Here is a 72089-nt window from a genome sequence, read left to right as displayed (position 1 = left end):
ATTAGAGGCACCATTATTTACGGTGCCGCTAATAGCGGGTTGGCAGGTCGTAATAGCCCGGAGCGGTAAGCGATGCCAGTAATCCTTTACCGGCATCGTTTTTCCCTTACCTCAAACCTCGTAATGACCCCCACTATGTTTATCATCAACTGTCATTTGTCATTTCCTTTGGTTTTTTAATCATAAATTAGCCAGTTCTTAAAACATGCCGATCAGATGTTGGGAAAAATGTTGCACTTGTCACATGCAAGAAAGACACAGGCGTAACCATGTAGGTATCTCAATACATCAAACAAGCAAGTACATTAACCACTAGCTACCCACCTCTAACACACCCAAGGGGAAGACTACTTATCAGAAATTATCCTCACAGTGGAATTTTCATACAATTCTGTCTACCACCACGGTCAAAAAGTTATCCTAAACATATTTTAATCAATATTTACTCCAAACATAACAGTAAAAACAACATAAAAGCCATATACAGTGTTCATCATTTACGAAAGCCGTAATGGACAAGATGGAGAGAAAACAACACTTCACACTTATGGCTGTAGTTCACATCACAATGTTATTTAGCGTGATGTTAGTAATAGTGTGACTGAATCACATAACTATTATACACAAATATGGTATAATGGCGTCTACAATCTGATGTGTTTCTGGGGCAAAGGGCAGCACTGTTGCAGTCAAATGCTCGTCAGTAGTGTCCCAGGACCCGTCTTCAGGACGCAGTGAGTTAAGAGGGCGGTTACACTGTCACCATGACGCATATGTAGCAGTGTAGTCACCTATACAGTGAATAAAAAATTGAAGCAAATATAAGATTTACTCAAAACCAGTAAAAACCTTTGTATCCGTGGTGTGAGTGTAATACAGAGAAGTAGCCAATTCGCTAACCTTATGGTGATTTCTTTTGGTGTGATGAGTGAGGCGATTGCACTCATCAATCTCATAATGGCGGCCGACAAGTCCGTCCAAATAGTAAAAGCTGTAGATCAATACATGTTTTTAGTCAATCAATAATACGATTTTCAAGGGATACTAATCACGATACGGTATATCAAAGTTAAATATTTACCGTTTGGCGTGGACCTCAATTCAATTATAAATTCCCGCACGGCGTGTTAATCGTGAGCATAGGTTATGTAATCATTTGGGCACTACATGTCCCATAATGCATCATGGAATCTATAAAGGATAAGGAATATATCAGTTCTGTGCTGGTTTAATTTAAAAAGTGTGGAGGTTACATACACTCAGCACTTACTTGACAAAGAATGTCCCAGACGCTATCTTGCTTTTTTTTCTCCTATTTTCGTTATTTGTAAGTGTCAGCTCGCATTGTCAACCAGACCAGGGAATCAAGTCCTGCATGGGGGTAGAAAGAGCCAAAGGAGACGGTCAGCCCTCTAGTTATTTGTCGGGTAGCCGTGTGTGTCATAAAATCAAAAGAAGCTTACCTTATGTGTCAGTTCATGCGGTGAAAAACTACCGCTGCAGGGCACAGCTTCAATAACATGTACCTCAAGGAGGGACTGCCTGCACACTTCTATCAGAGCCCAGTGGTGTCGAAATAGAAAGTGGACTAACCTGATAGTCTGAGGTTATTAACCTCAAAGAAGGACTGCCAGTATAGTTCTATAGGCCCCTGTGGTCAAGAGGGGGGGGCCATCTTGGAGTGAATACATGTGTTGATTGCAAACACAAGGCGGCAATGTGATCCCTGTGAGGGCAAGAAAGCCCTCAAATGATTATTTATACGGCTACCACTGTGTGTTGAGTCTGTATTGTAATTATCAAATGTCATTAATTGTTCTTAGTAACCTCGATTATAAAGAAACAACGCCTCGCTTAGTCGAGGGCCATCTATAAAAAAAAAAAAAAACAACAACACATCGATAGATGATACACAATATTCATCTATTGTTGGATAATGATATCTCACATAGTGTTACCCTACACTATTAGTGTCTACCATCTCTGGTCGTGCATAAAATATTCATCGAGATGTCATGTGTGGGACAAGTCTAAGTCAGCTATGACTTTGGTGTGTGTATCAGCCATTAGTGGATAAACAAATTCCATTCCACAGAAATGTTTAAGCCGGATTGGGCTGTTTTTAGATTGTAAATCCATTTTTGTTCCACTTTTTTGAGGGACAAATCCTTATTGCCACCTCGTGGGTGGGCTTTAGTAGTTTGAATGACAAACCAGAACATATCTTCACATGTGTGTTTAGCCTCTGCATAGTGGGCCACAAGCGGTTTGTCAGGGGTACAAATTCGCACTTTTACGGGCCTAATGGTTTTACCCACATATATTAGTCCACAAGGGCATCTGATCCCGTAAATCACCCATTTGGTCAAGCAGTTTGAAAAGGATCGATATTTCCACATCCGGCCATTAAGGTCGATTTGTTTAAGGTTTTTGGTTAAGTGGCAGACTGAGCATTGTCCGCATGCATAATGTCCACTTACTGGCGGTAGTAAGTAGCCTTCCCCTTAGGTGTGTTAGAGGTGGGTAGCTAGTGGTTAATGTACTCGCTTGTTTGATGTATCCTTCCTCATATACCACATCCCCCTTTACAAAAAATTGAGGAACCTTGTGTGCTCACAACATTTGTTTACCGGTATCTCAATACAGCCATATCTCCTACAGTGTGTGAAACAGTGGGCCTCATTATACGGTAGGCGGTAAGGGTTTACCGGTACCGGTAAGGGCACCGGTACCGGTAAACCCTTACCGCCTTACTACGAGTTCCCTTTGCGGGACATGACCTTAACGGCTGGTTTTACCAGCCGTTAAAGTAGGGTGCCGCAAAGGGACCTTGTAGCTAATTACGGTACCGCAATTTGCGGTACCGTAATTAGCGCCTTCCCCATTCCCATTATGCCCTATGGGGGCAAAAATGGGAATGGGGAAGTGCCTTCGTGAATGGGGAATTACCGCCCCCACTCACCTTGGAGTAGGGCGATAATTCCGCCATCCACCAAGGCGGACACGGTAAAATACTGGCGGCAACCATGGCGCTAATAGCGCCATGGTTACCACCTACCGTGTAATGAGGCCCATTGTCTTTACTGAGAACTGTTGCTACAATTTTATTATTTATTTATTTATTTATAGCATTTATTACACGCCCAACCCTGGAGGTATCACGGCATAGGTTACATAGGAGTGCATATCTGGTTACAGTGGAAGTTACAATACAGGCCGGATAAAGTGCAGGTCTAGTTAGCAGACAATATATAACAGTTCGTAGAAAAGACAAAGTTGCAATAGTGGCCCAAACCTACATGGATTAATGAGACTGATTAGAATTTGTTGAATAGCCATGTTTTGATGAGGCTCTTAAAGCGCTGGTGGGAGGGCTCATTTCTGATGTGCACAGGCAGAGCGTTCCACAACTTGGTTGCAGCAACTGGGAAGCTGGCACCCCCGGAATCTTGGGATGAATAGTTGTCTGCTGGAACCCAATCTGAGGGATCTGGTGGGTATTTTTTGGGTGACACTACTGTTGAGGTATGCAGTGGCATCCTTGGAAATACATTTGTGTGTGATGATGATGGCCTTGAAAAGGATTCTGGCTTTAATTGGGAGCCAGTGGCCTTCTCTCCTGACGTGAGATATATGTTCTCTTTTTTTTAGACTATAGCCAGCCTTTAAGGCTTTGTTTTGGAGTAGTTGCAATTTGGCCAGGTTGGTATTAGTGGTGCCTAGCAAAGGGATATTGCAATAATCCAGTTTCAAGAGCATTAGAGCTCTCGCTAGAGTGAGGCAGTTTGTGGGGTAAGAAATTGGCAGCTGAGTGCAATGAATGTGGCTGTGTAGAAAGTGGATGATAAAAGTGCATTAATGCGTTTGGTCATAGTTAGGTTGGAATCTAAGTAGATGCCAAGTGTTTTGACCTGATTGAGAACTGGGATGGGTGTTCCATCAATGGTTATGGTAGCATTGTCAGGGTGAAGGGTTTTTAATCAGATGGGGGAAGCAACAATGGGGATCTCCGTTTTTTCATCATTGAGGCATAGACTGTTTGATTCCATCCAGTTTTGTTTGATGGCGTAAATCTTATTGATGGCTGCTGTGTCTTGTTCATAGTCAACTGTGATGGGGTCGAGGATCTGGGTGTCGTCTGGGTGTCGTCAGCGAAGTTGGTGTAGCTGACTCCCATGGCATCAGGAGGTGCAAAAAGGAGTTAGGTGTAGGCATTATATAGAGAGGGAGATAGGCATGAACCTTGAGGGACCCCTACGGGTACTGGGATAGTGTTGGCGGCCTCTTTGCTAATGGAGACTCTAGATGTACGTTCTGATAGGAATGTTTTAACCCATGTAGTGGCATCTATGGAGAAATTGAAGTTTTCTGATAGAGCATTGCATAGTTTGGCACGGTCCACCGAGTCAAATGCGGCAGACAGATTAAGTAGTAGAAGGATGCACAGTTTACCAGAGTCTCTTATGAGGTCCATCTGGATTTTAAGGTCCAGTAGAGCGGTTTCGGTGCTGTGCTTGGCCCAGAAGCCTGACTGTCTGGCACCTAACAGTTGGTAGCTTTCTAGGTATTGTTGGACTTGAGACAATGGCTGTAGCGTAGAAACATGGATTTAAGTGAAATATTAGTTTAGGTAATTATTGCAATGCTGCTTTAGTTGAATGGCTACTTACATATCCGAAAAGGTTAGGTAGGTTGAGACTGCAAGTTTCCCGTTGTGTACACAATAACGATGTGGTGGTCATAGATCGGTAGTCTCTACTAAAGAAAGGGATAAAAACGATGTTTAGCATTTTTAACAAGACAATATGTCATCTATACAGTTACCGACAATAGCGTTATGCTTTGCCTGAAGCACAATATTCAGTTTAAAACACGGTAAAGCCATTGTCTTCAATGGACAAAACACTCAGCAGTCCTCAGTAGTTTGCCAAATTACAACTGCAACCACACTTTCATTGTCCACCACGAAATTCACATTCTTGTTCTGTAGCTCTTTGCCCCCAAATTTCCCCTCCCCCCACACACACACACAGAGGGCCAGCAATAATAGAAATACATTCTAGGAAAGCTATGCCATCCTTTAATGTGCTCCGTTCATCAGGCCAACTTTCAGTGCGCAATTTCCCATGCTAGTAAATGCTCAGGCCAGTCAAATCAATGGCCAGGGTCCCCGGGCAGCCACGGTGATACACTATTATAGTCATACACACGTTTGCACTACACATTCAGGCCCTATCTTGTCTTGTCTCTTATCCTAATCATAGAGTGCAGCTTGTTTGCCACTGCCAGTGCTAACTACCCACAAAATGCCCTCTGCCGTGCCACCAACTTATATACAACAGCTGTTTTACCTTAGGCATCTCACATTTTCTTTAGCCCACCACTTCATCCAACCTCTTCCTCAGCTTCTCCAGCACATCCCCTGACAGCCGGGACTCAGTTTTCACAACTGAAGGTTGATGGCCGGAAGCTGCTTTTTGAGGTCAACGATTTCAGAAGCCAACGAAAGACCTGTACATTTCTACAGTTCACCTTTAGTTTGTCTGGACAAGAGGGGTTTTGGCTGTTTCATGAACTGAGCTATATTGTGCGGGTGAAGGCAATTTCGCAATCATGCATTGTCAATACAGATACCTCTTGAGGTCGGGGGTACACAGCTACTGCTAGAACAGTTCACAGATAATCTCGTGGGGAACAGAGCCCAGTCGCTGTTTTGGACGCTGTGAGCTGTGACACTCTTTTAGTTGGACAACCCGGCTGTCGGGCAAAAGCCATGGCAACAGTTACATTGAAAGGGACCCCAGGCTGTTCTACAATTAGCCAGTGCAGACCAATTTTCATGCATCCCATGTAGAGCATGAGGAGATCACAAGAAGATGAATTTTCTGGTATTGTGCCGATTTCTGAGACTCAGGGATAATGAACGGCGTAGATATTGTGTGCCTTAACATACATTGCACGAAGGCACGTGCAATGCAACACACTGTTACAAGTTGGACTTGTTGGTACTCAATCTTTGTCTACCTCAGACTTTTTCAACACTATGTGCAAAAATAAAATGGATTCGGTGAGCCGATGAAAGATTTTTCTCTTCCATAATCAGAGCCCTCATTTGTTTGTTATGGGGTAAATCCTGCGGTGGGACCAGTGTTAGCTTTTCAAGTGTTCCGGCGTGAGGAATGCCGTTTTTTCATGGTCCATAGCACCTTTCGGCAGTCAGTTCAAAACAAAGACACAACAACCATTCAACACGCTTTCATCACTGTCAGGAAGCTCCCCTCAGGCTGTATGTGGGCTGTGGATCACTAGCAGCCCACTCCTCTTACACGCCCACTAGCACAAAATGGTGCATGAATCATTTAAATTAAATACCGCTCCTCTCTCAAACACACACCCATGTGCTGTTCTTATATTCGCTCCTCTCATATCTTCCCATGATCTCACTCTCAACTGCTTTACACTTGCATTGATTAGACAGGCGCCAACATTATCCGTACATCACGTTGCGTTCAATGCGTGCTTCACGTTTTGTTGACGCAGAGCCCATTAGCTGTCATAGTGTTTCGGACTGCAGTGCATCATGTGTACGGTAGGCTTGAGAGCAGTATGTCAGTCAACGAGGTACGTCATTAACAAACAAAAACACAGGATTAGAAGCACGGCAATTATTAAGTGCAAGAGGTAGCTAAATTTGCCAGGATCGCGTGGTCAGCAGTCTGTCCAGGGTCAGACATTTCAAAATGTTACCCGTTATGAACGCTGCATTACACTCTGGCTGGGTTTCTAGAGTATGTGTGCAGGTAGCATTTGTAAATGATTAATATCTCTACAATAATCAATTCAGAGAAAACCTGCATGTGGTGGCCCAATGCACACAGGATTCCCAAGATGACGTTAAGGCGTTTAATTTGGCACCTTACAAACAGAGAAATGGCTGTACTCACAATTAAGTCCTTGAAAGGGCAGTGCAGTTGGCTTCACTGCACTGATGTGACAGTCTCTGGACAGGCCAGGGTCCTAATTTATTTACATGAGCTCCCATGAGGCTCTATCTGGCAGCCATGGAATTACGCTCTTATTTGTAATCAAAAGCATCAAAGTGTGAATGTACTTGATGGAGGTGTGGGGACATCCCGTGATCGCGGGAGCGCAGTTTCGCAAGATCTCGGCCCAACGTGACTTTTGGTGCCAGTGTGAGGCTGGTGGAGCGCCAGACAAGTCAGTCTGGACAGCGCTGCTCCATATGAGGAGCCAACGTGACTGAAGGCCCAAGTCAATACCAGCTCACTTCCAGGGAGTAAGCACAATGCCATAGGAGGCCTCCTGGGGGCCCTGGAAGTACACAGCGTGCAGTACAATTGCACACCCCGCTTCCAGTGCGGTTAACTGGAAAGCCCAGCGAAGACTGTGAGTACCTGCCCCGTCCCACTCTTGGACTATTGCAATCCCGCGTTCTGTTGTTGAATAAAAGCAGTTGCAACTACTTTGGCGTCCTGTCGTCCTTAGAGGCCACAACATAACTGGTGACGAGGATATCGGAATACCCACGGCCCACCATGCAAGGCACCACACCGCCCCCAGCGTTTCTCCCCTTACCCGGGATCCCGGCAATTCCATGGATGCAGTGGGAGCCACTCTTCTCCACGTACCTTGAGGCTGTAGGCGGCATAGGAAATGCCCCCGCCAGGAAGAAGGCGATGCTGCTGAACGCAATGGGAGTCGAAGGGCAGCACATTTTTGCCAGTTTGACAGCTATACCAGTGGATGACGACGACGACGTCTACAAAGAGGTGATCCGTCACATTGTAAAGCGGTTCACCAACAAGGAGAACATAGTCTTACACCGGCTGAGGTTCTACACCCGCAAACAAGAAGGGAGCGAACCTGTGGACGACTACATCACCCAGATGAGGGAGCTGGCGTCCTTATGCGCTTTTGGTGAAAACACGGAACAGGTCATCTGCGACATGCTGGTCGTCCACACCAACTCTAGGAAAGTACAAGACAAGCTCATACAAGAAAAGGAAGTAACCCTCGACAAGGCTATCCAAATCGCCAGGGCGGAAGAAGAAACCTCCAGCAGGCGCAAGGAGGCGGAAGTCATTCACCTGCACCCGAGTTGACGGCGCTACAATGGAGAGGGCGCAGAGACAAGCAGTCCCGCGACAGCCCCAGAGAAAAGGGCCCCAAGCAAAGGGATTTTCCCAAATGCTACAGGTGTGTCAGCACCAAACACATGGCGAATGATCGCGACTGCCCCGCCAGAAACAAGGAATGCTCGAGGTGTGGGCGCGTTGGTCACGTGGCTCCTGCATGCACGTGGCGGGAAAAGACCGTTTCCTGCGTCGATGGCGACCGTGCTTCAAGCGACGAGGACGAGCCACAGGACAGACCGATGGTCGTCATGATCAACGCTCTTCACGCCAGGAGGGAAAAGCCCCACTGCACCATTAAAGTCGACGGCATGGAAACACGCGTCATGGTGGGCTTTGGTTCGGACCTCACCATCCTTCCGATAGACACATACAAGCGGATAATGGAGAAGGACAAAGTGGAGATCAGATCGACCCGACAAAAACGACGGTGTTCGGTGGTGCAACCGTCGACCTACTGGGCTACATCAGGGCCCAAATTGAATTCAAAGGGAGGTCTACCAACTCCAAAGTTTATTTCTCAACCAGAGGCCCGGCCGTGCTCGGGTGGGACGATCAACACAGACTCAGCATCAAACTAGACCCCAGCACTCCGGAACAGGTACTCATGGTCTCCTCAGGAGCAGCGCTAAACTTCAAGGAGATGTTCCCAAGCCTGTTTTCCGAGAAACTGGGGAAAGTGAGAGACTTTGTTCATAAGATTTGGTTGAAACCAAATGCTGTGCCTGTGAAACACAAAGTTAGACTGGTGCCGGCCACAGCAAGACCGACGTTAGAGGCCCATCTCTGGAAGATGGTCGAAGAAGGGACCATTGAGACCGTGGAATCCTCAGAGTGGCTGAGTCCGGTGGTTCTAGTCAAGAAGAAATCCAGCAGCGACCTCAGAATATGCATCGACTTGCGGAGTCTAAACCTAGAGGTTGTTACCGATAGCTTCCCGCTCCCCAGTATCAGCGAAATTGTCTTGATGATGAAGGAAGCAACCATTTTTTCAAAGCTTGACATGCGTGACGCCTATCACCAGATTCCGTTGCACAAGTCTTCATGCCCCCTAACAGCATTCATCACTCCATTCAGCACCTTTCAATACACCCGCATGCTGTTTGGGCTGTCCTCGGCAGCGTCAGCATTCCAAAGGATGATGAATGCCCTCCTCAAGGGCCTCACAAATGTCTTATTGTCTCAGGACGACATCCTCGTATATGCCAGAGACAACGAGACTCATGACCAGGCCCTCAAGGCAGTCCTAAGCAGGCTTCAGGAAGCAGGAGTTCATCTTCGCCACGAGAAATGTGTCTTCTGAGTCAGGAAAGTAGAATACCTAGGGTACTGCATCTCGAGCGAAGTAGTGCGCCCCAAGAAAAACCTGATGGAGGCCATAGCGGATGCCCCAGCTCCGAAATCCAGAGAGGAACCCGCTCATTCCTGGGCCTAGCGGAGTACTACGCGAAGTTCGTCCCTAGGTTCTCCGAAACCACGTCCCCCATGAGGGATCTCTTGAAGAAAGGGGCAACCTACTCTTGGGGCCCAGAGCAAGACGGGGCCTTCTCTGAAATCAAACGCAGAATTCTGCACACACCGTGCCTAAAGCCCTTCAACCCCGAATGGGACACCTGCATCACTACGGATGCCAGCGCACACGGACTGGGGGCCACCCTGACCCAGAGAAAGGGCGACACTGAAAACATTGTGGCTTTCGCATCCAAGGCTCTGTTGCCAGTGGAGAAGAATTACTCCACCGTGGAGAAAGAAATGTTGGCGTGTGCCTGGGCCGTCGACTACTTTAGGTGTTACGTTTGGGGCACGAAGTTTAGGCTGTCACCGACCACAAGCCCCTCATCCACATGTTGAGCCCAGGTGGCACCAAGACTGCCACCCCGAGACTGGCCAAGATCGCCACAAAACTCCAAGAATACACGTACAAAATAGCCCACATTGCGGGCTGGAAAAACGCACAAGCGGACTGCATGTCCAGGCTCCTGAACCAAGACGCCCCAGGGACCACATTCCTAGAAGACGAATATGTTGTAGCCTCAATAAGTGACTTAAGGAACGGCGAGTATATGGACATGAGTGAGCGCCACTGGCAGGAGAAGGTGTGTAACGGCCTGGGTCCGCGGAGGGTGGCCTGACGAGAGAGCGATTCCTGAAGGCCTACGACTCTACTGGAAGGTGAACGAAGAAATCACTGCCATGAACGGTCTCATCTTGAGAGGTGACCGAGTGATCCCGCCCAGCGGGATTCGCAAAGTGATACTGTGCAGAGCGCACTCAGGCCATTTGGGGTGCAACATGACCAGGCGCAGAATACGCAATGCCTACTAGTGGTCACGCATGGATCAGGACATACGACAAATGGTTGAGAGGTGCCACGAGTGCACCAACAGCGACAAGTGCCTGTCCGTAAGGCAAGCCCCCATGCTGCCCATCGAGGTCCCCAAAGGTGTGTGGCGAAAACTGGGATTGGACTTCATCGGACCGCTGGACAGCATGCCCCCAGAACATAAATACGGGATAGTCACGGTTGACTATTTCTCAAAGTGGGTCGAAGTCGATTTCACTTCGGACATCACCACCAAAACTGTCATTGAAGCACTCACCGCCATATTCCAGCGCGAGGGCCTACACGAAGAAATTGTGATGGACAATGGGGTCCAGCTTACCTCTCGTGAAATGGAAAAATTATCAAACTCAACAAAATCCAACAGCGAAGAGCAAGTCTCTACCATCCTCAGGCCAATGGCCTGGTCGAGCGGGCGAACCGTTTCATCAAAGGGGCACTGCAACTTGCGAATGCCTCAGGCTTGGACCCATACAAGATGGTCAAAGAGGCCGTTGCAGCCCACCGCATCACTCCCAACGATGTCACCGGCGTGTCACCTTTCCAGCTGCTGAGGGGGAGAAGGGCAGCATCCACACTGGTACCACCGTGGCTCCAGCAAGTGCGAGCTGACGAAGAAGTGGACATGGAAGACGTAGTCTTTCGCATGCAGCGGAGCAAGGAAGCCATGAAGACGCAAGGAGACATGCAGCGGGCTGCCCGCCGCACATCAGTCAACAAAGGCGACCTGGTCAGGATACGGCTTCCCCACAAGGACACGGTGACAGGCTCCAGGTACAGCAGTCCCATAGAAGTCGCTGCCAAAGAGCCAAACCACATCTGCACCAGCGACGGAAGAAAATGGAACCTAGAAAGGGTGGCCATGTACCGCCGCAAAGAACCTTGCGTACAGCCACCTTGGGAAACCGGAGGAGACCAAGACCCTCCAGAGCCACCTGAAAGCCCCTGTCAGCCAGAAAGAGATGTCCCGGAGTCACCCTACAGGGTTCCATGTAATAATATCGCCACAAAAATCTCGCCATGCAAAAATATCGCCGAAAAATGGCAGTTTTTTGTGGCGACATTATTGCATGGAATATGCGGGGGACACCCCCGCAACCCCCAAACCTTTTTTTAAAAAGAATCTTTTTTTTTGTTGCCCCTGTCCCCATATATATGGTCACTCAAATAATATCGCCACAACATTTTCCCGGCAATATTATTTACGGCGACCATATATATGGGGATATTATTACCTGATACCCCCTACAGCAGTGAGTTCTCAAGCAGCTACTCCCCCGCTCCAATCAGAGAGCTGCAGCGGGAAGCAAAACAAGGAGGATCCGAATCACCTGCACCTCCCCAGTAGTACCCCCACAACCCTGCTCCACGCCTAGACCAAGGCAGACCGCAAAGGGAGAAAAGAAAACCCAGCAGGTTTGCAGACTTCGTCATTTTTCCCAGTAAAGGAGGTGTGTGGGGACATCACGTGATCGCGGGAGCGCGGTCTCACGAGATCTCGGCCCAACATGATCTCACGGATCTGCGCTCCGCGAGTGAGGACTTTTGGCGCCAGTGTGAGGCTGGTGGAGCGCCAGACAAGTCGATCTGGAGAGCGCTGCTCCATATGAGGAGCCAACGTGACTGAAGGCCCAAGTCAATACCAGCTCACTTCCAGGGCGTAAGTCCAATGCCATAGGAGGCCTCCTGGGGGCCCTGGAAGTACACAGCGTGCAGTACAATTGCACACCCCGCTTCCAGTGCGGTTAACTGGAAAGCCCAGCCAAGACTGTGAGTACCTGCCCCGTCCCACTCTTGGACTATTGCAATCCCACGTTCTGTTGTTGAATAAATATTGCAATCCCGCGTTCTGCTGTTGAATAAAAGCAGTTGCAACGACTTTGGCGTCCTGTCATCCTTAGAGGCCACAACAGGAGGCTTCAGGCCTCATCACAGGAGGAGCGCTGAGGCACGACCGTAGCCCTTGCTGTTTGCACAGCGGCTGGCGCTTCTCAGTTCCTTTGCATGCTTCACACACGTGTTCTCGCGAGATCTCGGAGGCCCGATATCTCGCGGGACGAGTCGTCACAATGCATAACTTCAATATGGACAAGAACACTCTTAAGGAGTGCTGCACGGCAAAGGTATTGCTAGCGTAATGTTAAATGCTACAAAACAACTGCAGAAACGTTGCCAAAAACTTGAGCAGGACTGCAGACAGAAATGTTAATCACCAATTCAGTGTTAAATTGTTCTCTTTAGGGTTTACCTGTCTGCTCGTGGTGCTGGCAAATCAAATCAAATATCACAATCACCAGAAGAAAGGTATACAATACTACCATTCATTACAAAAAACTGCCCGCTCAACATCTATCCCCCATCTGTTATCATCTAGTTCCAAAGTATCGAGGTCAACACTATAGACCCTTCACTCTAAACACAGAGAGGCTCATTTTCGAGTTCCCCGTAATTTGAAGTTGGGGACCTATTACCTTTACATTGTAACAGAAGTGGGTCCACGCCACCAAGTTGGTTCATCTGCACTGCGGGTGCAAAAGTATGCATGGCAGACAGTGTTTACAATGGATCCCTATAGGGTCCACCTGCTTTATGCTGGTGTATACAGCTGGTGGACCCCATAGGGATCTCCAGCATTTGCGCCGGCATGGAAATGCATGCCAGCGCATATACTGGAGCATTTGTATGGTAGAGAGGAAGGAAGGTGGCGGAAACGCAAGTTGCATTCCGCCCCTCCTCTCTGCCAAACAAATTAATGAAAATAAGCCGTGGCGTCAATGGAAGGCGTTCTATTGACGTTACAGTTTTATTGAAAATGAGCTCCTTAGTGAGGAGAGAATTTTGAGGAAAACATTTGACTGTCCCCAAAGTACTGTGTTATACTGTAAACCCTATCAATCTATACGCCTGTACAGTGTGTTTCTGCTAATGTGTTGTCCTGCCTTCCTCAGGAGAAATATTGATTTAGATCCTCTATCTGGCAGCTAAAATGTTTTTTCTTACTTTAATTAATCTTTTCTTATTTCTTAAATTCCATGACATAGCCATGTGCCGTCTTTTCCACAAAACACGTATGAGACAGATCCATTTCATGTCCCATGTCAATCTTCAGACACACGAACGCGTGTTATATTTACTGCATGTGAAATACAGATGTTTTATTTGTTTCCATGCATTTAATTCTGGCTGAATCGACAACTGAGGCCATACCACTGTAGCAGCTCAAAAGTGAACTACAGTAAAAGGATTAGATCCGTTCTGAATGGCCTGTTCACTCATAAAGGGACATTAATGCACATCAAAAGAACTTCTGTATGTCACCCGGACTATTTTGTTTTTTGGAGGCCCATGCTTTTTGTTGTTTTAGACATCTTTGTACAGATACAACTAAATTCTTGTTTAGGTTAGGTGTACTGTCTGTCTGGTCCTGTGTTCCCCATCACAATGTCACTGCCTTTACTTTTTCAAATAACATCTCTGTGATACGAAATTGCTCCTGGTTGTGAAATGTGTAAATTTCCCTCCAATGCTCATTTCTGATTTTCTATATTTCTGATTTTGTTTTAATTCACTTAAAACTTAATCTAATATTATTGTATTCCCACCTTGTTAGTTAACTCTGGAGAATTCAATTCATCGTTGGATCTTTATGAAAAAAGGAGACCATTGTAGAATAACCTTATGTGTGTGTGTGGTGTGTGTGTGTGTGTGTTTGTGTATAACACTGTTGTAATTCTTTCATATTTGCAGATTTTCTGTAAATGTATGCCTTGTCAGGGTCCCAACCTCAAGTGTGATTGGTGTCATATTATGTATTTCAAGTAAAAGCTATGACTTGTGTTATGACTCATTCATAGTTCCGAAATTAATCAGCAATTCAATACCAATATATATGAATCTTAGAGGAACATATTTGTTCACTATAATATATTTTATCTCAAACATTTAAATATATATCTTTTTACAAGGCTCCAGCCATATTAATGTCCCTTGCTATCAGGCTCCATCCCACATGGGTTCCAGTGAGTACAATGCAAATGTTTGTTGGGCTTACCAGGGGGACAAAGTTGATAAGGTCAATTACTTGGGTATTTACATTGAGCAAGACCATGGAGCAGTGGCACCACAGAATGTAAAGAAATTATTAGAAGTAAAAATTATTTTCAATCAATGGGACCACCTTATGATTTAACCCTTTAACTGCCATGGGTCCCCCCCCCCAGTGCCAAGGCCTTTTTTGGTGATTTCGGTATGTCGCGATTCAATGCCTTCTAACGTTTTCTCTTTCATTAACCCCTTAAGTGCCAATGACGAGGGATCTTGTCCTTGGGAACAGGAAGGTAATCCCATGGACGAGATACCTCGTCCTTGGCACTTCAGGGTTAACTGGCGATCGTTTTAAGTCTGTTAAAATTGTGGCGGTTCAAACATTTCAATATCATTTGAGAGCCTTGTCCATTTGTATCATTTAAGAACAACTGGGGGATACTGTGGCAATGATCTCAAGCGTTATTTAAAACCAGGAAACACTGCACTGTAGCCTAAACCGATTACCTAAGGGCATTAAAGATGACTACCTCAAAATAGCAGATATCAGATTCTATAACTGAGCAATCACATTGGGAAGAGTAAAGCAACTATGGGGTATGTTCAGGGAATGCATATCTGAGAATGCATAGCTTATAGGGCATATTATAGGCTACTGAGATGGCAACATATTTCGAAATCGGAAGAGGTGCAAACAGATGCCACATTTGACTCTACAGCAACTTGCTGATGCTTGGGCCAGCATGCTTAACATGTGGAAATAACAGAAGTTCTGGTGTGTACAGGTATGTGGGGGGACTGAGCACTGTTGGCATATTTCACAGATTTAATTACCAAATGACGGTGGGAAATGCTGAGCATGAAGGTATTCAGCGGTTATACATACCTCTTTTTGAGGGTCAGCAGTTTGGCCGGCTAAAGACACATATATACAGATAAATGTATAAATGTATGCATGGGGATAGGGGAGTGAAGGAGTGGAGTGGTGGTAGGAGGGGGAGGTCATGGGATAGTGAGAGGGTATGGGGACCCCCATAAGCGAAAAAAAGGGGTGGACAATAGGTCGATTAAAATGAGTTGGACAAACTGCTGACCATCATAAAGAGGCCTGTGTAATCGCATAGAACCGTATATGAACAGGCCACTGAATTTCAGGAATGGAGGAATGCTTGCTTCAACATACTAGACGCAGCTATGGGATGACTAGTGTATTTATGTTATGTTATGTTATGTTATGTTGACTTATACCATGCACCGTTACAACCAACTGGGGTGGTCTTCATGCACTCACGTGGCTCTGCAAGAAAGAGGGTGGGTGGGCTACTGCGGGTAGGATAATAGGATAGGTCTAGACCAGGAGTAACTGGCGTCTGTGTGTGTTGGCTTGCAGATGGGTTGATTGCATGCACTTGATTTTTGTATCCGTAAGGGTGAGCCCCTAGGCCTGCTTTGTTTGTTGTGTGTGAATGTTTGTTATGTTGGTTGTGTGTTTGTGTGTTTTATGTGTAGATCAGCTGGTAGTTAAGGTTGTGGTTGTGAGCACTGACTTTTTTTTATCGTAGGGTAAAGTCCAGTTCATGGGATTTTATGTTGTATGCGAGTGTTACTTATGTTATGTGTGTGTTTGTGTGTAGTTTGGCTAGTCCATAGGGCGTGTATAGTACATGAGAGGTGTGTTGGAGGGGAGAGGATGAGACACCAATGGATTACCTCTGAAAAATGGATTGTGAAGATGAATTTGGAATAAGATATAAATGGATGAATTTCGATAATTATTAACAAGTCTTAATTGACCAAGGGACTTAACTAGAGGGACAGCCCAAGTAGTGGGAGGACTAAGGACTAAAAGACTAAACATAGGGCGTCCTGCCTGTGGTTTTTATTATCTTTGCCTTACTCTTATGTGTGTAGGCTTTTGATAGTTTCTTAAATATGTTCTGATTTCAGAGCAAGTGTTAGTCTGCCCTATCACGTCCACACCGGAAATGTGGATGCATTTGCCAATTCAATCTTGCAAACACCATTCAACATAAATAGTTCTACAAAAACGTTTTTCAGCAATTATTAATTTGCCATTATGATCAGTTTTTTAATTTTCTCTTTTTTCTCTTAAAGGTTCAGGCAAACAAACATAAGAGACGAGTTAGTTCAAAAACAAATATATACAAGTGCAGCGTGAACAGTACAGGCCTTTCAAAACACCAAGTGTGCATGTCATAGTGTAATGTACATAACCATCATTTGCATTTAGGAGACGGTATTAAGAAACAAAATGTATAAGAATATAAAAAATACATCAATGTTGCACTTCCTAACTTAATTCTAGAGTTCCTATCCCAATGTACTCATTATATGTCCTTTATCTTGACCTCATAGGTCTCAATTGCCGGGCTAACAAGCGATCACTTGCCACAACGTTTTTGTAGAACTATTTATGTTGAATGGTGTGTTTGCAAGGTTAAATTGGCAAATGCATCCACATTTCCGGTGTGGACGTGATAGGGCAGACTAACTCTTGCTCTGAAATCAGAAAATATTTAAGAAACTATCAAAAAGCCTACACACATAAGAGTAAGGCAAAGATAATGAAAACCAGGGGCAGCTGCCAATTGTGCAATCTTGCCTACGTCCGTCTCTCCCGATTTGCAAGCAACAGAATTCCAACGGTCGTCTTCGAGCGCGCAGCAGCTGTTAGTCATAGCCTCAAAAAGTAACAAAACTGCCTATACTATTTTTAATAAAGCTAAAGTAACCGCTTTAGGCTCAATCCAAGACTCCAAACTCCCTAAAAATCAGAAGTCTCAAACAAAAAGTAGTGGAGCTAAAACTAAGCAGTTCATTAAGGCAATGCCAATGCCAAAAGCTACAAAGAACTTTCTCCTTACTTCTAAAGCAATCTCCAAAAAATATCAAAGACTTGATTTAGCAAATAAAGGTGACCTTCTCTTCCAATAGTACAGTGAATGCAGAAGTAACGCCTTATGCTCCTTTAGACAGTTTGGTAAATGCCATCACAAAACAACAATCACATGAGGCCCACTGATGAAATTCGCATATTGAGATCAGTGATCCCTTAGCGATTCGCAAAGCTGTGGATGCGTATTTGTCGGCACACTTACTTTCCAAGAATATATCTGATAATCTATTGGATTTAAAGGTGAAAGTGCTCAAATGTGTGAGTAGCCCCAATGGAGATATCTCAACTATACAATTACAACCTAATCATATCCAAGCCAAAACCAAGTGTGCAAAGGCGATCTTGGTGCCCCCTGTTATAATGGAAGTACCTAAAATGATTGAACAAGATCCTAAGCACTTCAATTGTGAAGTTGTGCCCTCAGTTCCCATTAAACCCCAAACTGGTGAATCACTTGCAATGAATCCAACTCAAGTTATACAATTGCTTCAGTCTGCATTGTTAGGCATTTTGAATCCAACTAAAACAGAGGGATTAAATAAAAGTGAACAAAAAAAGGCTTGTGAACCCAAAGAAGATTTGTTCCCTTTAGTAACCAAGAGACCAGCCACCTATGCACTGACCCTAACGTCCCGTCCAGCACCATTACCACAATATGTTTTGAACCGACGTGCAGCCTCGGCAATCTTCTCAGACTTTCCTCAGTTGGAAGACATTAGGTCATCTGACATCATATGCTTTCCTAAAAACAAAGTGATCTTGACTATAAAGCTCTGGATGAACTCTAGAATTGTGCAAAAAACCATATGGCAAGCCAAAGAATCTCTTTATAATCTAGGCTTTGCTATTGCAGTTGTTGATGTTCAAAACCTTCAATCAAATCCAAAACAAGAGCTTGTTAGTGGTAAGACCCCTAAATTCCTTCCTAAGGGTGACTCTAATGTTCAAAGGTAACCAGTGGTATGCACGTGTTTACAAGCTCAAATGTAGCCAATACAAGGTGATTCGGGGATGTGCATGCATTGGTTAGCTGGAACACGAGAGGCCACAAGCATTTAGCAGTGAGTTTTAGGGACCTCATGAATTATGATTTTATAATGCTTCAAGAAACCTGGCCCATGAATCCCCCTTTAGTAGATGGTTTTGATGTCTTTCTTAAGGCTGCCTCCAAATCATCCAATGATTGCCCCACATCAGGACTTCTTATTGCCATTAAAACTCAAACGGGAACTATCGCTCGTCAATTGCCATCGACCAATGGTTTCATACAAATGGTAAAGGTCACTACTACATCGCATGTACATGCATTCATCAGCTTGTACTGGAATCCAGCGGGCATCTCAGACTCACGGTTTATTGAGAATCTTTATGATCTTATGCTTACAATTTCGCAAGATAATTCAATTTAATATGTCTTCATTGGAGGTGATCTTAATCTTAATTGTTCAGGCAAAGTCACACTGCAATCTACTATGAGACGAAAAATTTGGGATAAATGTATTATCTATCATAACTTGGTGATGCTCAATGAATCTTGTCTGTCTGACATGCCCGCTCATCCAACCTGGCGTCGGGGTAACTCTGTTGCCTGGATTGATTACATTTATGTGAGTGCTATGCTGTTTTTAACAGTGGATGCGTTTCAGATCGTGAATTTGCATTATTGCGATTATGAATTGCTCACTGCTAAATGGTGATTAGGATCGGGGCCTAGAATTGTTGAGAAAGCTTCTTCCCTTGCAAACCTATCTGTCAATTCTAGAGGTAATAGACTATGATGCTCGCAGCAAAATCTGCAAAATTACAACAAGTTTTTAGTACACCATCCTTCTCTTACCAAACATTCTCCTATTGCAGATACATCATACTACACAAATATGCCGCTTTTTCTGACTGGCAAGTCCAGGAAAACCATACATCTAGGAAACCGGTTGCATCAATATGATGGTGAGCTAAAAGCGAGGAAATCGCAATTTAGAGCTGATAAAAGATCCATCCTCCATCTTCAGACGGGTGTAAGAAGTCTGTCTCTTGCCAATATCAAAACTCGATATAAAAACTGGCTAAGAGCCAGGCGGGCTTCTCTATATCAGGAAGATGGCACCTACATGCTGAATCTCATACAAACCAAAAATTAATCGACAGTATGGTCCATCATTAATGGTAGTCACACTGGATCTCAGGTGTTTGCTCAAGTTAATAGTGTAACAGAAAGTAATTGGATCACTCATTTTACTACTCTATATGCTCCATCAATAAATAAGCCGAGTCTCGATGAAGTGCCCTGTTCTTCCAAGTTCCATCTGAAGTATGATCTTTTAGACATTAATTTATGTATCAAATGAATCAGTCGTTCAAGAGTTTATGGCCCTGATGGCCTTTCCAACTATGTATTAAAACAAAACCCAATTTTGTGGGCGCAAATTCTTTACAATATCTTTGCTCAAGTAAATAAACATCAAACTATTCCTCAATTCTGGCGGCATTCGGTAACTGTTCCGATATATACAAAAGGAGACGTCTAGCTCCAAGCAGCTACCATCCAATAGCTCTTCTAGATGCTCCTGGCAAGATCTTTGCCGCCATTCTTCTCAAGGAGCTTAATAGTTGGATCCTAAATTCGAACCTACTTGACCCCTTACAAACTGGTTTTGTAACAGGAGTGGGCACGATTCCGAATATTATGATCTTACATCTTATTAAAGCAAAATATGCAAAATGTGGCCAAAATGTATTTTTGGCATTGGTAGATTCAGAGTTGCCTTTGACTCGATTGACTGGTTATTATTACATCAGAAGCTAAGCAAGTATAATTTTCCTTCCTCACTATTAGCCTTGATTATGCTTCTACATACCCACACCTCAATGCAAGTAAGGTTAACATTGGATGGGCTATTATCTGCATATATTTGAACTCAAAGAGGATTAAAACAAGGGTGCATCTTGGCAGCAACTCTCTTTAATGTATTTATATTGGACATAAGATGTACCTTTCAAGACATTATCTGCGATGCCCCAAAATTAGGTGTACATCCTATTAATTACTTATTATATGCAGACGACTTAATTTTGCTATCACAAACTCCCAGTGAGCTGCAAAATATGCTGAACAAATTGAATGCCTATGCTTCCTTAAATAACATGGTCATAAACACCTTGAAAACACAAGTGCTTGGACAAGCTTGCAAGTTTAAGACGACTATCAAATCCTTAGACTGGTACTTGGGTTCAGACAAACTTGAAAAAGTTGCAATTTATAAATATTTAGGAGTCTTGTTTACAAATTCATTGAGAATTGACAATGGTACCATAGAACTCCAACAAAAGCTGCAACCTTTAATTAATCAAGCAAAGCTATTAATGTATACATTTGCAAAATTCTCTTACAATCACATCGTAACGTTTTACAAACAAAAAGTAGTTCCCATACTAATGTCATTACCTCAAGAACGTGATTTTTGGGAGACTATCAAAGCCAAATTCTGGAAAAAAATCTTGTGTTTGCCCAAGTGTACGTCTCGAGCAATGATACGTTTCGAAGTTGGCTTGTCGTCCATATTTTCCCAAGTCCAGGGGATAAGATGAGCATTCTTAAGAAAATGCTTAAACAATCTTATAGCCGTAAATGTAGTTGGTGTGTTGGCGCGATATTTAACATCTTCTGAGGATTTATTTCAAAGCAAATGGTTGCAATATATTTTGAACATCCTCGCTGACGCTAACATCCCACTGGATATGCTCTTACACAATCCTGATAGAGCTAAAATAAAATTGTTCCCGATGGATTGGATTAATACCATCAGTCATTGCTCACAAGCAAAAGATTTTGATATGATGTTATTTGGCCACAAGAAATCGGGAACAATGGCTGTTTATCTTTATAAATGGCCCTCCCCTCGAATGCGCAGTGAGTATCTACGCTTTAGATTCAATCTCTGGCACACACAAGATGTCCTAGCAAAAAGGAAGTTGATATCCCCAGATCAGAATTTCTGCAGATGGTGTAAATTACCAACTCAGAAAGAAACACTGCAGCACTGTTTAATTGAATGTCCAGATTTAGCAGATCTGAGGAGAAAACACTTTTCAAGAGTGACCCTGTCATTACCCCCCATGAATCAAACACAAGCGTGGCAATGGCTGTTTACTAATATGAAAGTGACGGTGCAAATTGCAATCGTACAATACCTGAATGCATTGTTTAAATCTGCCCAATAGATTATGCACTTGATCCTTTCTATTTTAATTTTATATTGCTCAATTATTATTTTTTTTTATTTTAAAGTAATGAATTTAGTTCTTATGTTTTACTTATTTCCTTTTGGATTATCTTATGTGACTTTGTAAAGAAGAATATGATGTATATTGATCAAATTGTTGTGAAATCAAGTAATTATGTTTTTGTACTCTAATTGTTTTGAAAGGTTTAATATTTTGAACCAACCAAAATAAAAAGAAATTTTAAAAAATTGGCTTTTGCAAACCAGAAAAAGATGCCTGTTTTAAAAGTACCATGTTGAGCAAAAACTTGTCTGTGCCTAGCAATGTAAAGGGGTTTGTTGCTGGGAAACATAGAGGGGTGTTTTATCCAACAGGTTTGTTTTGATCCAGGACAAAAGAAAAGAAAAGGAATTAAACTGCATTGGCTGAATTTTGCAAGCTCCAGAATTGGTTTTTCCCTGCTGGCTAAGCTAAGGCTTCCCCCAAAAGGGACCACCATAAACTTTCAGGACACAAAAGTGATAATTGCTAGCTTGAAAAATGTTCAATGGACCAAGACAAAGAAAGTTCACACGCTCGTCAGACATTTGTCTGTGCTCCAGGCTGGGACAATGGAAATCTGGGACACTAACCTGTGAAGTGGAGGCGGCCATAAAACCTTCAATCAAACTGGGAAACCCCCATGCCCACACTGAGGAGAAGATGACAGTTGGTGGTAGCTGAAGAAAAATAAATGGCCCAGTGAACGACAAAGGCCAGCCCATTTGCTTCCAAAGACTATGGCCCTCATTACGACCCTGGCGGAAAGCGACTGACCGGAGCGCCACAGCGTAAATAGCGTTTCCGCCATTGCACGAAGGAGCAAAGTGCGGCCCATTCCGACCCATCGGGCACGAGCACCACGGCATGGCGGAAGTGCAAAGTCCGCGATGGCGGAAATGACCCCAAAACGGCCCACACCGCCGCCGTACGGCGCCCCAGGTGCAATACCGCCACCCCTCTTAGCGGTCACCGCAGTGTGCGCCTACCGGAAAGTACGGTGGCCGGAAATATACGGAAACGGAAGTTAAAACATGGGCCCGGAACGGGAAACATCCCGGCGTACACCTATAAATACACTAAAACCACACAACCACTAAAATCACTACCCTGAAACACACCCCAACCCGTCAACCACCCTAGCGAAACCAAGAATAATGGGAAAAGCAGCGAAGAAAGCGTGCGACCGCAAGCGGCAGGTCCACTTCTCCCGTGAGGAACTCACCGTGCTAACAGAGACCCTCCAGGAGAATGCTGCCGTCGTCTTCTGCACGCAAATGACCAGGACGGCACTTGCAAACAAGAAGGCCATATGGGCTCTGGTGGCACAGCGGGTAAGTGCGGTGGGGACCGCACCCCGCACCCCACAGCAATGCCGCAAGCGATGGGACGACCTGCGGATACGCGTCCGCAGCATACTCTCTGCCAACCGCAACATTGCCACAGCCACCGGGGGAGGTCCTGAATCACCCATCAAGTTGACCCCCTGGGAAGAAATCTGTGCCTCCACCATCGGAATGGAGAGCATAGAGGGAGTCGGAGGGATGGAGAAAGGAGTGCAGACATCCGAAGATTCAGGTAGGTGGGCCAGATAAAACAATGCCAAATCCACACAGTCCATCCATGTGAAGTACCATGCGTCCACATAGTGCAACAGAAACACATGTCCAGGAGAACGTCCACACACATCGGCCTGATAGCGCACGTTAAAACCCACAATAAATACATAAATAATTAAAAACCCCTAATACACGCACTACACGTGCAGCAGGCACACCCTAACTGCAGGCTGCCAAACAACTGCACCCTCACTCCACACACAAATCAAAGCACCTCCAAGGGCCCGGCCCAAATCACCCTCAGGTACCACCCCAATGCTTGTGACACAATGCAATTCCAAATCCCACAGACCCACCAATAACCCTCGCCCTCCTCTACTCCACCACAGGGTCCGATCCAAACGACGAGCTACAGGACACCCCTACCAGCACACCTGCAAAGAGGGCCAAGACCAACGGCCAGAGACCCTCCACCTCAGCTGCACGCATCAAGACACGGCAGCAGCACAAATCAGGTGGCAGCACAGAGGAGGGAACATCAACAGGCACCCCAGCAGCCAGCATGCCCACAACACCACCACCACAGGTCCCCCCAATGGATGCCACAGAAGGCACTGCCTCCGGTGGCAGCAGCACCATAGGTGACACCCCATTGATGGCAGCATGCTCCGACACAGAAAACGGGGATGCCGAAGTCAGATCCATCCATGACCTGTCCCAATCCCCCTGTCTGTCCCATCCCGTACAACATGAGGATACCACGCAGGGGCACCCACAAGACGACGACTGGACATCCCCCACAAGCCCTGTGGCAATGCAACATGAGGACAACAGCCCCTCTGTGACACCCCCGCAAATGGCCTTGGCCCAGCAGAGGCAACAGTCCCTCGACCAGTTGATCGAACAACAGCAGCGACTGGCCACGCTCCTCAAGGACCATGCTGATGAATGTGGGGGCACTAAGGCAGACATAGAAACATCAACTGAGACACTTAGGGCACAAATCGAGAGTAGCACCGAGAGCCTGAGAGTCCAAATGGAGAGAAGCACCGAGAGCCTCAGGGGGGAACTGCATGCGACGGCCAAGGACGTATGTGCCGAACTTGCCGCAGTGCGCCGTATGCTCACTGAGCTCTCGCAAACCCTTAGGGACATGCATGGACGTGAGCAGGCAGACACATCATCCGTTGCAAGCTCCGTCCAGGGCAGCCCCCAACGTAGATCTGGAAGGAACCTGCGCTCCACAGGCAGGGATGCCCCTGATACCCGCAGAGGGGGCTTGCAATAGCGACAGCCCACTGACAATGAGCATCTTTGGACACTGGTGTTCGGGGGGGAGGTAGGGGGGTGGAGGGGGTGTGTTGGGCTCACTTGGGTGGCGGGTCGATAGGGTGTTCAACATGACATCACATATGCCATAAAAAGTGCACGATCAACCAATGAGATGTGTGGACATTGATCTTTGTGTACTAGGCCATCATAGGCGTACAGTCCATATTACGCTTGTCCCAGACACACGCAGTGCCACGAGTCCCGTGTCCATGTATAAGCCACCAGGCGTGAGTGCTAGAAGCATACATCAATGAGATGCTGACGAATGTCACGGGCCTCCGGTGCCTCGCAGACTCCATGAGGTGCTGCCACATCCCCACCCTCATCATGACCATCATCAGGTGCTTGCAGTTCTGCGTCAGGGGGCATGGGCACATTTCTACGTACGCACATGTTGTGGAGCATGACACATGCCATCACCATCTTTGCAACCTTCTCATGGCGCTACAGGAGTGCCCCGCCAGACCTGCTGAGGCAGCGGAAACGGCCCTTCAGTAGGCCGAATGCCTGTTCTATGACTACACGGGTACGTGAGTGGGCATGGTTGTAGTCCTCCTCATGCTGGTCCCGTGGGTTCCGGACTGGTGTGAGGAGCCATCTCTTCAGTGGATATCCAGCATCACCTGTATGTGGACGAGAAACGTATGATGTGGAATGCCATTGATACGTACGCACACACCCCCCCCTTCCTGCCAGGTCATTGCCAATTCACATACCCCACATCATCATGCATGTAATGAGACTCACCGAGTAGCCAGGATCTGTTCCCTGCGTGTCGCTCCATGTAGCGTGGTATTGTAGAGTTCCTCAAGACCATAGAATCATGGGTTGATCCAGGGAATCGGGCACAACAATGTGTAATGATCCTGTTGGAGTCACACACCATTTGTACATTCAGGGAATGAAATTGTTTTCGGTTGCGGTACTGGGCCTCCATGGCATGTGGGACGACCAATTCCACATGGGTGCAGTCGATGGCACCAATGCAACCCGGTATGCCGCCAAGTGCATGGAATCCCACTTTTGTGTTTGTAATTTCCTGCTCCGAGCGTGGTAGGGAGATGTAGTCGTCTGCGTGCTGCAGGAGGGCATCGAGCACTTGCAATAGTGTCCGTGAGAACAGTGGCTGAGAAATGCCATGCAACTGTCCGACTGTGTGCTGGTAGGTGCCTGTGGCCAGGAAGTGGAGTACAGACACCACCTTCAGTAGGGGTGGGATGGCGGTTGGGCTATCTATCATGCTGACAAGGTCAGCCTGTGTCATGTCCACAATGGCGGCTATGGTGTCACGGTCCAAACGGTAGAGGGTGTGGATCTGCTCATAAGTGAGGTTGAACGGATGTGCTCGGAGGCGTGGGATTGCGGGCTGCCTGCGTGGTGGTAGTGGCTGTGCTGGTGGGCCTTGCTGGCCCTGCCTTGCCCTCCTCCTCCTCCTGCGTCTCCTCCGTGCGGCCGGTTGTAGTTGGTGTTCGTCTTCCTCTTGGAGTTGGAGCACTTGCAGTGCTATCAGGTCCCCCAGGGCCAACATCGCGAGTCCTGCCGGTAGCATTTCGGTGTGGTTGTGGGAGGAGACTGGCTGTGCAATTCATGTGTTTTCAGGCTGTATGGCCTCCACCTGTGGTCATTCATTCCACCTGTGCAAACTGCCCTCCCCTTTGGCCGGCACGTCACGCGCACAACGCTGCAAATCGGGGAATGGTATCTTGCTATTGCTATCATGTATTTGTACCCGATGGGCGTGTTGGATTGGTTGTTATGTTCATTCGGCTATGGTCCCATTGTTTCCCATTCTATCTGTGCAGTCGCGAACAGACTTGTGAAGGGTCAGTGGAACGTAGTACTCGAGTTACGGTGGGCCCTCATGCATCATTGTACCGAGTTGCAACGACGGGCGGGGCGTCCCATTCGTGGGTGAAGGCAGTTGCCATTTTCACACACAGCCGCACTCGATGGAATAATTAGTGATTTCAAACGGCCACAGATGCCATTTCGACGTGATGTTGCAAATGAGGAATTCGAAGGGCGGCGCTTTCGGTTATCAGCTGGCGGCGAGGAGATGCCCACAGGTCTGACTGCAAATATAACGTTCTATTGTTCAATGTCCTTGAGACAGGGCCCATGGCGAGGGAGCAATGATTGATATGAATAGTTTGGGATGCGCATTAGCTACGTGGGCGATGAGGCCGGCCGTTCCCAAATACATGTTACTTCACAACACTGGAATTACGGGCTGGGGCACTGTGGATTTTGCAGGCTGCATAACGCACAGACTCAATGGATGTTTCTAATGTCATGTGAGTAATTATTCAGGCGTTTTGATCCCGGGATGAGGGAATGATGAATGGATGCATGGGCAGGTGATTTGATACAGAGTTTGCCATGTACAGGGCTTCTTGGGATCTATCCGCCTCCCCTACGCTATGTGATGCAGGCCTGCCATAGTGGGACCATCGTCTATCTGGCCTTGTTGAGCCCTCCCTGTCTCGAGGCGCCCTCAGACACTTGTGTCCATGCACGTTGACATTCCCATCTGATGGATTCTGTTTTGACAGACGCATGCACAGGTACACTCGTTTGTGATGGTGTTTGCACCTCGATATAGATGGTTATGAGTCGCAAGTGGTTTTGGGGTGGTGATGATCCTTTTGAGTGGGCTAGCATGCATATGGCTGTGGATTTCGTGTGATCATTGAAGTGAGTTGTTCGAATGTAGTTCTGATGGCCATTCTGTTCTTTTTCTTTTCTTTTGGTTGACAGGTATCTCCTCCCCTTTTGCCACTGCCATCTGTATGCCACGCCTGCAGATGGATTTTACTCCCGACACCTGCTGCTTCGTGTTAATCGGTGGAGCAGCATTACGATCTTATGGGACGATCGCCAATGGCCCACATGCCCTTACGCAGTACTGGTGTCTCGGAGCAACATTTCGGCCTTTCAGCTGGACTAGTGCCTCCCCATTGGGACAGCCCTGCGGTTCTGTGCGCTTCCATGTTGCCTTTTCGTACGTGAATGTGGCTCTGTGTACCATGGGGGTACAGGGCGACACACAAGTAGTGGCTGGTCATTTCTTGCGGATGCAGCCCACAATGGTGATTAGTGTTCTGGAGTTCATGGCCTGATGGCTGTATGGGCTTGGTGTCTTTGATGTGCATAAATTGCTATTCTGATTTGGCCCGTGTAGCGTTTTTCTTTGCAAGTGATGTGGCATATGCCTATTTGGGGGGCGATGTATTGTGAGGAGATCTGCATTGGGTTCCAGCTTCGGGGTTTAGTTGCGTGGTACTGTACTGGGCGCGTTTGCCTACTGAGCCCGTGAGGTCAGGGATGGGGGATGCCTATATGACAGTTTGAATGTTGTCATGCTCAGGGGCGGGGGATTGGGTTTTGTGTAACAGATGCCGGTCAGCCAGGTGGACTGGTGGAATGATGTGATTTTCGGAATGTTGCTGGGCACAGGTGCCTGTGTTTGCGTGCGTTTCTTGGTGGGGGACTGTGGTCATGTCCATTGGGATGGCTTCTGTATTCGTGCCATCTGTGCCCTGCAGCTCCCATTGGCCCCTCTTGTGTTTCTTTTGTTAGTTGGCATGCATGGGTGCTTTGTGCATTTCAATGGTTGCATTGTGACTTCATTGCACCTACCGGGAGTTGTACTTTGTGGGCAGGGAGCGGTGTACAGGCACTCAGTGGGGCCGTTTACGGTTGATTCGCGATGCCGTACTTCTCGCCATGGCGGAATGGTACATTCCGCCATGCCTGATGGCGTTAGGTACATGTCCGCTAGGGTCGGAATTGGCGTACCGTTGCACCATGGTGGTGTTTGCGGTTTGGCATGGCGCGCGCGCGCGTGCTTGGTGCAGTTAGCGTTGGCGTTCACTACGCTGTCGCTAATGGCTTCGTACTTTGCGGTGACGGGTCATAGTCGCACCGAGCGCTATTCGATGGCGGTATTGCATTTCCGCCATCGTTTTTCGATTTCCGCAAGGGTCGTAATGAGGGCCTATGTTATTAATAAAACTTGTAAGACTTTTATCTTTGCAACAGGACTTTGCAAAAATGTAAAAAGTTAACTTTTTAAATGTGATTTTATGGGCTTTATTTTAAGATGTTGTGGACTGCACTGCCATGTTGGGAACAGAATTGGCAGAGAAATGGGTATTCAAAGGAAAGTATACCTGATGCCAATGCGAATTTCAATTCTGACATGCCCATTGATAATCCACACACATGTGTAAAATTATAGAATTTTAGGCCGAATATTTCACACTAAAAATGAACAAAAATTATTAGAATGGTGAATCAATGGGCCTGATTACGAGTATGGAGGCAGCCATGCCCTTAACAAGGGCATGGCTGCCTCCATACCGGGTTCCAGTACCGGGTTCTTCCAATGAGGACTTACCGGGCTATTCCAACCATGGAGGACCCGGTAAGTCCTCATTGGAAAAACCCATCCAATAGGGCTCAATGGGAATGGGGAGAGAGTTAATAACAGGCTTGTTATTAGCTCCCTGGTCCCCTCGCGGGACATGATAAGGAGGCCTGGTTTTACCAGGCGTCCTTACCGGGTCCTGCAAGGGAACCTCGTAATAGGGCATCCCGTAACGAAGGGCGCCGGTCCCGTACCGGCACCCTTCTTTACGGGAGCGCAATGGCCGTAATGAGGCCCAATGTCTTACAGACGGCAGAGTTGGACTGGCATGTACTGCATAAAATATGTAACATGCTTATTTAATTTGTTAAGATGCCACAATTGTACAAATGTGCCATTTATGGCAAAACTGGATTTTAGCTAAAGTAACTGTGTGAGGTTCTGGACATTGTAAAACTCACATCATAAATCTCACACCATGCCCTTGAAACACAACCAGCAGAGAGTAAGGCGTCAACCATTACCCCTGATCAATCCAGTTGTTTAGAGGCGTGCCTAGCTAAGTCTGCCCCACCACATCATCTGATGATGTCACCATGCCTTATAAATGAGAATGGTTGACAGCACTCTACACACTCTTTCCTGAATTTCCTGCGCCTGCGTTTCTGATTTTGCACATTCATCTTGCCAGATTCCAGATCGCCCTGCAAAGCCAAAACATAGCTCATTCCTGATCTCACTGCAAGGCCAAAGCATCGCTGACCATCCCAGCAAGGCCTCAATCCAGAGACCCCAGATCTAAAAATCCCAATAACCAAAGGGAAAGCTGTGGTGTTCTTTTGGGAAGCATCCTGAAACCAGACCGGCTTTTTGCCCACTGACTGCATGGCCGCTGAAACCCGCTCCATCCTGCTGAGGCATCGCTGTGCTGTGACCAGACCTTTGTCCAGCAGTCTTTTGCCAGGAGAGTCTGCCGTCCGGGACCCGGTTGACTGTGCTTAATCCCAAATTTAAGAGCGGACTGTGAGTATCCACATCCCATCACACATAGTCTACCCCATCTTGATTTGTGTCTTTGTCCCACTCTCTAAGCAACCCTATCCATATCCTGATAACTTGTCCAGCTGTCAGAATTTTCTGTGCATCTTGCCATTTATCTCGATTCGTTAGCACCACTTTCTTATTCCTTTTTGTCCGGCCTACATCATAAATCCTTAGTCATATTTTGAGTAAACAAATACATTTCTGAATAAGGTTGAACACTTGGGTGACAGGGTTGACGTCACTAATCAACCTTAGATCTTACTGTGTCCCTCTTTGTCAATATGGTCTTGATAATCTAGTTTAAGTCAAACCTGTACTTTTATCACCTACGTTTCTGCCCTCTTTAACGGCTTCATTTTACCCAAATCAAAACTTTTTCTATCTTGCATATCTCATCCAGTTTCGTAGCTAGAGACATCCTTTCACCTCTATCTTATCCTTGTGATATACATCTGTCTCCCGGCCAAAAAACCGCATTGGAAATCCAAGTATTTCACTCGTTTTTCCATAAAATTAGTTTGTGTAACTTTAAACGGGAATTGAAAACAAATGCAATTTTCTAACGTGTGAATTCGACTGCAGCATGTTCTAGCTTTCCACTTGTTTTAGAATTGAATGCCTTTTGTTGTATTAAAATGTGTGTGATTTTTGTGAATTTTAAAAATAAATAAATATTATATTTTCCACCAACCGGCCTGGTTCATGGTCCATTGTTACCCGGGGTATTTGTTAAAGGGGGTGTGAGACGGGACGGGTATCGGCTCAATTTGAATTCATTGAAATTAAAGAAAAGGCATTCCTATTGAGTGCCACATAACAGAATAAGACCATGGGCCTCATTACGAGTATGGAGGTAGCAGGCATGGCTGCCTCCATACCGGGGTATTGTACCTGGTTCCTCCAATGAGGACTTACCGGGCTATTCCAACCATAGAGGACCCGGTAAATCCTCATTGGAAAAACCCATCCCCATTCCCATTGAGCCCCTATAGGGCTCAATGGGAATGGGGAGGGAGCTAATAACCGGCCTGTTATTAACAGGCCGGTTATTAGGTCCCTGGTCCCCTCGCGGGACCCACTAAGGACGCCTGGATTTACCAGGCGTCCTTACCGGGTCCCGCAAGGGAACCTCATAATAGGGCATCCCGTAATGAAGGGTGCCAGTCCCGTACCGGTACCCTTCATTACAGGAGCGCCATGGCTGTAATGAGGCCCCAAGGGTCCTGGTCCGTTATGTGACGCCCGATTGGTATCCTTAACAAAGAACAGGTTTGTTTGAACTTTTTTCCGATTCATAAATTCATTACTAAGCTGCTACCAAACATTAATTCTACAATTATTTGTTAAGATATTCAGCATTCCCTCATTGGCCCTTTGACATGACATACATTTATAAGGCCTTATCCAGTTTTCAAATGATTGTTTAGCTTTTCTTTCTTCCTTCACCCACATTTTATTCTTAATACATCTGAGCACTGGCCTTAAGCATCTGTTTTTGTCCTATATAATAGGATCAGAGTTACGATAGGGGAACGGGGAAATGGTTGTACTTTGTACAGGTTACCTAGACTGAGGCAACATAGTTCTTTCTAAAAATAAAGTTGAAGAGTTATCTGGTGATAAATACTCCGACCAATCCCATAGGAATAAGAGTTAAGAAGAACAGCATTAAAACACATTTTATGGACAGGCTTCCAAAGTAATCGGTTTCTTCCCATATTGCCTATATGATCAGTGGGACCCATCTATTGATGACTGTTAAGGGATGGTATCTCAGATCTTGACTGTGACATAATATAGTCACTCAATCCTCAACTCACTACATAAATCAAAGAGAAGGCAAAACATAAGAATATAATAGCATTAGTGTCTCGAGCAACATGTGGCTCTACAAGGAATGTGGCTTTGCACATTCCACTTTATTTTCACAGCTCACATGTATCAAAGAATTCAGCCATCTTAAAATACCTTGAGATTACAAGCTTTCTTAAATGGATGTGGAAAGGGCTTAATTCTAAACCTGCCACAGCTGCTTCCATAAGCAAGAATGTCATTGGTGTAGGTTCCCTCTCTCTCTCTATTATCAATCCCTCCTCGCAGCCTGAAAGTGCCTATAGAGAAGTCAATCACACAGTGGCAAGAGGCTTTACCTGTTACTGAGGTTGGTTATTTTTCATGGGAGTAATACAAGTCCTTATCGCTCAATAGGTAGAACTTATCCTCGCCCCTCTAACCGTTGGCATCTAGTCTATAAATGTGAAAGGTACAGTGAGCTAAAACCTGGCTGTAGACCCTCCTGAGTGGGCACCTTCCCATAGAATAGGTTATTTGGCTGTGTTCGTTCTCGGTAGAGGGGCCTCCAGACCTTTTTGTGAATAGTCTAGGAATGAGAAAAGTGTGTGCAGCAGAGAAACAGCCATGCACTTGTTAGAAGTCTGGTAGAGAGATTTGGCACAAAAAGCATCTGTGTAATCATGTGCTCTTGAACAATTACTATAAAGAGTATTCATTTTTCAATGTGTTGACTGAGCTATACTTGCATGAATATAAACAAACTGTCCCAAGCACTTGCAGCTGATACTTTAGGAATATATCACTATGTATTGGGTGGTGTAATCAAAGGCCCCAAACCAACGTAACTGAAGGGCCATGTGAAAAAGGCCTACCTCTCATTACAAAAGGAAAAGCAGCATTTTTACTCACAAAGGCAAAAGAAATTCAAAGGTCCCGTTCAAATGGAAAACAGGACTTTTAAACAGTGACACCAAAACGGCGTTGCATGTGTGTTTGCAAGTTAAAGCAAGACATGAGAAAAATGTTCCCCAGCCAACATAAAGATGTCAGGGAAAAGACATGGAGGCTCATTCCAGGTATGCCGGTCTGGATACAACGGTGCTGGTAAGCTTACCGGCACCATTTTTTCTAGACTGGCATACTACGAGTCGGCCTGCTGGAGCCACTGTGCCCAACAGGGCAGACCCTGCCGGACACAGTGGCCATGGTAGGCAGACCATCACGGAAGCACGGGCACCATTAATAATGGTGCTGGTGCTTCCGTGGTCCCCATTCCCATGGAGTCTGATAGACTTACAATTTACCAGCGCCTGGCTTTCCAAAACACCAGGTGTATCCTGGCACCAGTAATTATATATGGGTCCGGCGGCAACCTGCCGGTAGTACCGGCACGATTGCCACCGGACTCGTAATGAGCCCCATGGCGTGTGTGTTGACAATAAGTATTGTATGTTATGCTTCACATGCAAAATACCGGCAAACATTTGAAAAGAAAAGCCCACTTTGTTTCCATGAAAGATTTCCTGTAGGCCCAAGCAGACTATGTATCTTTCAGCACTGGAAATCCAGAGAAAGCTAAAACAAAAATGTAATACTAGTGCAGATTTGAAAAGCACATCATATTACTGGCTGAGAAATAAATGCCGCATTTTCACTGAAATTGCCAACCATCAAAAGGTGGTGAACTGTGACAATTCAGACCCACTTCCAGCAGAAAAACAAACAGCAAATCATTAAAAGTGTATTTTATTAATGACTGAAAGAAACAGCCCTGCACTTTCAGTGCAAAAGCAAAGTGAACTCTGATCAGTGAAACACTGTGTGTCAAAGGGAAAAGGCTGATGTTCGAAAATGCAGTATGTGAGTTCCTGTCTGACAAGGACATTGGGAGGAATTCACAAATGGCTTCCTCCACTGCCTGCCTGGTTTGTGCATCCTAACTGTTTAAAACTGGAATAAAATGTGGCGTGGAAAGTGTTGAAAACCAAACGTTCCCCAGACATGTTGTCTCTGAAGGCAGTGCTATACAGAGCAAATAGCTCTAGCTGGTGCATCCCAGGTATTTACGATCTGCAAACAACCAACTTCAAACAACAAAAAGACTCATAAAAACTATGGTTACAGGCTGGCCAATAGAGACAAATGGCCTGGATGAAGCAGAGCTTCCATTTGCTGGGCATACAGATTTACAATAAATGTAAAAAGACTATTATAACTTAGGCCTTTTTCCCAACAACCACAAGTCATATTTATGTGTCATTTGTTAGATAATTTCCAGGAAATGTTGTGTAAATAAAAATCATCCATCTGCGACTTAGGGAACTGTAATGACCAGCTAAAATGGTTTCTGTCTAATCTAAAAATGTTCCGAAATTAGGATTTGGCGTACTGGTGGAGAGTAAAATTAGTAATGTGTGGAATAAATTGCATTTTCCTAATGATTATATTTTTGTAAAAATAGCAGAAAAATGGCTAACGATCATGAATCATGGTGCAAACCCAGCTGTTGTTTTATAGAATTCCCCATGATTAGCTGATGCAGAATATATATTATGGCAGTTACTAGTAATATTAAGAAGATTTGCCACATGTCTAGTTTTTGCCAGAAATTCTACATGAGAACAAATGGGGATTGCAAATGGAAGCTGCCATATGTCTGCTCCGAACTCCTAAGACAATCCTTAGAGAGAGGGTGGATTTGGGAGGAGAGAGAAGGGTAACTGTCCAATCCTATATGTAAGAACTCTTGTAGGGTACTCACCAAGATTGTAAACTTGATGGTGTCATCACTGCTATATAAAGTGGATTCACGTTCAGAGAAAAGGAGAGCTCCTAAAATTATCATTAGGTAGAACTGCTGAAAATTACCATCTGACATCTGCCAGGAAACACCAAAAGGATATTTTTCAGAGATTGCCTTTGGGTGGAGCTGTCTATTTCTGGGAAGGCCTAAAAGCTGACTGTGCCCTATAGTGGAGAGCGGGAGGCCATCCTTGAAAGTAGAGTGAGCAGACCCCTGCCCTGTCCTTCCAAAGGGTCATGCCATGCAGCTGTCTTTCCTGACTTTAAACAGAGGTTTTCTATGTAAGTAGAATTGAATCTTTTGTAACCAAAAGGTGGGGGAATCTGCTGGCCTTAAATCCTTTCCCTTTATAGCGGGCGGGGAGAGAGGGGGGGGGCTGTGTAGATCCTTAGCCTATTTAACTAAAAATATTACTGTAATTAATTCCCCATTTGGTGGTACACCACAGGATGATGTATGTTAAATTTCAAAATTAACAAAGCTCATTCCCAGTGTGCGCTGAAAGCTTTAGCCTGTAATTCAATTGGGCAATCTGTCTGTTCAGCTTCCCCAACACAGCCCTTTAAGCACAGGTGGTCTGAAAGCCCAAATTCTTAAATCATCCCAATGTTTCTGTTCGACTTCCCCAATGCAGACCAAAGTAGGGGGGCTCTGAAAAACCAACTGCTAATTCACCCTGTGTTATTTATAAGAAAAAGTTGTGGGTGAAATCGTAATTGCCATATGCATTGTACCAGTCGGTAAACCAAACTGCTAGCCCTTTTAAGCGTGCCTAAACATCTAAATTGCACAGCATTGTTTTTTGATCAGTTCAATTTATTTCTTGAAGTGAAATTTGTAGAAAGTAAAGAATTGTGATTTGTATACTTTGCAACCCACTTCTTATTTATGTTGAAAGAGGTTTCTTGTGTTGTGCGACGGATAAAGTTGTGTTTGACATTTTAGTGTGATTTTCTTAACATCTAATGCAAATAAACATACATATATTTTCTGTACACCGGCCTGGATCTTGGCTCATTGGTAGCTCAGGGGGAGGGATCCAAGGGGTATTAGTTGAATTTGAAATAGCGCTGAATAAAAGAACTGACATTAACCATTTATTGTGTGACACTTAGCTTGGGGAGGGAGCGAACTCCCTGGGTTGAGCTTGGCCTCTCAATAAACCATTACAAATTAGGAGCTCCTGGCTGGGATTTGGCTGGTTATTTCGGACCCATGACAAGTGCATTGTAACAGACCATTCATTTTGATGTAAGTGCATTAAGGTGGAGGGAAATGTATCTTCGTGTTTTGTTAAAGTGCTGTGAGGACTTGAACCCTGAGTTCCAGGGAGGTGTATAGGTGACAAATTAAGATTGAGCAAGAATTGATTTGGATTTGGATTTGTCATTGTGAGTGGAAATTAAGCGGGAACAGGGTGATTTTGTCCCTCTGCAAAGGAAATTCTACAAAAATTGCAAAATGACCATTTTTAAAAATGCATACAATTGAATTAGATGATGCAAGGAGACATTTCCTTACTAAACTGTTCATTCGTGGTGAGTCGACAGAGGCGGATGACGGGAGCTGGCAAGCTAAAATGATGCAAGATGTCACATCAGAAGGAATTGACATTTGGTGTTAAGCTGGGATATGGGGCAAAGCATTAGAGGTATTTTATATGACCTGAAATGCTTAAGAAGAACTGAGTCAAATGGCTCAGCTCACAGCTTATCTATACTTCCACTTGCAGTTAGTGGAAGAGCGCGTGCAGAAGAGTAGCTCAGCGGCAACGTGCTTGCCTTTGAAACAAGATGACACGGAGCAACACAGGTTCGATCCCCGGGTCCGTGCTTTGAAACCTCTGGGTATTAAGTGCATTATAAATATGCAACTAAGACATATTCCTGTAACAGCGCCTCGAAGACCCCGGGCTGTGTGAGCGCTTTAGAAATACCAATAAATAAATAAGTAAAGTGAGGCCTGTGTGCAGAGTCAGATTGAGAATCTAAATGAGGCACAGAACGAACTTAAACGATTAGACGATCAAGCACAGCAGAACCATATTTTCGAGTTAAAACAAGAAAGCTCAGTGGACCAACTAAAAAATGAGTTAAAGACCCAGCAGCAAGAGAGTGCTGCGTGTGAAACACAGTATTCTGCACTGCAAGATGCACATAATGAGTGTGTGGAATATTTGAGCACACAGCAACATAAGGTAAATTATTAGACTATTCATAATAAAGGGCTGTTAGATGGCATTATGGCCTTTCAATTACAAATAAAGGAGTTGCAAAATTTAAAAAGTCTGTTAATTATAAATGGAATTGATTCCCAAAATGATTTTAATCAGATATATCAGCAGGTCCATACTTTAAAACAACAGAACATTCAACTGGTGAAGGAAAAATACACTTTGAACCAGGAGAATGATATCCTTGCACAGGAGGTGTATCCGTTGAAACTGCATGCAGAAAAATGTCAGTCAGGGTCTCAGGAACTGGCTGGAAATAGGCAAGAAAATGAAGAACTCATGGAGCACGTGAGGCAAGCAGAAGCTGACCTGTTACAGGCAGCGCAGTGTAGAAACTTGCAAGAGAAAGAGTGGTATTTTGAAAGCCAGCCGCGTTGAATATGCGCGCACAATGCAGGCCAAACAAAACAAAAATGAGTCAAGTCAGAATGAAAACAGGGAATTGAAAGATCAATTAATGGCCCAAAGTAAAGTGCTCAAGGCCAATCAGGCTCTGGTCTCAGAGTTAAAAAGCAGCTCTCGGAACACCATCAGGAAATAAGGATAGAGAGAAGCAGGTGTGAGAGTTTGGCAAGTGAAATTCAAAATTACAAGCAGGCATTGAGGCACCCTGGCCAATCAGGTTATGGGAAAGGGCCCTCTGATCCAAATGGTGAGGCTCTCCCCATCAGGAACCTCACGACAGTTAACCGAAACTTCTTATGGGATGACTCCAACTGACCTCATGCGTTACACCTACCAAGCCCAAGGAAACTTGAGGTACCTACATTTACCGAGGCCTAGATCAAGAAGGCCAGTCCTTACCTGAGATTGAGAAGTACTCCCCTCTATCACACAGAAGGGAAGGTGGCTGCACCAATGTGTCCTTGAAAGTTAAGAATAATCCAGTGAGTACTCCAGACAATGAAAACACCCTTAATGAGAAAATGAGGGAGTTGGACTTTAAAATAAATGAGATTGCAGAGAGACCACCTAGCTCAGTTCGCTGGAGAAGAACATTCAAAGCTTAACCTTAGGAAGTGCATATTAAAAACCTTCTTCCATTCAGGGGAATGGGTGAATATCCCCAGACTATCTAGAAGGGGAAGACTACACAGTTGAGTTAGTCTGAGGAAGGACTGAGTATCATCTTGTGCCAAAAGGTGACTACAGGGGAAATTACCCTGAGAATGCATGGCTGCACAGGCAAGAGAAGACCAGAACGCATGGTTCTAGGAGGTATTCCCAGTCTCATAGAGATAGGGAGCACCTATAAGGGAGGGAATGGAGTACCAATAGCAGCTCTGAGTCAGAAGGTGAATGGACTCAGCTGCAGAAGAAGAAAAAGACAGGGAAACAAAGCAAGGCTTTTGTGAAAGCCCCAATAAGACAATTCAAGGCCATAAAGCACTTCCTGATACCCCATACCACAAGAATGCTAGGTATTCGGTATGGGAGCACCTGGAACTTTATGAGCACATAATGGCATCATTCCAGATCAGAAATAATGTGCATTGTTTAGCATCTACTGTATGGACTTTCTCATCCAAGTAGTCCAGTTTTTTTGCAGCACTGGAGGACCATGATCATTATAAATGGTACACCTATAAGGCGGCAATTTTAAAACATTTCTCCTCACACAGAAACCCACAGGAGGCCCGTAAGGCTGCATATAATCTGCAAAGTGGGGAGGATCAGGCGGCTAGGGTGTTTGTAGAGGAGCTATAGCGCGCATTTGATCAGACTTCCCGGTGGGTGAGCACAAATAGTAGGGGGTTCATCACTACATATTTCCATGCACACCCCAAATACATCCTAACTCAGTTGGTGCATGATTTTCATGACATAGGACCCTGGATTGGGTGATTGAACAGGCCACCAGGATCTATGAGGTCCAGAAGCCTGCTGAGAGTAAACCCTCCCAAAACAAAAACATCTAACACCCCTGCTGCAAAGGCGACAGAGGTAAAACCGACCCCTCCCTTGGACCTAAAAATAACCCTCCCGCCAACAAGCAAACTGGAAGGCAGAAGGGACCTCCCAACACGGCCCAATCAAATGGTAGCCAGGCAGGGGCCCAGAACAATGATCCCTCAGGCCCTGCCAGCTATGTAAGCCCTAGGTACAAGGGTACCAAACCAATCCTGGGATATGTATACACTCCCCCAGCCCAAAGGGGGGGACGGGCAATCAGGTAAGTACTGTCCTGGGAAACTTCCCTCCAAACTTCCCGCAAGAGAGAAGTATCACTCCACCTCCCAATCTGAACTTTTTCCCCAGATATCCCCTGAATCAGAACTTCCAAAATAATCCCCCTTTCTCTCCCTGGTTCCAGGACAACAAATCCCTGAACTCACGAGAAGGGAGAATCAGGATGAAAAATTATGTGGTGAATTTCCAGTACCCAAGCTACTCCGGGAAAAAGGACAGTTACGCTTTTTGGGAGCAGCAGAGGTATGACTCGAGACCTCCCTACCACCCAGAAAAGCTCTTGCAGCTGCAGCCGCTGATCCAGCAACTGACCAATGATCTGGGATGCATGCTGAGGGATCAGTCCAACCCTCAACCTAATCTAGCTTCCCAGCATTCCCCAACATCGGGGTCTGATACCCCAGGGAGGAAATGACGGGAGGAAACGTCGGACAAACCACAGGTTCCTGAGGTGGGGGCCCGGGTGAAGGGGAGATGCCAAGCCCTAGAGGAAGTTTCCTTTCTCACCTGAACAGACCTCCTAAAAACCTCTCAGCCTGAAAGTGTCTCTGCTACCCCATACATTTTAGAACCCAAAGAGCAAAGGGAAAGTAGGAGAGGCCAAAGAAGAACCCACTTTGTAGAGGAACTCCGGATCATCCCCTTTGAAAGAGAAGAATCCCTGAAGGATTCAGGTAAGCAGACCTTCTCTTTAAAAAATCAGGGGGGATCCCACCCAAAGAAAAATGGGTCCCAAAAGACCCTGGGTTGGACAGGGTAAGTATGGAGACCGATCCAGAACAAGAAACTCTTCAACCCCAAAAAGGTGAGTCATATAGAATTGAAACTGAGGGGGTGTCCTTCCTCAAACAGGTTCTGAGAGCTACCACCAGGGAAACGTGGACAGCCAAGGAGCCGGGGAAAAGGAGGATTCCTCAACAACTCCCACTGCGAGTTACAAAGTTTTCTTTACAGATTCCCAACACAGAAAATTACCCAAGATCACACAGTGCCCGAGTTAAATAATGAGAAAATGACCACCAGGCTATCAAATAACTCACACTTTCTTGGCACCTTGGAGGAGAATGAAGGCCACTTTTATACACCAGTCAAGGTACAGGTTCAGTGTGAATTATCAGCTCTGGTGGTGACTGGATCCAAGGCAACCTTCTGTCTAAAAAGGCCTTTGAGCAACTAAACTCAGGACAGGTGGAGGGCCACCAAATTCCCCTCACACTGCTTCCCTGGCAAGTCCAAAATGTTGACGGGAATGATATTTCCATTGAAGGGACTGCAGATCTGGACATAAAATTTGGACGATATTGGCTTAAGCATCCAGTGATAGTTGCGACTCCAGAGGGCACACCTTGTTTACTGTGGAACAATCTCCTGAGGAGGTTATCACCTCTGATCGACTGTGTAAACAAGGTCCTCTGGACTCAGACTAACTGGCCTATAAAATTAAAAATGAAAACCAATTATGTAAGCATGAATGCTACCTGTCATTTAATTGATCAACGTTCTGAGAAAGTAGAATTCCATTTCAAGAATAATCAAGCCCTAGACATCACTGTCATCTCTGGAGAACAATCTGTGATGGGAACCCTTCTCCATTCTTGAAAATCACTCCCAGTTTTAAGTGGCAATCCACACTGGAAGGGAACACCCTAATATTTGAAACCAGTCCAAAACCAGAAGAAACCTTGAATTCTGTGAAACCTGACAAGGAAGAACCCACTCAAAGTCTGATGGACATTCTGAAAAAGTGCAAACAGTTGTTTTTCCCCATTCAGTTAAAGGATGGGGAGGAGCCAGTGCTCGCCAGAGTATACCTGAATACCGAAAGGAGCTTCATCAGCAAAGGATTATTCAGGAAACTCACAAAAGATCAGACCTTTCTCACATTTAAATTGATTGACAAATAGGAAATAGGTCTGGAAACCCCAAATACCAAGCATAACCTGTCTAGCAAATGTATGCTAAACATTTTTCTTCACAACCGAAAAGCGTAGAACATAATTGTTGGGTTGTGAGGGATGTCCTTTCCACCTTTCTTCTCAGAAGTGACATTCTCAACTGATTCCCAATCAATTTGCACCTAGTTAATAATGAAACCTGGTCACAACTGGGGAATAACTCCATGGGCTTTGGCAACAATTAAACTCAACAGAGCTGCTTGTGTGCAAATCCAGCACCACTACAAGCCAACCGCATCCTAGGAATCCACCAATCTGGCTTCGGCACAGGCCACGGGACAGAATCAGTACTTTTGGACCTAAAAATCCAGATTGATGAGATCAGACACAAGGGGAAACCGGCCCTACTGCTCCTTTTAGACCTCTCCACAACCTTTGACTTTGTCAACCACAATATACTCTGTCACCACCTTAGCTCGGCAGCCTCCTTCTCTCCGGAAGCAACATCCTAGATTGCCTCCTTTGTAGAAGGAAGAGCAATGAAAATGTCCTTAGACAGCACCAGCAAGGCCCTTTCCCCCATCATTTGTGGAGTTCCGCAAGGTTCCTGCATCTCACCAACATTATATAACATTTTCAAAAAGCCACTCTTCGAATTCCTAGACTCCCTTTCCGAAAGGCGCTCAAAACATGGCTGTTTGCCTAAACAAGTTCACCATGCAGACTACCTGTTTAATGTTACAATGTACGATGAAAACTCTGTATGTAACTGCATGCCTAATTTCTGTCCTAAGCAAACGTTCTCTGGGGGTCATTACGAGGTTGGAGGTAATGGCAAAATGATGCCGGTAAGAGATTACCGGCACCGCATACTGCTCCGGGCTATTCCGACTCGACAACCCGGTATTAGTGCCACCACTGATAGCATGCTCCCCCGCACCGGCATGCGCACGGGCACGCAGCCCTTGGGCCCGGCAATAGCGGGATGGCGCTAACAGGAGGACATCACAAGTCAAGCGGACATGCAAATACCGGCATCATGAAGGCAGTAATGAGGGATACCGGGATGCCGGCAATACCGGCATCGCGAACCACGCACAAACAGCAATGTTCAGTGTTCCCAACTGCCACAGGTGTACACAATCAGCACAGGTGGTGGCAATGGAGTCTGGCCCGGCACAAAAGGAGCACACGCACACACCACACCCCTTACCACACCAAAATGATTCCACTTGTAGTAGCAATAGTGGGGCTGGAGGACATGCTTGCATTGCTATACTAGCAACAACAACAGGCACCACAGAGGAGATGCAGGAGGAGAATGAGGGTAAGACAGGCCCAGCAAGCCCCACCAGTGCAGCCAGTGGTACCACGCAGGCAGCCCCCAATCCCTCACATCAGAGCCAGTCCATTCAACCTATCCCCTGAGCAGATCCACACCCTGTACCATCTGGAGCGGGACACCATCACCACCATTGTGGACAAGATACACAACGACATTGTCAGTCTGATTGAAATACGCACCGCCATCCCACCTCTACTCAAGGTAGTGTCGGTGCTCCACTTCCATGCACACAGTGGGGCACATGCATGGCATATCACAACCCTTATTTTCTCGCATGCTGAACCAAGTGCTGGATGCCCTCCTGAAGCACTCAATGAACTACATATCCCTACCACGGACTGCCCAGGAGATCTTTGACACGAAAGTTGGCTTCCATGCACTGGCTTGCATGCCAAATTGTATTGGTGCACTTGACTGCGCCCGTGTGGAATTGGTGGTCCAGCATGCAACGGAGGTGGTGTACCGCAATTGAAAGCTATATCACTCAATCAATGTACAGATGGTATGTGACTCCAGCAAGATCATCACACATTGTTGTGCCCGATTTCCTGGATCAACTCATGACTCAATGGTCCTGCGGGACTCCACGCTACCACGCTACATGGAGCGACATGCAGGACGTCATGCCTGGCTGCTTGGTAAATTGCATGACAGGCACATGGCAGTGAAAGGGGGGGAGAGATGCACACACCACCATGGTGTCATTGTTGTGGTGACAGCACAATGTCCACATCCCAAAACACTGTGCCCCAAAGTATCCCATAGCAATGTAGGAAGCTGCACACCAATCACAACATGCCAAACCTTCAACCACCCCACATCCCACAACACGTGCACCACCCATCATCAGACCTCACCCTCCGTAACACAATCCAGCAACATGCTGTGAGTATACACAATGTAAATGTCTGCAGCAAATCACTACACAGGACAAGCATCCATGAGAGTGCACAAAACAAAACCACCAAGGGAATCCACTGCTTGTCACAGGGCCACCACCACAGTAGTGCAGCATGTCACCATGGGAATAATCAGTGCTGAATGCTAAATAATGCAGAGACTACTTAACAACACTCACATCACATATATAACACAAACACTGCGGTATGCGTCCACAATGCATGAGCAACATCAAGGCAATGTACACCGTGTATCATCTTGAAGACGCAATCCACACCATAAGACCATGGCACAGCACACATTGAGGCAAGGTAAAATGTGTGCATACAACCAGGGACATGTGCACGTGACCAACAAATATCTGCAGGCATGTGTCATAAGTACAGCTGTCCATCATGAATTGACTAACACATACCTTAGTTTGCACCCATGCAGGTGATAGTGGCTATCCCTTGAAGCCATGGCTCCTCACCCCTGTCCGAAACCTGCAGAACAGGCACAAAGAGGACTACAATCGTTCCCATACCCATACCTCTGTGGTCGTCGAGCAGACCCTTGGCCTGTTGAAAGCATGTTTTCGCTGCCTCAGCCAGTCGGGTGGGGCACTCCTCTACAGCCATGAGAAGGTGGCCAAGATCATCATGGCATGTGTCATGATGTGTATCCGACGGAACGTGCACCTGCCCCCTGACATTGAACTGCAACCACCAGGTGATGCTGAAGAGGATGAAGAAGATGTGGACGCACATCATCGCGGTGCAGATGCACAGGAGGGACGTTGAATGTCCACTCAAGTTCTTTTTTCAGGTACACAGCAGGTGTATTAAACAGTACAATAGTAAAAAGTGCTCATACCCTCCACCTCAAACACACCCCCGCCCCCTCCTCCCCAGAACTCCCCACACACCCTCTCCCCCACAACTCTGCCACACACCCTCTCCACCTCCCGCTCCCTCATACACCCTCACCCTCCTCCACCTCCCCCCACAACTGCTCCAAAAACCCTCTCCCCCTCTCCCTCCGTCCACAACTCCCCCACACATGGTGTCCAATCAAATGCTGCAGGTTTCAGCATCAATTGCCATATTCAGGCTGCCCCATCTACTTTTTACCACTTCCCGCATTTGATGGTGGCATGTCTGAGCTCCTGGCGCTGCTCCGTCTGTGCCATTTGCTGCACCCCAACCCGGACACCAGTGGAGGTGGATGCTGAATGTGGCACATGTCCAAAATCATGTGGCTCCTCTGTGGGGCTCAAGCTTCCTTGCCCTGGCTTCCCACCAGACTGCTCCTGTGTGCTGTCATTGGTCGTGCTGAATGGTGTGATCTGGGGTGATGGCGGAGGACTGGGCGTGACAGGTGAGTCTGATGACTCGTCCTTCAAAGGGACACACACCTGGCCTTGGCTCTGGACATTATCGTCGCTATGGGATGCTGTGGCTGCCGCCTCCCCGACAGAGCTGTTGGCCGCTGAAAGGGCCCCATCGGCCACTGGCTCCTGTGCAGTGCACACAGCTATTTTGGGGACTGTGGCAGTGGCAGTGGCCCTTACTGCCCCAGTGAGCGTAGCATCCTGTGCTGCCTTCCCCTTCTGTGGCAGTTGTGGCTTGCCTGGGCCTTATGATGTCGAAGGCCTGTTGCCTTCTTCCCTGCCCCTGGCCTTCTTCCTGGGAGTTGTTGCCTGCGCCGCTGAGTCGCAGGCCTCGCTGTTAGGATCTGAGCCTGTGGGGGACCGAGAGAGGGACAGCATCAGTGATGGTTCAACATGCATCATGCATACATTGGTATTATTGCTGTTGTACATATTAGAGGGGATTAGGTATTGGAGGTATGACATTCAGGTTGCTTGCAACATGGGGGGAGCATGCAGGCATACGTCAGGGTCACACATGTTAGAGGTGGTGTATGCTGTGTGACATGCATTTCTGTTGTGCACTGCGTGCAGTGTGACTAATGTTGTTTCCATGTTTCTGGGGTGTGTCTGAGGTATGGCATTGGCATGCTGCATGCATGTGGATGTGTCATTGCTGAGGACGGCATCTAGGCCGGGATGTGTCCATGCGTCTGTAATGGGCCATGTATTGCCTCATGGCATGGTCACATTGGTGGTCTATCATCATACTTTGCATTACAGTGTTTTCTTAGGACACTCACCTCCATCTGTGGATGATGGGGTGCCATGTTCCATCTCGCCCACTGTCATGATGCCTACCTCCAAGGAGCCAGGCCCGACCCAGCAACCCCAGAGGCAGGCATCATTCCCCCCAGGGAAGTGCCAGCGGGCCCAAGCTGGGGCCCTTTGGACACAGTCCTGGCGCCTTAGGCACCAGGCTCATGTTGGACCCCTGTCCTGGCGCCTAAGGCGCCAGGCTCATGAAGCTAGACAAGTGTTCAAGTGTTTTAATGTGCACTTACCTGATGCAGACCATGCTGCTACATCCAGGCCCTCATGAGGCCTGAATGGAACTACTTTACCTGTGGGACTACTTTCCCCTGGGTGTGGTCGGGGAAGGATACATACCTGATCGGTGGAAGGATACATACCTGGAACTTCTCCCAAAGCTATTTAAACCACGCCCGATCAGCAACTCACGCTTCGCGTTGTTCTGCTCCTCGCAGCTGGACGCTCACCGTGTCAGCTCCTGCATCTGGACTTCAGCCACGCCTGTCAGCGTCCAGGGTCACCTGCTAAGAGAGAATTGGAGAGAAAGAAGACCTTACCTGCTAAAGCTGCATCACGGAGACATCACACCGACAATCCTAAAAGGGAAGACATCATTTTAAAAGCATTTCGCTTCGATCGCTGCAGCGCTGCATTTCACTCACCTTTCCTGGGCACCTCCATCTTCAGCAGCGATCATCCGGATCCGCAGCCACTTCCCAGAGCCTAGAGAGAAAAAGACAAGAACACAAGGTGAGAGAAGGAAGGGAATAGGAAAAGCTCAGTTTCCTTCTGAGACTTACCTGTTGGGTCATTCCCATTTCATTTCGGGTCCTGCCGCTTCCTGGCATTCCGGACCCCGGCCCCTATGGGGAAAAAAGACAAAGACATTGAATGAGTGAATGCAAAGACATTACCCGAACGCTCATCCAGAACTTACCTGTCATTTACTGGAACTGCACGTTTCAGTTCGGGTCGGCGCCATATATCCGGCATTCCGAACCCCGGCCCCTAAGGGGAAAAAGACATAAGCGTTAGCGCTTCCTGCAATAAGACAATGAACATTATTATTAAGCTTGAACTTTTGAACTTGCTACAGAACTCTTACAGCGCCTTACCTGAATAGTCAAGCTTATTTGAACTCCCATCAAACCTCAATCCAGTGAAGTAACTGGGTTTCAACGCGCCCCTGCATCAGAAGCAGGATGGAGAACTCATCCTTCCAGACCCTAAGGTGAGACTTCACGGGGAATCGAGGAAGGGTATCATGGAGGGTTGGAAGGGAGTGGGAGGCTTGAGCATTATTCCGTCAGTGGGTAATACTCCCTTTTCTCTCACAGGGGAATATTCCTGCGAGCCAGAGAGTCCATCTTCAGGGTCCTGCGCTTCACCATTGAAGAAGCATCAGCACTCGAAGCCAGACCTGCGCCTCCGTGGGAATCAGGTGAGCGTGACAGAACACGAAGACTATCCAAAATTTCCCACCCGGGCGCTATGGAGACTTCCGAGACAGATCAGCTGGCCAAGCTTTTGGGGGAATTATGGGCAGAAGTGCACTCAGCCCGCCAGGAGACTAACGCTCTCAAAAGAGAACTGATCCTATCCAAGGAAAGAACAGATGACCTGGCAAAAAGGTTATTGCAGGCCCAGGCAGGGCACACTCCTTTACCTAATTCCGGAGGTACTTCCACATCAATGGGTTTGAACCCGGTACAAATCAATCTACCTGGACACATGCCTTTGGCCCCGCCTGAACGTTTTGCGGGGGATCTGTAACGCTCACCTGATTCCCGCAGAGGCGCCGGTCTTGACTGGGTGAATGCCGTATCTTCAAAGGTGATGTGTAACACACGGTTGGCTCTTTGGGCTGGACCTCTGTGCACTGTATGTCTGACTCGAAGAGTAAGATGTCTGCAGATAGAATATATGGGATTAATGAACTGGGGTTATTGGTTGCCTCTCTCCTCTTCCCTTTCTCTTCTCCTGTAGAACCCCAAAGGTTAACGCCCTCACCTTAGGTAAGTGAACGCCGAGCTCTCCATCTGCCTCGGGGCAGGGTGCCGTAACCAGTTTCTTCACTGGATAAGGGTGCAGGCCTCTTGACCTCAGAGGACTGCTGTCCGTCGTTAACTGCACGAACGGTAAGTTCTGGGCACTTCAAATGTCTTAAAAGTCTTTTGTAATGATATCTCTTGTTTTGCAGGGTTCCAGCGATGGCGGATGGCGGGCTGATGAGAGTTGAGGATCGAACCCGCGTGAGGAATAGAAGCGCCTGGAAGCACGTAAGTAAGCGCTTGTAGCCTGCTTCACGGTGCGCACTAACTGTCCCTTTTATCTTGCAGGTACAAGTTCGGAGCTTTAGAGAAGCTGAAGGGTGCTGGAGTACCCACTGGATTCGGCGTGGGAAGGAGTAATGGCACGTGAGTAATAAAGTTGCCCAATGTCTTTAAACGCACCTTCTTTTGTCTTTTAGATGCGGGATGCAGCGCCGAAGGCCTCCGGAACGTGCGAAGAGCTGGTAAGCTTTTGTCTTTCAGATGCTGGAATGCAGTGCGAAGACCTCCGGAGCATGCGAAGAGTAGGTAAGCCTTTGTCTTTCAGATGCCGGAATGCAGCGCGAGGCGTTGGTGACAGCCGATGGACCAGGTAAGAGATGCGCTGCCACTGAAGACCGTAGTGCTAACCTGTTCTTTCTTTGTCTTTACAGGTGCTGCTGAAGACTGGATTCCAGGATGGTAAGCCTTTGTTCCCTTAGGCCCAGGATCAGAAGCAGAAGACACGATGAGCGTTCTGCTGCAGAGAATGCAGAATAACGCAAAGCAAGATTCATCCATCGGGTGTGGTTTAAATAGCCTCCTGTAGTGCTTAGGTGTCTCCTTCCACAGCCACGCCTAGGTAAGAAAAGAGTTCCTGCTTTCCAGAAGAGTTCCAGTGTTCTGAACCTAGGGAGTGGCTCCTGCCCCACCCAACAGGAAAAGTAGTCCCAAACAGAAGAGGATCAGGGGTTCAACTGGCAGGTAAGTAAGCAGCATGGTCTGCTGCACGTAAGTCCACCCAAGCATTATGAGCCCGGCGCTTCCAGCGCTGGGACTGGGAATCTTTATGAGCCTGGTGCCACTGGCGCCAGGACAGGGTCCAAAAGGTCCCAATTGGGACTGGCTGGCACTCGGAACCGGGGTTATGGGTCTGCTTCCAAGGGAGTCAGGCAAGTCCGGATCTTTTGGAAGCAGAGATCAGTACAGGATCCCAAGAAATATGCCGTCTTTATGAACCAATGTCGTTTACACTTTCTATGCAGACCCGGGGCCTTCCCTAAAGACCAGACCAAGGTAGCCTTTATACTATCTTACCTCAGTGGCAGTGCTGCCGATTGGTCTATTCCATTGGTAAATCAGGATGATCCCATTCTCCAGAATTTTCAGGGTTTCCAGGCCAGCATGGAAAGATTGTTTGCTCGACACTCTCAAGGACAGGCCCTTGATAACAAACTGCTATCCTTACGACAAGGTAATCAGCATCTCCTGTCCTACGTTGCCACCTTTAATAGACTGGTTGTGGAAACTGGATGGCCAGAAAACAAAAGGATCACATTGTTTCATCGAGGCCTGCGCGGAGAGCTTAAGGATGTTCTAGCTCAGATAGTAGATCCACCCCAGGTCTGCGCAGACTACATATACTTGGTGGTTCAACTTGATCACAGACTTCAAAATAGAAAAGCAGATCGGTTCAAGTACGAAACCCGAGTACCGATCAAAACCCACGCTAACTCCAAGAGTACCAACGTATCCGAACCTATGCAAATCGGAGGTGTTAAAGGACCATTAACGCAGAAGGAACGAGAGAGAAGGCGGCAAATGCAACTTTGTCTGTATTGCGGGACTTCCGGTCACTTTCTTCGAAATTGTCCGGGTAAACCACGTAAGAAGGTGGTTGGAGCCACTGATAACGATTTTTTGACACCTGATTCGGGAAACGACCTAGCCCGACAAGCGTAGGGGTCCGCTTGCCGAGCTTGAAAAAAAACTCTTTGACCTCGCATTTTGTCCTGCCAATGGTGCTTGTGGACCCAAAACAGCCTCAGCTGTTGCATGCTATAAAAGCATACATCGACAGTGGAGCTATTGGAAATTACATAGACCGTGAATTGGCTTCCAGGATTAAGCTCCCTCTCTGCCCTAAAGTAACCCAAGATGTCATTACTACAGTAGATGGAACCGAAATAGCCTCAGGGCCTGTAACGCATTCCACTGTTGAAATGACACTGGTGGGTCAGGATGGACATCGGGAAGCAATCGTGTTTGATGTGATCAAGGCCCCACAATTTCAAGTAATTCCTGGAATTCCTTGGTTAGAAACACATAATCCCAGAATTGACTGGCAAGCAAAGAAGATAAGTTTTCCTGATTGTGAACCAACTTGTTACCCAAGAAATCCAGTTATGGGTCTAGCCTCAGCAACTTCCACCCCTGTACAGCTACCGTCAGAATACCAAGAATTCCAAGACGTTTTTCAGAAAGAACAGGCTAACACGTTACCTCCCCATCGGTCTTATGATTGCCAAATCGATCTGGTACCCAATGCTCAACTACCTTGTAGTAGGATTTATGCTCTTACGGAGCCTGAGAACCTACATTTGCGTCAGTATTTAGATCAGTACCTAGCCAATGGTTTCATTCGCCCGTCCAAGTCTCCTGTCTCCTCAGCTCTGTTCTTCGTGCCGAAAAAAGAGGGCGACCTTAGAACATGCATAGACTATCGCGCCCTAAATCAAATAACGATTAAGAATCGTTATCCTCTGCCCTTGATCCCTGAGTTTATCGACCAGGTGAAAGACGCTTGTGTGTACACCAAGTTAGATCTCCGAGGAGCTTATCACCTGGTGCTTATAAAAGAAGGCGACGAATGGAAGACTGCATTCCGCACCAAATTTGGGCTCTTCGAATATCAGGTGATGCCCTTCGGTTTGTGCAATGCACCTGCCGCCTTTCAGTACTTTATGAATGATGTTCTTCGGGAACTTATCGACATCTGTGTCATTGTTTATATTGACGACATCCTGGTGTACTCTTCTTCAGAATCTGATCACAGAAAACATGTTAGGGCAGTTCTTGAGAAATTGGGCCAGCACAGACTATTTGCAAAGCTCGAAAAATGCGTTTTTCATACCACAGAAGTGGAGTTTCTCAGATTCATCCTGACACCTCAAGGAGTCCAAATGGACTCGCGAAAGGTGGACGCCATCCTCAAATGGCCATCTCCTAGCTCGGTGAAGGGAGTTCAGAGCATGCTCGGCTTCGTTAATTTCTATCGAAGATTCATCCCGGAATTTTCCCAAACAGTCCAACCCATCACAGCTCTCCTAAAGAAAAACAAACGCTTTGAATGGACTCTTGAGGCCGAACAAGCCTTTCAGGACCTGAAAACCAAATTCACCTCTGCACCTATATTGAAGCACCCGCACCCAGATCTCCCTTACATTGTGGAAACCGACGCATCCAGTTCGGCCATGGGAGCTGTCCTGTCACAAAGAGACCCAGAAACTAACCAACTACACCCTGTGGCCTTTTGGTCGGGGAAATTTTCTCCTCCTGAAATCAACTACGCAATTACCGACAAAGAGTTACTGGCTATTAAATCTGCTTTCAAGGCTTGGCGTCACTACCTTCTCGGGGCAAGACACACCATCACCGTAATTACGGACCACAGAAATTTACAGTATTTAAAGACGGCCAAAGCTCAATCTTCACGACAACTCCAATGGGCTCTATTCTTTGCGGAATTTGATTTTGTAATTACCTATCGCCCTAGCTGCAAGAATGGTAAAGCGGACGCCTTATCCCGGATTGGCATGGAAGAACCCAATTCGAGTTTAGAACCTGTGCCAATCATACCTGAACAAAGAATCCTAGGCCTAACTTCATTGCAAACTATTGAGGACATCCAAACGCAAGTAAAACAACTTCTGGACTCTTCAGCCTTACTGGAATGGAGTCAAAAGGGTCCTCATTACACCGTTAAGGATGACTTACCCTACTTCCAGGAGTGGTTGTTTCAGCCTAGTAAAGAATTGCAAGAACTTGTTATTGCCCATCATCATGAATCATTAATGGAAGGACACCCTGGCATCGCTAAAACTGAGGAAAAAATCAAACGCCACTTCTGGTGGCCTTCTTGGAGAAAAGACATAAAGTCTTTTGCATTGTCTTGCGGAATTTGCACCCAAAACAAGGGTCAAAAGAAAAGGCCAGCCGGCCTACTTCAACCCTTGGATATTCCACCGGCACCATGGCACACCTTGTCAATGGACTTTATAACAGACCTGCCTCCTAGTGCTGGTTACAACACTATCCTTGTAATTGTGGATCTATTCTCCAAAATGGCCCACTTTATCCCTTTAAAAGGTTTGCCTTCAGCTTCCACCTTGGCCAAGGAATTTCTGGAGAATATAGTTTGCATACATCGTTTCCCTTCCATATTAGTCTCGGATCGTGGAAATCAATTTATATCCCATTTTTGGAAGAAGTGTTGCCAACTAGCACAAATAGATGTGCGGTTATCCACCAGCCACCACCCCCAGACAGACGGACAAACCGAGAGAACCAATCAGACTCTCAAGCAATATCTTCGGTGCATGTTACACCAATCCGAGTTAAATTGGAAAGACATCCTTTGGATCGCAGAATATGCATACAACAATTCAGTGCATTCTGGAACCGGACAAACTCCTTTTTATACTTTGTATGGTCACCATCCTCGGACCTCTGATCTAGATACACCTCTCTCTGACCCTGGAAATGCCTGCAGTAAATCACTGCATTCCACAATAACCCGAGCCTTCAAAGAAGCTGCAACTCATCTACAGCAAGCCAAGAAAAAGTATAAAGAAAACACTGATTTGCACCGAAGTAAAACTCCTCCTTACCAAGTAGGAGACCAGGTATGGCTAGCAACGAAACATTTACCCCTCAAGGGCCCGCGAACCTTCAATCCCAGATTCATAGGACCTTATCCCATCAAGGCTATAATCAATCCCGTGGCCTTTAAACTGGATTTACCGTCTAACATGTGTATTCATCCAGTTTTTCATGCATCACTTTTGAAGCCAGTACAACCAGGGACCCGACTGTCCAAGCCTCCAGACCCAGTTCAAATTGATGGGGAATTAGAATTCGAAGTTAAAGACATTTTAGACTCCAAGGTGTTAAAGTCCAAACTCTTCTATCTTGTTGACTGGAAGGGATATGGACCTCAGGAGAGATCGTGGGAGCCTAGTAACCATGTTCACGCACCTCGATTAATACAAAGGTTCCACCGGATATTTCCGAACAAGCCAAAACCCCCAGAGGGAACAACCTTGGGAGGGGCCTTGAGGGGGGGTACTGTCATAATGCCTACCTCCAAGGAGCCAGGTCCGACCCAGCAACCCCAGAGGCAGGCATCATTCCCCCCAGGGAAGTGCCAGCGGGCCCAAGCTGGGGCCCTTTGGACACAGTCCTGGCGCTTTAGGCGCCAGGCTCATGTTGGACCCAAGTGTTCAAGTGTTTTAATGTGCACTTACCTGATGCAGACCATGCTGCTACATCCAGGCCCTCTTGAGGCCTGAATGGAACTACGTTACCTGTGGGACTACTTTCCCCTGGGTGTGGTCGGGGAAGGATACATACCTGATCGGTGGAAGGATACATACCTGGAACTTCTTCCAAAGCTATTTAAACCACGCCCGATCAGCAACTCACGCTTCGCGTTGTTCTGCTCCTCGCAGCTGGACGCTCACCGTGTCAGCTCCTGCATCTGGACTTCAGCCACGCCTGTCAGCATCCTGGGTCACCAGCTAAGAGAGAATTGGAGAGAAAGAAGACCTTACCTGCTAAAGCTGCATCACAGAGACATCACACCGACAATCCTGAAAGGGAAGACATCATTTTAAAAGCATTTCGCTTCGATCGCTGCAGCGCTGCATTTCACTCACCTTTCCTGGGCACCTCCATCTTCAGCAGCGATCATCCGGATCCGCAGCCACTTCCCAGAGCCTAGAGAGAAAAAGACAAGAACACAAGGTGAGAGAAGGGAGGGAATAGGAAAAGCTCAGTTTCCTTCTAAGACTTACCTGTTGGGTCATTCCCATTTCATTTCGGGTCCTGCCGCTTCCTGGCATTCCGGACCCCGGCCCCTATGGGGAAAAAAGACAAAGACATTGAATGAGCGAATGCAAAGACATTACCCGAACGCTCATCCAGAACTTACCTGTCATTTACTGGAACTGCACGTTTCACTTCGGGTCGGCGCCATATCTCCGGCATTCCGAACCCCGGCCCCTAAGGTGAAAAAGACATAAGCGTTAGCGCTTCCTGCAATAAGACAATGAACATTATTATTAAGCTTGAACTTTTGAACTTGCTACAGAACTCTTACAGCGCCTTACCTGAATAGTCAAGCTTATTTGAACTCCCATCAAACCTCAATCCAGTGAAGTAACTGGGTTTCAACGCGCCCCTGCATCAGAAGCAGGATGGAGAACTCATCCTTCAAGACCCTAAGGTGAGACTTCACGGGGGATCGAGGAAGGGTATCGTGGAGGGTTGGAAGGGAGTGGGAGGCTTGAGCATTATTCCGTCAGTGGGTAATACTCCCTTTTCTCGCACAGGGGAATATTCCTGCGAGCCAGAGAGTCCATCTTCAGAGTCCTGCGCTTCACCATTGAAGAAGCATCAGCACTCGAAGCCAGACCTGCGCCTCCGTGGGAATCAGGTGAGCGTGACACCCACACCTTCGATGGACTCAATGCCGATGGTGCTAGCGCACGTTTCCTCCCATCGGCTGAGTTTAATAGGTGAGCTAGGGCCACCGCCAGTAGCCAGGCCCTGGCTCCGGTTGGCCAACATGATGTTTTGCACTCTGAGGCACAGGTCGTCCCACCGTTTACGTACGTCCTTCACTGTGCGGGGGGTGTTCCCAACTGCACTCACTATACGGGCTACTTCTTCCCAGATATCTTTTTTCTTGAGCTGGGCTGCTCTCTTGAGATCATTCGCAAAGACAACCTCAGCATTTTCAGCCAGCATGTCTGATAGCATTGTGAGCTCGTCCTCCGAAAACCGCTCCTTACGCTGCCGGGATGCCCCTTTATTCACTGCCTTTGGCATGATGCTGCTGGTGTGGATGTTTTTCTAATTTCTGAATGAGTCTCCAGGTGCTGTGTAGTGAGGATGGCAATGGATCGCGGTACCCAATACTAGCAGTGCCCGCTAATGCCATATCCATTGATCCCGGGCCTGTTATTTAGAGGTGGACGGCGGGGTAGTTCTGTCTGCTGTTCCCATGATGCCACAAAGGGGCGTTTTGGGGATTTTAGCGGCATGCCGGTACTGTCGATACCGGCATGCTGCTATGCTTGTGCATGACAACTCGTAATAGGCCACTGTTAGCGGCATCTTTCCTACAAGGACACGGTATTTGCTCCATGCCGGTAAAAACTGTTTTTTACCTCCAACCTCGTAATGACACCCTATGTAATGAACCAGGTACTTCAATTCATGACCATTGCCCTCGGGCTATCAGTAACTGTCTTCTCAACCCTGCCTAGATGCCTCAGGGTTGGTGTACGCTATACAAATGAAATAAATAAATAAATACTGAAAAAGCATTTCGGTCAGCTCAATTGCTGTCTTATGCCTGCCTGTGAAGTTCAAGTGCGAGGAGAATTTACCCTCCCAGGGCAGGTCCGACAATTTACTCTCCCCCTCAAAATTAAGCCAGGACAGAACCTCAAACATCAGGACAGGTATATAAATCTAAATTCCCATCTCCAACAACAAGGTTTGTATTTAAATCCAACACCTCTAGTAGACCTAGAACACAACACCATTCGAATTTTGGTGATAACAGCGACGCTTAAAGTTTCACTTTGGGTGCAGACACCTTTATTTTAACGGCTGTTGATGCCCAACATTAGTCTATTGACTTAGGTAATGACATTATGGGACCAATCCCAAATGACTGTTTCAACATCAGCGACAGTATTCCTCCAGAAAAGATTTTTACTAAGCATGGGGGGAATTTCATGGTGTACTCTTTCTGGGGTGGAAGAGGTGATATGTGATTTTAGGAGGGTAGAGGGAGTTTTTTGAGTCAAGGACCACTACCTCAAATTTCCTGTCCAGGTTAACACCATCAAAAGCTAAAGGATACTGCTCAAATTGCCAGAGGTATTTCCAGGTTTCAAGCAGATGGTCGAGGAAAGCATCAATCTTGCTGATGCTGGTGAGACCAAGGAGCAAAGACAAAAGCTAAAACAGGTCTTCCTGGAATTTCAAGATATACTTGCAGTAGACTCGTATGACTGTGGACGTGTATCCATTAATTCAACCACCATTCCCACGGACCATTCCCACAGACCCCCCAAGATGGCTCCAGTATTTGTGAAACAATACCGGTTACCTCTCGCGTCCATGGAATCACTCACAGAGATTATTAAGAACTTGGGATAATTTGTCCTATGCACAGTACCTTCAGCTTCCCGGTACTGGGAATATTGATACCAAACGGCCAATGGAGACTATGTGCAGACCTGAGGGAGTTGAACAAACGGGTCCATATGTCAAGATGGGCCCTTCCCAACATGGATCAGGGACTAGCCCAGATCCAATGGATACTGTACAGTACCTGTGAGTAGGTAAGACAAGCACAAGCTTGCCTTTACCCTTGAGGGGCAGCAATATATACACGGACCCAAACCATGTCTTGCAATGAGTTTGGCAATGAGTTCTACATCATTCTACATAAGGCCATGGCCTACTTGGGTATACTTGGGCATGAGGGGTAACCTGGCCTATGTAGATGATGTTCTGATCAAGAGCTCCACGTGGAGGAACATATAGCAGAAATCTGCTATGTTCTAAACCAGTTGCAGAAAACTGGAGCAAAACTGTCCTTTTTAGAAAGCACAGTGGTTTAAGACCTGAGTGATCTTCATAGGGCACAAGATTCCCCCTGAGGGTCTTAATCCCCAGGCAAAGAAAATGAAAGCCTTATTGAAATGAAAAGACCCAACCACTGTGTGAGAATTAAGAAGCCTTCTTGGATTCATTAATTATAGTTGGACACTGAAGACTCTGCAGTGGTCACTCAACACTATTAAGGGCCATAGTCAAGTGGGAGTGGGGTCCAGAACAACCAGAGGCAATTAAACAACTGAAAAGAAGCCTTTCCCAGGTTCCCTGGTTGACTTGCCCCATAAAGAGCAATGAGTTCTTCTTGGAGACAGGGTTCTCAGATACTTGCCTAACAGCAGTGTTGTATCAAAGCATGACATGGTCAGCAAAGTAATCTCGTACGCGATTAAGACTTAGTCCCCTGTGGATGAAAAATTCAATGACTGCAAGAAGGGACTACTGGCAATGGTGTGGGCATTGATAAATTACCACCCATTCATCCAGGGGAAACACATCATTGTTAAGGCTCCACACCAACCCCTGCAATATCTAAAAAGTGACAGGTACTGGGCAGGTATTGTTAGTAATTCCAGAATTAGTTCCCGGATTCAGTCCATGCAAGGCTTTCCTATGGAGGTCAGATATGGTCAAAACAAGAAGAGCCCTCTAGCGCAAGTGTTGGCAGACTTACATGATTGTGTTCAAGAAAACTGTCTCAAGGACGAAAGTCTAATGGCCAACAACAACAAGGAGGCATACTTATCCTCCCCACTCAAGGTCTATGAAGAAGACATGTGTCAGAGGATACCCACAGTTTATGTGGATGGGTGTTCCAACCATGTTGACAACAACAGGGAAAACAAACTGGAGGCTGGCATTGAGAAGGCCTGGGTGAATGATACCCCGGAACCCTCTACTGGTTATTATAAAAAATGACTCTGAAGTAGTCAGGTTGCAGAGTTGATGGCCTTTCATCAAGCCATCCTCACTGCAGTGCACCACCAACTCAAAGAACTGGTCATAATCACTGACTCTGATTATGTCACGAATGAGTTTGTGGGGCACCTGATCAACTGGATGAATCGAGGCATGCGTTGTGCCAACAGTAAACCCTTAAAGCATTTCAAACTGATTCAGTCAATTGACGATCTGGTAACCTCCAATGAGATGACCATCTTTCGAAACAAGAAAAGAGGTAATTCCAAAAAAGATGGTCCAAATAAGACTGAGAATGACCTGGCAGACCAACTAGCTAAAAATGGAGCCCTACGGGTGGATTTAATTGAAACAGAATCCCTGCTGGGGGAAATCCAAGTTGCTGTTGTCACCAAGTCACAAATCATGTGAATAATGAACTCTTGAATGCCCAGTGGAGTAAAGATACCCCAGATGCAGATTTGATCACTGCACAGAAAGAGGACCTGATCACTGGAAAATTCTATCAACACATTGTTGGGAAATTGGAAAAGTTTGAACTTTGTGCGCCATACCGCTGACTGGGGGGTGGACACATCATCATGGTCATTGCTGTCACTTTTGCAAAATGCTACAAATATTACAATGTTTATGGTAAATGGGATAAGTGTTACATTTAGTTTACTTTGTGTTATTTTGTGTAGAGGTGATACATTTGTAGATTTGCATGCGTGCAGAAACATAAGGATGAAACATTGTCCCGCAGTGGCCTCATCCCCAGTCAGGTGAAACAGGCGATCAATGTGTGCACATGGAGTTTAGCTGTATGAATGGTGGTCATGAGAGGAGATCATAATAGGTATAAAACGCACACGTAATGGTATACATGCATGGGAAGTATTTTTCAAATGTAGTAAAACATATGAAATATATGAGGTGTGGTTCTTCTGTGTATCATGGGTCTTCCTATTGTGGATTAATTAGAAGGGTGTTTTCAAATCATGGCAAAGGCTTGCAAAAGGCCATCAGCAGTCAGCGAACAGGTTTTGTAAGTTGGTCAACAGGGTGGCTGTGGTCAGCTTGCAGATGGCGCAAATGCTGGAGGGCAAAGGGAAGATATGAGCTCTGGTAAACAGGAGAGCTCATTTTTGTAAGGGATAGGCATTTGTGAAACTTGCGTGGTTGTTTGAACAGGTGGCTTCCCCCAGGGCACTTGCGAAGATCAGTAGTAAAACATTTCAGGAGAATGATTGCATTGTCAGAGAGTGGGCGGAACTCATGTAAATAGGAATGGTCAGTAGTCATAAAAATCTGACACCGGACAGGTTTGGGCAATGCGGTTAGCAAAGATAAATATGTCAAAAGGGAATCTATGTGTCTTTCTCTCGTCTTCCTGTGCTTAGGTATCTTTAGTGCAAGTCTGTGTATGTCATTAATAGGAAGTCAATAGAGTCAGCGGAGTCTTTTGGAGACTGCAGAACAAACAACTTGGATCTGTGAATTTTGCCTGCTACTTTGTTGTTACAGTCTTTTGTCCGGCTTCATTGGAGTAGGCAGGGCTTTTCGCTCAAAGACCCTGACTCCACGCGGAGCGGCGCAGAGTCAGCTGAGACTTTTGGAGACTTTGGGAGTCGTTGGGACAGTAGCTCCAATGCAATTATGCAACGCCGCTGGAAATCAAGATGAGAGCTTGTGAAGCACAACTTGTGTACGGTGATCCATACTTTGACGGTAGAAGTGTTCTGCACTAGCCAGGGTAATCTCGGTTAGTGGTTGTGGGGAAAGGAACGGAGCAGTGTTTCTTCCATCGTGCTGCTCGGGCTACAGAATACAGGTATGAAGCGGTGGATCGCTGTCTAGAGTGTTTACCTTAAAAATCTCACTGGACACCATTTGTAAACAAACAACCCTGTGAATAATTATTCTGTATTTAAGCTGCAGAATATAAACCAACAACCAGACCAGTGCTCTGACAGTGTGAGCTCTTTGACCATAGTTGAGCACACTCCACACCACATAGCTATCTGAATGAAGTGGTCACGCATATACCGCTGGGGTGACGGCTGGCAGCATTGCCTTTGAGCCCCACACGGGAGCCCCTACTTTGAATATGGATGGCAGAAGAAGAAGTGAAATGGACTAAACTGAATGCCAGTAATTATTAATTTGAAAAGTCATTGGTGCCTAGTTTAATTAGTAAATTGGTTTACGAAGCAGTTTGAGAATAGACCTTGACAGATTGGAAAACCAATTGGCTAGTGAGTTATAAGAATATTCTGCTTATAGGGGGCTATGCCAACTTTAAATTAATTTAAGATTGAATCCTGGTGTCTATTTACACTCTGAAAACAGGCATGCCATTGAAAGTGAAGACACTAAAGCTGATTGAAAAGCTGAAACGTACACCAATTAAAAATAATACTAATAAAGATGGTTCGAAGTTACTAACAGCACAAACCCGGGCTCGTGTAGCCTCGATGGCAGCTGACATAAGAACATTCTACGCAATGGATACTATAAAAGTTAATTCCAAAAATATAGATCCAAGATTGTCAGTGCAGCTGGAGCTAAAAGACCAACAAGAACCATCTAGGCTAAAAGACCCACAAGTAAGTACATCAAGTGAGATTCTAATTTATTTAGTAACTCTCATTCCTCCTAAAATCCATAGATATTAAACCTTGGAGACTATGGAGCTGCATACTAATCTTGATCAACTAAATCAAACAAATAAAGATGAGCAGGCCAAAACAAAAACAGACTAATGAGGATCAAGATAATAGAACCAATGTACAAATACAGAATTGCAAAACATCTCCTCTGATTGTACCGGATAAAAGTAAAAACAAGAGAAGACATGGTTCTTTTGAAAGAAATACTGTGGAAACAAACAAATTCTTGCCCAACTGGCAAATTAAATAGTACGGCTGTAGCATTAGGAGTCAACATACCTCAAACTCTACCACAAATGAATGAAATAATAAAAGAAAAAAAACACTCGAATTTATCACTATCACCACTTATGTATGATGAGACAATACAAAATTCATCAATGCTATCAATTTCTTTTGGCAACCGGACACCAGAGCGGCAAAGAGGAAACACTGATATGCAATCTCATAACCAATCAATCTACACCCAACCTAATCTTGTAGTAGTGACGCTTGTGGCTATGAATTCTGCGATTACGGCACTTACAATACTATACGAGGCAATTGATAAGAAGATGAATGATCAAAATAATTTGCTAAAAAAATTAACAAACCAACAAACATTAAAAGCCACTGAAGGGTCTTTGGAAATTAATGCTGAAACGCAAATAACTGCAAACAGTAAGCAATTGCAAACAAGAAATGTAATAAGAAAAGAGACACAATTACAACCAATTCTCCATTATGATACACCTAAACCATCAACATCAGAGATGTCACTAATTGAAATTGATGTAAGACAAACCAAAGAAGAAACAGAAAGAAAACCTAACTTTGCTATATTTAAGAAACCAAAAGATAAAATAAAATATATTGAGAAGAAGCAACAGCAAAAGAAATCGAAGAACATTAAATCTAGCTCAACACAAAACACATCAAGTTCTAAACAATTTTTGAAGGCTTTGCCAACTCCGAAGAAAGGCCAATCTGACTCTGTGAAAGCAATTACTAATAAATATATAAAAAGGCCGCAATTAAAAAAAATGGGCAAAAGTAAGTTGAAATTAAACAGGAATTTGCAGGAGCCCTTGGATGAGCTTTTAGAGGTGATCGAAAAACAAAAAACAGCGGAGAAACAACTTTGTAATAAAAGAAATCAGATGAAAGATCGGCACCGAAAGTAAGGGTCACGTTGATCCTAGTGACTTGTTTCTTACATTGTAGCAAAGAAGAATAGAAATTGCAAAAGCAGTGACCAGATATATGTCTAACACACAATATCTACAAAGGACAAGTAAGAACGGAGAGCCAAACCTAGAGACTCAGGTGAATGAAACTTCATAGAATGGATCTAATGTTCACCAAATGAGCAATTACCAACTGGAAAGCTCAATGGCTATCCTTTCACATCAAACAAAAATGGATGATAAAGTAGATCTACAATGCCACAAAATTATTATGCGATGCAGAGCAGGATGATTTCCTATATCTCACCTAAATACGACATCGATATTAAACATCTTTGGGGAAGTTTCATATTTGGAGGACTTAATATCATCTCATATTGATTGAGTAGAGTTTGTGAATGACTTTGACCTCACCCTGGTAAAGCTTTAAATAGATCAGGAATCGTCCTTAATGCCATTTGGTTAGCCAAAAGAGAATTATACAATCTAGGATTTGAGATCTCTCAGGCAGACCAGAAACAAAATGCACAGCTAAAGGAGAAGCCATATTTCCCCAATTTAGATGAACAAAGATTATATCCTGAAGGGAAAAACCTAGAGAAATACAACTCAATGGATAATAACTTAAGATCAAATATTAGAATAACAACAACAAACACGCGATCGGGTCAATGACTACATATAGTGGACCTAGCTAAGAATCAAAGCCATGCACGTAATTGACTGCTAGAGGATGCTTAGAAATCAGCAAACCAAAAGAAAAACAAATTTTACTCTGAGCAGTTGTAATACCGGAGGCCACAAGCATCTGATTAATTCTGTAAAAAATAAGTTAGAAAAAAGTGATTTTGTATTACTACGAGAGACTTGGCTTGTTGAGGTACCAGTCTGGAATGATTTTGTGGTTCTAATTATACCAGCCATAAGCCAAAAGAAAGGTAGACCCATGGCTGGATTAATGGTGGTCGCAAAAATCTAAGGATAAGGTTGAAAAATGGGAACAACCGAATGAATATATACAATTAGTGCAAATTCAAATTTATGACAGAATTATTGTTGTAATGAACATTTATTGGAGCCATCAAACCATTCCGACTGAAATCTTTTTTGAAACTATAGAGAGGCATTGGATATGATTGCACTGGAACCGTCTTTTTCTGCAATTATTATTGCTGGTGTTTTAAACATACATTGCATAACCAGGAGCAAAAAGAACCAAACGGTTGAAACCCGACGTTGGATGGCATTGATGGAAAATAGAATAACAAAGGGCTTTTGGCTTGGCCCTGATCTACCCAGGTAGGTTTGAAACTAAACAACACAATGATCTTGGCTACTGAACTCATGTACACTCATAACATTGACCATACACAAAGAAAAAAGTAAAACATTGCTCTAGGTTGAAGTATGACCAATTTGTTAATTTGCCCAATTATTTTAATGCATAAAACGTCATTTTCAAAAGTGTTCTTCAGAGCAGGACACAAAGTAATAACAAAATAATATCTGTAAACAGTGCAGTGATATTTTGTCCATTAACTGGATTCGAGTGTAGATAAACATGCAAAATCCCTTACAGAATCTAGGGATTTCAGTGAACAAGTAGCATGTGAATATTGTACACAACAGTACAAATTTGACAGTGTTGACATTAAAAAACTGGGGAAAAGGAGTCGACACGACTGTGTTTCGGCCATTCATCAGCTGATCCATAAAGCTGGCAAATTGTTGACCTTCATCAGGACGGAAAAACAAGTTGGATTGAAGGTGTCCTACTGCTCTTGTGTGGTCGATTTGCCACGGCGTGATCAAGAAATGGTCAATGACTCCTGTTAAATCTAGAAGAGTATGACCAAATTTCTGGTGTTTCTTATGTACGCGGATCCCCTGTGAGGAAGTAGTGTGGGGTATAGTCCTCAAAGTCCTATTGATGGATGTTTGGATACAAGTTTGCGGTGTCAGTTATTCAGCTGGAGTGGATCCCATTACTATGATTGTTTAGAACATCGGTGTGAGTGAATCCCCTGATGCGAAGTCTGCAAGGTCCGCGCAGTGCTACAGCGGACTCGCTGTGATTATTCAGAATGCCATGTAGGGTCAATGTTATGAGTGTACATGAGTTCAGTCACCCTGATCATTTCATTGTATTGATGGAAAATAGACATCTTATCATGTTAAATGGAACAATCGAAGCGGATGTCCCTCTGGTTGCCACTTGGAAGGGAGACAACCAAATGGGCATTATAGATATATCTATGTAGATAGAAATCTGTTACCATTTGTAGAATCGTTTGAGGTCCTACATCAAGAGACCAGTGACGATAATCCACTGGTGCTAAAGTGGGGCTGGTCTTGTCCAATTGTAAATCAGCACTGTTATAAATATAATCACAAGGTCACTGTTACAGGAGGGTGTAATCGATTGCATTGGTCCAATGAATAGTTGACTTGCCCGCAGAAAATTGTAAAGAATCAATCGAAATCAGAAGATAAAAGAGGGGGAGATTATGTTAATGACCTACAACTATTCAAACAAATGGCAGTACATAAATCTAAACCTATTTTTAAGAACAAACATATCTATGATAGTGAAATACATTTACAAAAAAGATGCCTCTGAAAAGAAATAAGAAACTCCCAGAGATTATCAATAAAAACAATTAAAAAAAGCAAAATCCAAATATATGAACTGGATGATTGCACGGAAAGCACTAATATTTCAAAAAGACAGTCAAGCCATGCTCTAATCGTTGCCACAAAACAATTTGAAGGAAATATGGGACCTAATAAATCAAAGCATTAAAAATACACAGATTCCGTTACAAATGAATGCAGTATCAGAAGCACAGTGGAAGAGCCATTTTCGAATCTATATGCCTCTATTGAACAAGATCACCACGAGACCAAGATAGAAAAATTTAATAATTATTCGATAAAGTATTAGAGAGGACAGCACATTTTTAATTTCAAAACTATGCAAATAGAGATCCTCCGGACCAGATGGGTTAACAAATTACATCCTCAAACAAAAACCTGATGAATGGGCTTGTGTTATCCATGGAATAATTGAAGAGGTGATTCAGACACAAAAGATTCCATCGACATGGCAAAAGTCTATATTTATACCAGTATTTAAAAAGGGTAATAGAAAAGACCCAAATAATTATAGGCCAATAGCTCAGTTGGACATGCCAGGAAAATGATTTACATGGCTGATCATGAGAGATTTCCATCAATGGTTGAAAGACAAAAACCTTCAAGAACCAAATCAAACATGTACCTCAGTAAACCTCATGATTATCTCAGCAATTCGAGCACATATGATAAATACCAACAATATGTCGATTTCAAGGCAGCGTCCGACTCGATTTCCAGAAATAAATTGATGAACAAGTTAAAGAATGCAGGTTGCCCAAAGTTATTGCTACAATCTATTTACCAGCTATATCAAAACACCACCATTCAAATTAGGCTAACCAAGAGGGACACCTGATTGAACCTATCTGTACATACCGAGGTCTGAAGCAGCGATGCTTAATGGCAGCAACCCTTTTTCATTTTTTTATAGCGGACATGAGCAAAGAAATTGAGATAATTATTGCTGATGCCCCGTGATTGGGGACAGCAAAAGTGTTAGCTCTACTTTACACTGATGACTTGGTTTTAATTTCTAATAACCATAAAGGTCTTCAAAATCTCCTTACAATTTAGGGACAGTATGCAAGAAGAAATGATCTTGAAATTAATGTACAGAAAACAAAAGTGCTATCTGTTCACCCCTTAAAAACATCAAGAAGATATAAAAGCTACAAATGGTATCTAGATAGCAAGGTACTGGAGACTGTTCATGTATATACATATCTTGGAGTTAATATCAATAACTACTGCAATAACAAGCCATATTATGAAGATATACAGGCACAATTTAGTACGGCTATATCTCAAGCAAAAATCATTCAATCGAAGTATGGGAAATTTTCAGTCTCGCCATTAGTTACATTCTACCTACAAAAACAGTACATATCATTTTGTGTGGATCAGATACCAAACCAATAAATACATAGCTTTATTGACTAAAATGGAAAGCCATTATTGGAAAACAGTTTTCAATTTGCCAAAACCATTGCCCATGGTGATGTTGCGATATGAATTGAGCATTCCTTCCCTGTTTGGGATGTTTAAATTGAAACTTTGCTCCCTATACAAGAAATTCCTGGAAAATGGAACAAGAGAAATGGTTCTAACCATATTATTGGAATTCATAAAGAGTGCGAATCCACCGTTTCAGCAAAAAGGTAGAAACTTTGTCAAACAATTTCTACATGAGGCAGAATTCCTTGCAAGCAAAAACTAAAGTGTACCAGTAAGATTGGATTGCGACCATGATAAGAATTACAGCATACAAGTCCATATCAATCTTTCTTGAGAAAAAAATGAAAATAACGGAAGGTTATTTGCTAAAGCCTTTTTACGCTTTCGTTTAAATCTGCATAATACTAGAGAAGTTTAAGTAAGGCGGAAACAAATTACAGCAGATGAAAATTATTGCAGATTTGAGTGTGATCTACAGCAACCAAAACCCTGGAGCTTCTACTAACGGAATGCCCTAAACTCAGAGAGGTGAAAAACCAATATTTTAAACATCTTTTTGGAGACTATAGAATACTAACGGCAGGACTGCTGTGGAGACAGATTCTCCATGCAAGAAGACTGAAGGTCCAGATAGCAACCGTGAAATTCTATTTTCCTTGAATCTGGACAGTAGGATGGAGAGTGGACATTGTGATAACAACTGAGATCATGAAGTTTGTTATGAAGGTTGTTATTCAAAATGTAGAGTGGTGATAAGAAGATGAAATTGTTTTATGTTGGTAAATAAGCATAGATTACATTTTATAAAGGTTTTATTAAATGCAATGTGCTCGCAGTGTGTTTGGTGGAAGGCTGGAAGGAGGTTCTGCCCATGCTTGCTCCTGACACTCTCTTACTTCTTGAAACAGCTTCAATCATCTTTCTGTTGGCTATTACTCAAGGATTCTTCAACAAATACACCACGCATGCGCCGAGCGCTGCGTGGTGTGCTCGCAGTGTGTTTGGTGGAAATCTGGAAGGAGTTTCTGCTCGTGATTGCTCCTGATGGTCTCTTACTGCCTGGACCTGCATCAGTCCTCTTTCTATTGCCCATTACACAAGGATTCTCCAACAAATACACTGCGCATGCGCGGAGCGCTGCGCAGTGTTCTCGCAGTGTGTTTGGTGTTTGGCGAGCAGCAAACTGGGATGGCATACAGCAGCTATTCAGGTAAGACTTCAACCCGGCCTTTCTTCCCGCTCTGCCCACCATTGACTCGCTGCTTTTTGTACCCAATTTGTGAGCAGTGCCACTCTGGAGTTGGCTTACTAATTGACTTCTTTGAATGGCCTCACCATTGCATCCTTACTATGTATAGGATTGGAGCCCGCAGTGCTAATATTAAGTGGTCATTCCGACCTCTCCCAACCAGTGACTGTGGAACTTGTTTCTTTGAGCCTGTAGGTGGCACATTGGCGATACTCTATTGTGATTGATTCTCAGCTTTTGCTCTGATGTTCTATCGGTTGCTGCTGATGGGCTGTTCTTGAGCCCCACAGGATATCTGTCTCAATAGTGGTGACTGTGGAGTTCGCTCCTTGAGCCACTAGAGAGGGCTGCGAGCTACTAACATGGTTAATCATATAGTTTGTTCTGTATTTATATCAAAAAGAGTCGGCAATCATGAAACTATGCAGAAAACTGAAAAAAGTAGGAAGATTTACAGTACTAATGATAACAATGTCACTGGAGAAGCGGGTACTCAGACTGTAAATTGTAAAGAAAACAAGATCACAGACATTTTTCTGGGTCAATCTGTGTTGGCTGAAATTCATGGGGAACCATTACAGCCACTAGTGGTTCCTAATGAAGCCGCCTCTATATCGTCGGAATTCGATAATAACAATTCTCTGCTCAATTTGTGTTACAGCCTGGAAGGACAGATTTCGGATTTAAAGTATCTAAGCATAAACAAAGGCACAGCAGGTGTTGAGATGTTGCCTAGTAGTGCTCTCAGTGCTCGCATTGGTTCCCCAGGAAATTTAATTGAACCCATTTCTGACAGATTATCCTGTTCTCCTCGGCTTAATGGGTTGGCTGACTGTTCCAGTGGACCTTGCCTTGAAAGTAAAGAACAACCATCACTGCTAGACAAGCAAGTTAATGTGAACTGTACCTGTAGTCCTAAGCTTAAAGACATGGAAGCTCATAACATTTCTACTAGTTTAGCACTGAAGATTTTGCTGAAATATTCTTTGTATAGTGGAGAAGAATGCTAGAATGATTAATATTATATATAAGGGACATGCTGTGCCTTCTTGGGTCTCATTACAGCCCTCTAAGCCCACAGCACCAATTGCTATTGATGAGGGAGTGGCACTCCCCTCTAACCTCGAATCCAATTTGCTGGAGATTTCGGCTGGTGATGAAACTGATGGGAACGAGCAGTGCTATATGTCTAAGAGAGAAAGACGTAGGAAGCTGAAATTGAATTCAGAATGGAAGGCTAACCTGCCCTTGGAAGAGGTAGTTGGTTCTGCAGCCACAACCCCTGAAATGCCCTCTAAGCAACAACCTTCTCAGAAGGCTAGAAAGAGAGTTGCCAGAAAAGCTAAAAGGCATGCCTTAAAAACGGCTAATCTAACAAGTTGGCTCCTCAGGTCATCGATGCAAAAGTCCAACACTAATTTGCCCGATAAGGCTACATTGATATCGGATGAGGAGTCGAGCACAAGTGACATCGATACTACAATTGATAGTAGTATAATCTCTGCTAGAACTCCTGTCCAGAAAACCCATAAATATATGAAGCGACTGCCCAGTGGCCCTTCTACTAATGCTAAGGTGATCCATGATTGCGGGCGAAAAACTAGTGATAACAATTGATCTCTGCCTAAGAAATCATTTACCATCTCCATTGCTCTGAATAGGCAAAAGAAGCCAATAAATAGAAGTAGGCTGCTTGAGATACTCAATTTTCAACTCCCCTTGAGGATTGTGAAAAGCAGTGACTTCAAGTTTGTGGAGCAATGCCCCTATGCACTGACCAAAGTACATTGTTGTTCTGAGGCGGTGGTATTGCTTATCAGAAACTTTAAATCTACTCTAAAAAAGAATGGTTATGAAGTTGATAGTTGCCTAGTGTCTAAAAAAGGCCAAATGGGTGGAGAGAAACAATAATGATGAGTCCCTGCAGCTTGCTAAATCTAAAATTACAAAGTCGCATTGGGAATGGCTTTGCTCCTTTCTGCCACCAATTAATAATCAAAAATGAGGAGAACTAACCATAATTTTGTGGAATACTCTGGGCCATGATCACCTTTTTGGTCCTGCCGGATCATATGGCTTACTTGTAAATGCAGAAATGATTTTCTTGCAGGAGACTTGGTTGCTTCATAATCCCCTATTTGATGGTCATACTGCATATTTCAATCATGCAAAGAGGGGTGAAAGGGGGAGACCATATGGTGGCTTCGCTATTTTAGTCAGAAATAATATCTGCTCTTGTGAAGGCATTCAAATGAATAATAACCCTAACTTGTTGATGTTTGAAATACTACTTGAGAGTGAGCTAAACATCTTATTGGCCAATATATATGATCCCCCTGGAGATGGATGTATGATGGACATTCAATTGAATCTATTTCAATGTATCACTGATAAATATAATGCTGATGGTGAGGTCAATTTTATACTAGGGTGCGATCTTAATGCAAACAATCTGCTTGCTTATCAGTATGGTTTGTATAGGGATGATGAAGCTTGTAAAAGTAATGTAAAGTTGAAGATGCTGAACTGCATGCAATGGCTTTGGAAATGTGAAAACATGCATAGGTCGACATGGACTAATGGGACTTACTCATCTACCATTGATTATATGTGCTTCACACACTGCTAGGCTATTCCATTTTGTGCCTCAGTTTCATATTCAAACTACCTCCTTTAGTGACCACTCTGTGTCAACTAGCATTATTGCATTAAAAACATACGGAGTGTCCGCATATGATAATATCGGGGAAGTGGTTGTGTAGAGGAGGTCCCAGACATGACCTGCACAGCGGCCCCTCCTTTCGAGGTACCAGGAAGGTACTTGCCAAGGTACGTGACATATGAGGAGCAAGTGAACCAACAGAGAGCTGCATTGGGACTCTGCCCAGTGTATATTAGAAGATCCGTACCTGTTGAAGCACCCATAACCAGACAACCCTGGGCAGCACGGTACCCTATCAGACAGCCCTACCAGCCACTGATACGTAATGAGGAGTACCTACATACAGTCCACGAAGAAACTCCAAGAGCCTTAATGGAGGGCCAGTGGAAATGACACAATGGCCTGAACAGGCACATGAGTGAACGAAGAAGACTATCGAAGATAACACGCTAGAGCAAGCAGTCATGAAAATCGATGTAATGAACACAGGAAGGAGATGATGTTAAAACATAAGAAAACGTGTTACAAGACAGGATGGAAGTAACCAACAAGTTAACGTGTGTAAATAGGCATGGAACGCAAGAAGCTAAGAAAACGGTACTGCTTGCTATGCTTACTAGAATAATAGAAGCAGCATGCGCCAACTATATATCTACCTCAAGAAGCACATTATACAAGTGCGACTCCATTTTGTGAAGCAGAATTGTGCCCAGGCTGCCAGAGGCCTAACAGGCCAAGTTTCACAACCCAGCCAGAACAGAGAGGAAGAGCGAAATCAAAACTCAACAGAGAGCGGCTCATGCCCGGGAAATCGAGGTCATCCAGAGAAAGAGAGGAGAGCGTCAACTCGCAAGAATCAAACTTCAGAGCATACCAGCCTGCCTGTGAAGGTCAAGATAAGAGGGGCCCAGGCAGGTGGCAGGGCCCAAGCAGCATTAAATACAATAAAAGCTGGAAACTAAAGCAGATTCATGGTGAACAGACACGTGACCAGCCAGGCACGAAGAGGTACCATCGTCTGATGTCATCCAGAACCCGAGGATGCCATGACTTTTCCTGATAAGAGGATACAGTTCTGAGGCTATACCCAGCCAACTAATTGACACATAGCCCTAAGATACTGATTGATGGAAGGGAGGCAGGGTGAAACTTGGGACACCAGGCACCAGGGTGTCCATTCTGCATGCTGCTAATTAAAATGGGGATTTATGTCTAGTGGTGTAACCCGCCCAATCACAATGGACCAAGTTATCTAGGGTCCTATAGATCATAGAACCAATGGGACGTCGTAGTTGTAGTGATGTCTATCACGCGTGATGTAGAGAGTTGGACGTAGACGCCCACCCGATAAGAGTTATCCAATCCGCATGCTCGGTTACCATATACAGATATAGCACCTATACTTAAGTTACCTTTCCTAACCAATTATATTGCATGACGAGTTTTGTAGAGTCAGACATCAATGATGACGAGTTTTATGCATAAAAGTTGCTGTTCAACTGAAGTTCAAGGAAGTTGGAGCGAGACAGGTGATCGCAACGATGCTGATTCCCATTTGTTTCCCTGTTTGATGTACTTGTCATTAAAAGGACTTCCCTTTGCCAAACTACTGAGTCTTCATTATTGAGTCGTGTTGGAGTAAATTAATCCTGCACCCCCATTCCTCACATGGTGCAGCTATCTTGTCTTACAGGTACTAGAGGGTGCACACTGATCTATGGGCCCATCAGTGAAACCCCGCCCCTCAGTACACTTGGTAGCGTGAGGATGGTTTCGGCCATCGATTATTGATTATCGATTGATATAGTTATAAGACACCTTTAGACCGACGGCACGAAGTAACTCTGGGCCTTCGGAAATATCACAAGTTCTTCCGCCCTTCCGGCTGAGTAGATTGAGAAGCTTCCTGTGGAGAATGATAGAGTAAAACTTCAAAAATCTGCATTGGGTCTGAAGGAACCTGCCTTCCAAGCATAACCCTTCTCATGCCCACGGGCAGCCGATCGGAAGAAAAACCTTAAAAGCTGGAAGAGGAAGGGGCGGTGATCCCGAAGTTCAAGAGAGGAAAAGATGCGATCGGTGAGTGAAACAGTAAACTCGTTACTTTGGCAAATGTCTTGTAGGCATTAGAGCAAGTAGGGGAAAGGTAACGGGGGATGGAAGGAAACATTTTTTGGAAATAGAAGTACAGAAGACTGTATATATATATATAGGGGTTAATGACTCAAGCATAAGAAATAAAGGAGTGATACCGGGGGGCACCGGAGATAAAAACGTAAGGATTACCAGGGGGACACCTGAGATAAAAACGTAAGGATTACCAGGGGGGCACCTGATTTAAAAACGTAAGGATTACCAGGGGGGCACCTGAGATGAACTCATAGCCCACAGAGGGGGGACAATTAGGCTATGGTGACGTTTAAAGACGTCATTAAGGGAGGTTGTTTACATCCCATGACGGGGTATTGATTAGAAGGCAGGTATACGTATGACCAGCTGGTGTCCGTCTAGTCTGTCAAATGTCTGTCATATGTGCCCTGTTTATGTCAAATGTAAAATAATTGCATTGATGATTGTTTGAAAAGCATTCTGGCTTTACGCGATTCTGTAACTAAGAGGGAATCGCCATTAAATTGACGGGTTTTGAGTAAATTGTTGGTATGAAATTTGCCGGGAAAAGATTGGATTGGAGCTTGCGTATTTGGTGCTCGCTCATACTATTGAGAGGTCAAAGAACTGTATAAATACTGGTAGTGACGAAATTAGAAATGGAGGAAGTTACCCCGCTTGCGCATTTGTGCAAGCAGCTGCCCAAGCATGCACCGAAACTAAGGAAATACAGCACAGAGTGGGTTAAGGGTACCGACAATAAGATGTTTATGCCCTAGCCCCAGAACGTTTCCCTTTCTAAAGCCATCTTACAGCATATGACAACTTTCCTGCATGCCACATATACCGGCAAGAAGTTAGAAAAACGCCTTGCTGTCCTCGAACTTTGGAAAATGTTTGAGCATAAGGAGGAGTAACCACCCGCAGATTGGATATTAAATGTATGTACGGGA

Source organism: Ambystoma mexicanum, chromosome 4p (assembly GCF_040938575.1).
Source record: "Ambystoma mexicanum isolate Mex_15411 chromosome 4p, UKY_AmexF1_1, whole genome shotgun sequence".
NCBI lineage: Eukaryota > Metazoa > Chordata > Amphibia > Caudata > Ambystomatidae > Ambystoma > Ambystoma mexicanum.
Note: the sequence above shows the minus strand (reverse complement) of the source record.